General features: G+C 44.3%; 1 protein-coding gene across 1 annotated transcript; it reads left to right on the forward strand.

Moving 5' to 3' along the window:
• Positions 1 to 2929: 2929 nt before the first annotated feature.
• Positions 2930 to 57627, forward strand: EMCN (endomucin; the record flags this gene model as incomplete). Its single annotated transcript, XM_081998879.1, has 11 exons — positions 2930 to 2990; positions 22571 to 22672; positions 23142 to 23255; positions 32816 to 32990; positions 40436 to 40443; positions 42256 to 42321; positions 44033 to 44128; positions 45860 to 45884; positions 46943 to 47004; positions 54355 to 54468; positions 57569 to 57627. 11 exons carry the CDS (start codon positions 2930 to 2932, stop codon positions 57625 to 57627), a joined length of 882 nt encoding a protein of 293 aa, XP_081855005.1.
• Between the last annotated feature and the right edge of the window lie 14462 nt (positions 57628 to 72089).

Here is a 72089-nt window from a genome sequence, read left to right on the forward strand (position 1 = left end):
AATGTCCAGATGGAGATCGGTGATGAGTGGTGTCCTTCAGCGGTCCGTAGTGGGACCAGTACTGTTTAATATCTTCATCGGTGACATAGGCAGTGGGATCAAGTGCACCCTCAGCAAGTTTGCAGACGACACAAAGCTGAGTGGTGTGGTTGACACGCCTGAAGGATGGGATGCCATCCAGAGGGACCTGGACAAGTTTGGGAAGTGGGCCTGTGTGAAACTCATGAGGTTCAATAAGGCCAAGTGCACGGTCCTGCACATGGGTCAGGGCAACCCCCAGTATCCATACAGGCTGGGGGATGAAGAGTTTGAGAGCAACCCTGCCGAGAAGGATTTGGGGGTACTGGTGGATAAAAAGCTGAACATAAGCCAGCAATGTAAGCTTGCAGCCCAGAAGGCCCACCATATCCTGGGCTGCATCCAAAGAAGCGTGGCCAGCAGGTCAAGGGAGATGATTCTGCCCCTCTACGCCAGTATGATGAGACCCCACCTGGAGTCCTGCGTCCAGCTCTGGAGCCTTCAGCACAGGAAAGACATGGACCTATTGGAGCAGGTCCAGAGGAGAGCCACAAAAGCAATCAGAGGGATGGAACACCTCTCCTGTGAGGACAGGCTGAGAGAGTTGGGATTGTTCAGCCTGGAGAAGAGAAGGCTCCAGGGAGACCTTATTGCAGCCTTCAGTACTTCAAGGGGGCTTATAAGGAAGATGGGGACAAATTTTTTAGCAGAGCCTGTTGCAATAGGACAAGGGGTAATGGTTTTAAACTAAAAGATTTACAGTAGATGATGTAAGGAAGAAATTTTTCACAATGAGGGTCATGAGGCAGTGGCACAGGTTGCCCAGAGAGGTGGTAGATGCCCCATCCCTGGAAGCATTCAAGGTCAGGTTGGACCTGTCCTCAGACCTGTTAGATCTTGCAGAGGTTTCATTTCAGTCAATAAAATAATATTCCTTTCTGTGTCCTTCAGAATTAACATTTCAGGAGGTGGTTTGTCAATGCAGTTAAATACAAGGTTAGAGTCCCTCTTATTGCATCAGGAACAGCATAAACCTGGGATGAATTTATTCTCCATGTTTAGATTTATCTTTTTGATTGAAGGCTTTCTGCTGCAATAGTAACTGCTTGTCTAGCCCGTTCTAACTGTAGGCCCTACTTCTACATAAAACTAGCACAACAACAGCACTGGTGCTAACTCCCTGACATATGTTCTGACCAACTAGACAAAAGTGTCATTATGTGGCCCACCTGAGTATACTCTGAGTCAAGTTTGTATTACTGTGTGATCCTTTCCAATGATGGTGAAAACACAGTCTTGCTATGGAGAACTTACATGTTTGCATCTCTCATGGATGCAAATACCTAAGTTTGTCCAATTTGAATTGCCAGAAATTAATTGTCTAGCATCAGATTTCTACTGAGCAACAGCTTCTGTCACCTGCAATAGACAGAGGATGTGTCATAGTCTTAAGATGTAGGAATGTAATTTCTTTAACTAAACAGAAGTTATTCCACACATGATGCTGAGCTGCTACCATTTTCCTCATCCCATGAATAAAACAGTACTGTTGTTGGAAGCACGGTGGCTTAGCTGCTGGGAGTTCCTGCATGCAAGGCCGTTCCAAAACTTTTCCTTATAGCAAGAAACAATCATGAGGAAAAAAAAAAAAATCTTAATTACTGCAATAAGTACAGTTGACTATTTAATGAGTCAGGCTGTTTGTGAGGTCAATTTTTCTGCCAAACTTTCCTGAGAGTTGACAGAGAGGGAGATGAGCAAATATACTGCACTGTGTTTTCATTGTGATTGAAGTTTTGTCATTAAATGCCATCAGCTGCCTTAGATCATTAATGCACAGAGCACAGGAGTATTACAAGATCATGTTTTGATAGCCTTTAACTCTACAGCTCTGTTCAGGTTTCTTCCTGAGAAGAAAGAAGTCAGAGAAGTCTTTCCTACAGAAGTCAGAGAAACAGCTGTGAGAAGGAGAGATACCAAAGTTTCCCAGATCAGCGGGTCCTGAGGAGAAGGGAGCAATTCTGGGCTGGCTTGTTAGAGAGCCAGGTAAGAGGCTCACTCTGGGGACTGTATTCCCATTCCATGGCACAGCAAGCACCCATACAGAAGAATAAAAAAAACCCCTTCCATTACTAATGGAGCAGACACAGTCAACACTAGTTGCAAATTTCCAAATTTAAAAAAAATAAGAAGCCTGGTTTTCATTTAAAGAAAAAAATACACACCCCAGCCCTAACTCTGTGGCACCCAGAGTCTCTCCTTGCTGGAGTCATTTCCTCACCCTGTGCTGGTAGCCCCTTACATCCTTTCAGTTGCAGGATGGCAGATCTCTCAGGGAGATACTCTTTCTGCCTTTAAAGTGAAGCAGCTGTGATTTTCACCAAAGCAACCTTACACAACACAAAGAAGAGCCAGGTGAGGACTCTGATTGTTTATTTTGCTCCTCTCTTCCTGGCTGCATTATCCCCCACTACCTGGGCTTCCTCGCCGCTTATAAATGTCCCCTTTAAAAGTATCCTCAGCTACAGTATGGAAGTTGGTGATGTATAGCATATTCTAAAGAAAGATTTGCCTCTGTTCAAAAACCTTCCTGACCTCGTGGCCGAAGAAGAACAAAATAATGTATTAACAAAAACACGGTTCACTGCCAAAGAAAAGGAGTTCCTGTAAGGACTGAAACAATAAATCTCCTCCGTACTGAACTCCCAGAGGGAGTATGTTGTGTTTCCTCCTGTTCTTTATCAAAGTCCCCAAAATAAGCAGGAATGGGCAGTGACTAGGCAGAGTCTCTACACACCTTTTTCCATGGAGTAATTAAGGCCTGCCTCAGAGTGAGAGAGCACTCCCTGCCCAGCTGTGCAAGGGAGAGCTGACAGCACTGCCGCCGCCGCTGCCACCACCACCACCAAGCATGAAGCTCCTGGGGAATGTCGCCGTTTTCCTAGCTGTACTCTGTGTTTGCACTGTGGGAGGTACGTTCTTTAGTTTTTTTGGACAGACTTGTCACATCTATAGGGTGTTTTGTGAGCAAAAGCTTAGCTGTCAGTAGCTGGAAGGTTTTTTTTTGGGGGGGGGGGGGGTTCAGTTCAGTGATTGAAAAACTGTGTGTTGAAGGAGAAGAAGGTACTAACTGGTAGTTGAGTTATAATATGTTCTGTGAAAAACTTTCCTGCTGTTGTATTTTTGTGACAGCTCTCTTTCCAGATGTCACGAAGCTCCTCAGTCTGAGTTAAAAAGCAAAAGTGTATTTACAAAGGTGTTCTGTTCTGGTTTTTTTTTCTCCTTTGAAATAAAGCATCTTTTGTAGAGATGGCTTTAAGGCGGGAATTGAAATATCTGTCAGATTTTGCAAATACTGCTCTTGCAAATCAAATCTGCCCTGATGGATTTCCCTGGCACTATGCCAGCAATAAGTTTGGCCAAGGGTATCTCTCAGAAATTATCTTAGTTTCACCCCCAGAGATATAGGGGCTTACAGCATTTATGGAGTGTCAAATAATGAGGGATGCAAGCCTAGGGGCAATATTAGTTACTGAGTGCAATATCTTTTAAAAATTATTCTTAAACACACACATTTAATCAAACTTCGTGGTGTTCATATGGTCACTGAACTGCTGTTTTAATTATTCTGCAGCTTGAAAGATCATGCTTTTAAAGTGGAATTAAGTAGTAAAACCTGAAAAGGTGAGAGAAACTGTAATAAGTGCCAGACTCTATCACCACCTTTGTCAAAAGATACATTTGAATTCAAATCTGCTTTTTATCTGTACTTTCATTTGCTGGTCCTCTGGTGTGAATACTTATAACCAAAGCTTCCAACTATAGATTGCCTGTAAGGGATTTTATGACTTGGAGGTTAAAAAATTGATAACACTAGATTAACTGGCCTAAAAAAATGTTCAGATTACATGTTAAAATCTAAAAATGTCTTTTGTGGTGTAGCTTATGCTATTACTTGGGCTCATTGCTGTTAGGAAAAAAAAAATCAATAAAGGAGATTAAAAATAAGATTGTGCCACAGAAAAAACTGCTTTTAAAATTATGTTAAGTAAGTAAGTACAAGCCCCAAAAGTCTATGTTGAGTTACTATTTATTCTCTGTCTACTACTCCCAGCAAAAATAGCCTCCTGTCATTGTTAAACCTTTAATTTCACAACTTCAGAAAAGCAAAGTGGAGTTACATCAAAAGGAGCATATTTAAAACAACAGTCCATAAATCTTATCAGAAAGCAACATGCACAGGTGGGAGGAATTCTGTCAATTTTATACAACCCCTTCTTTAAAAAGGATTTCCCCCCCGCTGTGTGGTATGAACGCACGAGAACTGATAACAGTGAATAAGCAAATTTTATATAAGATACATTTGCTCTGAACAATTTTGGTTCGGTAAAAGTTTTTTTTTTTAAATGATTTATTGCAAGGTAGACACAGTAGTGAAATTCTGTTGGTAAATCCACATTAGAGAATGAAGAATACGTGTGCAGAAATTTGGAGTACGTCTTTATCTACCTTGTGAAAGTAAAAGTACATAATCTGGTCAAGCTTCCTTCAGGTTATCCCATGCCTCAACCTGTTAAGACAGAAACAATTTCATTGTCTGTTATATGAGGCTGGACCAAAGTCTTTGGATTTTCACTGTTTGTGACCTCTAAAGTGTCCTGGACATCTGGACTGTAATGGCCCAATCTTATAATCTGAAGAGAGGAATAGATAGTAGGAAGGCTGACACCAGACTCCCTCATGCTCATTCTCCTTTTTTTGAACCCTGGAGACAGCAGCAAGACTTTTCTCCAGTTGCTTAGAAACACTTTCAGTATTTTAAAATTATGCTCAATAAAATTTATAGGTCAAATCACACCCCAGCATTTTAATACTCCCTCCCCCAGGTTTTGTGGTAGTTTGTCTTCAAAGCTTACCAAGACAAGTAATGTGTGGGCTTGCAGCCTCTTCACATGGTACACATAAGCTGCTTGTCTTTGTATCTTTTGTAAATCATGCAGAAGTGGACAAGGATGTTTCCATTGTGGGTAGGAAAGAATGTACCAAGTCTCCCGCAGGCTTCCAAATTTCATGCCTTGTCTTCAGCCTGTATACTGGCATTGCTTTCTTGGTAATTTTCTAATTCATTTGGGATCTTGCATCCTCAGAAGTCCCTAATATTTGGGTGGGATCTACCCTCTGTCAGCAAATTAGTAGAGGCTCAGTTATGTACAGATGCAGAGGCCAACAGGCTCCTGACAACTTGTCCCTCCTCTCAAGGCTTTTCTCAACCCTTTGAGAGCTAAATGACATGCTTAAATCAGTGCTTTGTAGTGCCATCAATCTTGACAAGAGCACTCTTGGAGAAAGTTTGTAGTATGTGCTACTACATGCTCATCTCAAGGTGTTCAGTCCTCCTGGCATAGTGCCCTTTATTCTTACCCACTCCAAACTGTATCTCAGATAAAAATGCTTTCTGGGTTCGTTCACAGCATTTTCAGCTTTAAACAACAGACAGCACTGGAATGAGTCAAAGAATGTATTGCCAAAGGATAGTAATCAAATATAAATGTTTTTGAGTCTGCGTTAAGATGTAATTACTTTAAAAATGTGTAAAGGTGAAGTTTGTTCTTATTAAATATGAAAGGAGAGGAATTGGCATGTGCTTATAATGTAAGTACTCAGAGGTTACATCTTCCTGTGCCTTGGTCTTGTAATACAGCATGGCTATAGCTGCACAGCATAGCAGATGTCCTCCACAAAGTGCTTGTAGCACACCACAGCTTCCTTCTCACCCAGGCACCCAGGCTTCTTTCTTGCAGAAATGATAGCAGAAAAGAGTGGGATTGTGTTCCTCTTGGCATCAGTCTGGGTGGGTTCAGGTTATGCACTCCAACGTAGGAGCTGGAATGTACTGTCTTGTGTTGTATATGTACAATGGGTGGGTTTATTAATGTCTGATTAGTGACCCCTGTTGACAGCTAGCAGTACCTTTCTCCAGGAGTACTCATGTCAAAATTGATGGCACTACAGAAAAAAAAAAAAAAAAAAAAAAAAGGTGCTTTTCATTTTGGAAAGGTAGGAGAAAATCTTGGCATTGAGAGCCTGGTCCAAAGGCCACTGAAGCAATTTGGAGCTGTTCCATTACACTATGGATTGACCCCAACCCCAAGTTACATGCTTCCCAACTCCCTTCCCCGTTAAGGGGATGCTGTGGAGCCTGCGACATCATCCCAACCCCACAACACAGCAGATTAATCCCAGCTCCCAGGCTGATAGCTTGAGAAAAGTTCCACTAAACCAGAGCTCCTGTAGTGATTACATACATTTGAAGCTGCCTGAACTGCTCTTGTCGATGTTAACTAGAGGAGATGGATAAACCTTTTCCTTTTCCATCTTCTATGTTCTCAGCTCACAAGACTGTAAGGCTTTTAAATAAGTAATTTTTAAAATTAAATACTAACTAAACCGTTTTGAGCCGTTAAAGCTTTTGAGCATGGTCTCCCCTCATTCTGGTTGATTATTCATGGTTGTGCTCTGGGAGAGACCAGCAAGGCACAGACCCTCACTTCATTGTCTCATCTCTGAAAATATGAGAAATGTGAATAGGCTTATAGATAACCAGCTGATTTTTCACATCTTTAGCTTGCTTGAACCCAAACTTTGAATGTCTTGAGAGTTTGCCTGTTGAGGAAAAAAAAAAAAGTGTTTTGGGTGTTTCTGCCGTTCCTAGTGGTTTGCAAGACTAGCTTTCTCAAAAATGAAGTTGTAGTGCTGGAGTTTACCATAGCCTTTAATTGAATTTTTGTTCCTGTACAGATTTTTTTTTTTTTGTCCTGTTCCCGCCCCCCCCCCCCCCCTTTTTTTCATTCATTAGAGCTTTCTCAGATTGGGCCAGTTTTGCGTAATGGATTTTAAAGGTGTATTTATTACTGGACAGAAGAAAACTGCTTGTTCTATCCCCAAACCCAAATGCAAGTTTACTGCATTTACTGAGGATAGAAGCAGATGGCTTGGTACCTGCTTGATAAAGCGATTATGATTTGCAGCTAAAATAAATAGAAACTGAATTTGAAGGGCAAATTGCCTGCAGCATTAGGCTCCAAACCTGAGAATACATAATGCCATATAACATGCCCAACAAATGTTTGTCTCTTCTGAAAGTTTAGTATAATGTTTTGTCTTTTATTTAGCTGTCTCTTTTACCTGAATTAAAACCTAGAGTTCTTATTAATCTTTATTCCTTTATAAATTAGGAAAAAAGATCTGCTGAGACTTATGTTTTGGTTTGGTTTTGTGTGTTTGTTCTATGTAGGAAAGGATCTTGAATTTGGTCTCCAATTGTTTATGCATCTGAGTCCTGTATGAAAAACCTGCAAAAATAAAAATTAAAAGCAATCTTTAAGAAACTCTTAACCTAGGGAAGGTGGTATTTTTCACTGGTACCAGTTGGTAGCCAGGCTAACTTCACAGTCTAAAAATAAGTAAGGCCCCACAGTAAAATCACACGGGAAAGACATCTTTATTACTTGCGTTGCTTGTGAAGGGGGGGTGGGGTGTTGTTTGTTTGTATTTTTTGCTGAGACAACTCAAGGAAGACCCTTTAATGATTTTATTTTGCAATTCTGTAAACAGAGAGACAATGTTGGATTTGTGTGTGTAGCAGTTCTTTCCAAATACAAGTAAAGACCTGTCTCCTCTAGAAGGCAAACATTTACTTTTGGTTTCAGCTAGCACTCTAAAAGTAGGTGTCCCAGATTTAAACAGAGTCATCAAAACCCTGAGTTGCACCATGTCCTGCCATGAAAGCCACCGTCATTGTCCCAGCACCTGAGCTGTCAGGAGTGATACCTTGCATGCCCTAACAGCGGCACGCTGCAGCAGCCAGAACTACCTGCAACAGGAAAAGTGGTTTGACACAATTTAATGCGATGCTATCTCTATGCTGTGCCTTCTGAATTTATCTCCCCATGTGAGAAAGCTGTGCTCTGATAATTGCTTGCTGATACAATGGCTCTAAGGGAACAGAATTCTGCAGGTGTGATCTGCTGGGGTATTGTCCCCTTGTGGGAGAGGGAGAAAGGGGGTAGGAAGCCCTCTGATGCCACCCACACATGTACTAGAGGCTGGTCTGGAGGGGTCCAAATTAATTCCAAATAAATTTTTTTTCTTGGCAGCCGGGATAGACAACGGCTACTTTCAGGCCAGACTAACTAGCTAACGCTCCAAAGGTTACATTTCAAACCAGTAACAGGGCAGGGATTTTCTGACTCCTTTTATGTGGAAAGTAGGTGCTTGCTTGACTTTGGTACGGGTGAAAATCCTAGCCTATTTATCAATAGAGTATTTTTACAGTTTTTAATCCCTTTTTTCCAATGGCACTAACAAGCTCCTGGGTGTTACCTGTGTGCTGTAGATAGCAACGCATTTCAGGTTGCTGAAACCACAGAGCAAGTGGCACATAGTTTTGCATCATATTTATCTGCTGTAACCTTTCTGCCTTATCACTCTAATGAAATTACATGTTTTGCTGGGATGGGAGCACTACACCAGCCTTGCTGTCAGAAGATTTCTACAAGATATGTAATCTTTCAAAAAAGCACATTCAGTTTGTCTTAATGCCGTGATTTCTCAGTGTGGTACTTTGTTTGAGGAGTGTCAGTGTAATCAAAACTTTAGGGTTAAATCTATTAAATCCCTGATTATATTAATGAGATGTTTATGCTTCCTGCAGATTTCTTTTTTCATAATCTTTAGCAGGAGATTAATACCATATTTGGGCTTGACAGGTTTGACTATTGAGGCAACAACTCATCAGAATGGCAAAAACTTTGGATTTTAGTTAGTCTGAGGAAAACAGTGCCAGGAGATTGATTAACCTTCCTGGCCAATGATTCACATTATTTTCCTCTGTAAAATACCTTACCTATTTGTTGAGGCGTGTTTTCATTACATGATAATTATTTGAATTGATCAGAGCCCCATATATTCCTTTGTTTTTTACTAGTTTTCCCTCTTCTTTGCATGCTGAACACTGAGCCTAGGCTTTTATTTGAAATACAGTGTTGATAACTGTTGTGGTTTAACCTGGCAAGTAGCTAAAACAACCTTCTAAATGCTAATGCATGTGACGCTATCTATCCCAGTGTGAGGACAGTCTGAAATCATCTTTCTCTGACAGATGAATTACCCCTCCTCGTCTCAGCATGGGTTATATATCACAGCAATATAGATGATGTAAATATCAGTGTTTGCGAACTCATTCAAAGGCTGTGGAAGAAAAATATCAGCAAATATTGTTAGGTGAAATGGCAAAAATCTGAGGATTGCTCTGGCAAGAAAATAGGAAATTCAAATGTTTTCACCCCCAAATTCCCTGTGTCGCATCCGGTAGAGAGGGGCGAGCTTGGACATGATACATGGCTAATGCTTACACTGCCATTTGCAGTCCCCCAAAGCCAAAATTTGGGCTTTCCCCCCCCTCCAGGAATTACAGACTCTCTGAACTTCTATCAAGTTGTCCAAATCTCATTTCCCCTTGACTCCTACAGATGGTTGTAAAGGCAGAATTCTGTGGCGTGTCGAAAGAAATATCTGGGGCCAGGAGAGAATTCAATTGTAGTTACCAGTTTCTGCACAGGACTGTTAAAATCTCTCTCTGAAAATGATGGAATTCTTTGAATTATGGAGTTTTCTGGACATCCTATGGAATTTAACTCTGCTTTGCCACAAAACACATAGATCTTGGAAACTATAGCCAGCACCAAAAGCCGCCTGCCCAGAAAGGCTATTACAGTGGAGCAGGTTTAGGTTCTCTTTAAGGAAGGTTTTTTTCTTAGAAGAGTAATGTATTAATATATCTGCTGTGGTTCAGAAGCTAGCAAATGTATTTACCAGACTGTTGGGCTTCACTTGCAACAACTCGTTAGAGTAGCTGCCAACATGTAGCAAGAGGAAGAACTTATTAAAGAGCTGTGCCAAATAACCCAATCCCCGGAATATGCCGATGAGGCAAGGGTAGGACACGGCACAGCTATTAGAGGCAAAAAATCTCCTGATGAGGACTGTGTTTTGGTTCTCTGCACATTTTATCCCATCTAGTTCAAATGACTTCAGAGGAATCTATCATTTCCCTTTGCAAGCCGTTCCCTGTGCTAACAGTGTCATGTGGCTAGTGCATCTCAACGCTGTTGAATTTAGGTGAACTAATGCACAATTTATCTTATTGGCTTAGTGACGCTTTCTTGTAATGCACTGCCTGCTTCCTCCCTAACTGTGTTCACCTTGCATTTCCAAGAACTGGCAGAAAATACTGTTTTCAGGCACAAAAACTGAGAAGTGAGGACTGGTCATTTATGGAAGAAATGGCCAACAGAGAAAAGAGCAAACAGGTTTGAGTAGGAATGGAATAACTTATTCACAACCATTGTAATTGTCATGGGGAATAAAATTATGCTAATTGCCAATAAAAGTACAAGTGATGTCTATAGCTGTTCATCAACATGAGATGATCACCTCCCAGCTCACCATGACTTCCCAGTGCACTGACTGGGACCCAGAGTTTTGACAAGCCTGAGCATGCTCAGTATGGTCCACATTCTGCTCTACTAGGAAGCTGGTTATCAGTGTGGATGCTGGCGTGGCTATCACAGCAGTTCCCATGGCTCTTTGATAGTGTAGGTCCTCGGTGCTGACCCTCTGCTTCAAGTGCTCTCCTAGTAACAACTTTGTTTTTTTAATGGCTACTTTGGAACACAAAGCATGTGAAAAAAGCATTCCAGTTTCACATCTGAGCTTAGCAGTTCTATCAGGTTGGTAGAAGTTCAAAACAACATGAGTATTCCATCAACTTTGCAAGATACTCACAGACAAGGTCTTCATCAGCTACATGTGCCAGTTACAAAAATCAGATATTTCCAAAGTATATCCTTCATCTGTGCGTACAATGTTACTCCAATGAGACTGTACTCCACTTTGGGCTTGCAAAGCCCATTTGGGTCTTTCCCTTTGGGATGTTCTGTACTGTTTAACCTTTGTTCTAGGCACCGTGGAAAACATGATGAGGGAATCAATTGAGCATGGAATTACATTAATTATAGAAGCAATTTACAGTGTTTCCACAGAAGGTTTCTGATGCTCCAGAGGTTTTCAGAGCTTTGTCAGGAACAGTGACGTGGGCGGGTGTGGCTGAAATGGGTGTCTGGGCTGATCCAGGATGCGCTATAAATAAATACATCATAGCAGACACTGCAGTGACCCTTTCCTGAATTATACAATTAGTCATGTTGCTGGAGATGCATTTGGATCACAAACATAGAGCAGAACTGTGATTTTTACTAACTGCTGCAAGCATGTTGCAAAGAAGAACTGCCGATTGACCTGGGCTCAGCTTCCCCTCTGACTGTTTCGTATCTGCCCTACCCAAACACGCTCTTTCCTGGGAAACAAAAATAGGCTTGCAAATAGCATGGTAAGGAAAAGGCATTGTAAGCATTACCCAGAGAAGGACGTAGCTTTCTCTCCGCTTGCTGGGTGGGGGTGACTTAAACCAACGCTCCTGTTCTTTCCTGTTGCAGGGGAAGGGGCTCTCCTTTCTCTCTTTTTCTTGTTCTACTCGGCAATGCATAATATGTTAAAAGCTCTTTCTATATAAAACTGCACCCATCAAAGACGTTTTCAAATTGATTTAGCATGACTAACACAAGGGGGGTGGTGGTTTGTTTTTCATACTATAAAATAACCCTTAGTAACTCCTACCTTTTATCTTACACATGGACAGACAAATATATCACCATCAAAGGGTGACAATCTGGTGGTTTAAATAGCTTTAAAGGGTTTAATTAAAACCTATTAAATAGGTTTAGCAGGTTTAAATAAAGAGAAGTGCAGAGCTCGGAGCCTTTGTCCAAGGCAGGCTGGAGTGCTGATGAGCATGCTGAGCACATTTATTATTTTATGGAGTGCAAACAACGTGCTCATCCCTCTGTAGTCCACAGTAATAAAGATATCCACTGAGCTTCATGCAGGAGCAGAAAGTGCAGTGAGAAAGCTTGTGATTAAAAGCCCTTGATAGGGAGTTTGCGTTTCTTCTGAGTCAAGAAAAAAATCATGAAACCGGCTGGTAAGCGCCCAAATTTCTATGTCCACGTGTGCAGAGAGGCAAAGCGTGCTGTGCTTGGGTTGCTTCAGACACTCGGTAAAACACAGGGTCACTCATCCGACCCTTCTCATTACTGGTTTTTTTGAGGGGGAGCCCTCAACAACCTACAGCCATGTTAGCTGAGGCCAGTCCTTGGCAGCTGCTTCTTCAGCATTTCTCGGCATGGTGGCTCCCTGTGCAGGAGCTGGTTGCTGGGTGCTTTGAGCAGGCTTTGCGGAAACAGTGCTGTTTGCTCGGGGAATGAGCAACTCCCAGCAGCTCTCTTCTAGTGTCGAGCGTTGGGTCATGCTAGCCACAGGCCTGGGCGACCAGGAGGAGCCCCGGGGCAGTGCTGGCACCAAAGCTGCATTTCCTGCCTTCTCCCTGTTCCCTGCTGGAGAAACCGCGGCAGCTCCCTCCCTTTCCTTCCTCTCCTCAGCTCTTGCCTGCCGGGTGCCTCCAGCCCAGCCGGTTTGCGCTTCCTCTGCAGAGCCCAAGTCCTGCGTTGCCCCAGTTGCTGCTCTGTGTTCCCAGGCCATGCAAGCGCAGCCCTGTCACTCTCTTCCTTCCCAGCTACACGCCTTTGCATTTATGCTCTCCTTTCCTTAACGTCTTCCTCTCTCTCCCGTTTCCAGGTGCTTTTGTTTTCTGCAGGGAGGGTGCTATGCCCTTGTGGCCCAGGAGCTTCTCCTTCCTGCCCTGGTGTCTTCCCCCATGCTCCTGTCCATGCTTATTCCCACTCTTTTATAGCAGGTTGTCTCTGTCCTGTGACACCTGCCTGCAAACCAGGGCCGGGAGCTACAGCGGAGAAGTAGAAAGTTGAACTTAAATGTTAAATCTCAACACGCAGGATTTTTATAGTATGTTTTCAGTTTGCTGCCGAAGAAAGGCGTGACTGAAAGCAAGGTAACAGCTTGGCAGCGGGAGTCACAGGCTTCCCCCGGCTGGCGTCAGGCAGCAAAGAAGGTGGTCAGTCATCCCGCCTTATGGTTTTTAGCATTGCCTGTAGTATCTGACTACATCTCGCAGAGGTTCACCTTAAACATGACCGATGTAACTTTGTTCAGGGCCCACTCAGTCCTTCCAAGTCTCTATTGTAAGATATTCACAACAGAGAAAACCCCCGAGGAGGAAAATGGCTTATATTGCAGAAGGCTGTGTTAAAGAGCGTTTGCAGAAGTGCAAAAGCATCGTGGGACCAGGCTGGAAAAACACTTTGCAATTCTGACTTGTGATGATACTGCAGTGGCGGCGATCCAGCATGGGACTGTTATGAGGGATGCAGTGCTGTCACAGCACCAATGGTGGTGTGCAGATACTATTATAAACACATCTGAATGTATGTGTCAGGCATGCCATGCCTTGTGTATTGCTTTAGCGTTCTGAAGAAATATGAAGACCTGAAGGTTGTGTATTTTTCTTTGCTTCAAATTCATGAAGTTTGCAAATGGCTTTGTTTAATTTAACATCCTTTACTGCACACTGTTATCAGCTCCAGCTGTCTACCGGATTACATCAGAACCTTGATTCCCACTTAAACTCTGGCTGATATGACTATAGAGGAAAGATTTAAAGTTTGAGCCTTTAAGGATTAAATGTACTAGAAAGAGTATTACTTTTATCAAATTAATCCTTTCAGGACACAATATCTGCAGGGTTTTAATTTTTTTTTAATTCTTGAATGTTTAATTCACAGATTTTTGTGATCTTAGGGATTTTAAATAGGAAGAAAAGAATTGATGGTTTTGAACAATACTGTTAAAATTGCACTTAAACCTCTTCTAACAGTACATCCCAAACACAATTCTTTGTGATCTGGAAGCATGTATGTTTCCTCTAAGATTTTTTGCATCTTGATTTTGCAAGAAGATCCTTGTTGCTTTTCCAAATAATTTTTATAGTTATTCATTTTTAGCCAACCGGTGACTAACCTATCACCACAATTCAACACTGTTATGTGATTTTTTTCAGGAAGTTTCATGTCATGATTTCAGTCTTAACAAAATACTCTAGATGAAATTGAAAGTACTACAGGGATGACTGTTCTCAAGATTTATTGAAACACTGTAGATAAACCCCTCTGTTCCTAGAAACATTCCTGTCTTGAACATGCAGTTTTCCTGGCAATGCATTTCTCTTGGTATTAGGTAGCTCTTATTTGTGCAATTAGGATGTGGGGAAAAAAGTGCTGTATCTAGAAATAAAATAAACTGCAGAAATGCAGAGGGAGGACTGAAATAACAAGAGTTATCTAAAATTAATCCCATTCCTTGCTCTGTCCCATGTTACAGCTTCCCGCAGTATTTTCAGAGGGTTGATTCTGCACTGAACATATGCTCCAGACAAAGCAAAATATTGAGAAAGCTGAGACCGGTTGCAAATGCAAATGTTGCAGCTTGTATCCATATTATTGTTCTGGAAGATCCAAATGATAAAAACTGCAGAGGCAGTTGAGATCTTGACCTGCAGATCTCTCTGTTTCTTGCATAACTCCATTAATGCTAGAGTGTGGTGCCATTGTGTGTTGCAGTTTGTAGTCCTCTAGAAAATAAGAACATACTGTTATTCCTCTTTTATCGATTGGAAAATGGGACATGGGAAGTGTCTACGTGGCAAAATACATAGAAATACTCAAGCTGATCTGAATGAGGCAGATTAAGTTCCAGAAGCTCCATCTAAGCTAATTAAACTGTATTCTTCTACGTAAACATAGCAGGGAGGATGGAGTAATCTCTACTCCGCAGTCGTAGCCATTTATCTTATTTGTGACGCCATAAACCAACAAGCTCCCACAGTAGCACGCTACTGCAGCGTGGATGCCACAGACATGCAGGAAGTTGGGTAGATCCTTGGAGAACTGTCCCAGCCATAAGCATCAGTGGCAGCTACTTCAAAGCTACTTTATACGTGTCTTGGCAGAATATTACCCTGAAGCTGTGCAGGAAACTGAGCCCGGGCTTCCCAAACACGGCTCTGCATTCTCCCCCTCAGCTGGAAGTGCCACCTGGGCCCCCGCAAAACATTACTGAGGAGGAAAGCCCAAAAACACCTCAATGCTAAACCTCACCGGGTAGAAAGCCCATGCAGAAGGTTTATTTCTACATCAGGAATTAAACCTTAAGTTTGATCCTTAAATTAATGTACTCAGGTGCGCTTGAGTTCTGTTTGGAGGGCTCAAGCAGTGTTCAAAACTTGTTTTTGCTCTCCGTACATGGGAGTGGTGTTTGTGCAATGACTGGCTGATGCGAGATGAACTACTCATTTAGGTAAACCTTTTTTTTTTTTTTTTTAATTTGAAGGATGTGGGATCCTTTACATAAAAATGCATTATGAAAGAAGACAGACATTTATCTCCAGGTTTAGGGTAGAAGGTCATGAACCAGTAAAAACTGAAATAAGAGAAGTGCAAGAACTGCACTGGGCCTGGGAAAAGATCAGATAAGAGAATGAAGAGATGAAGCAGCAATAAATGAAAATGAAAGAGAAAACGTAATAGCCAATAGAGCTCCAAGGTAAGAGTAAACAGGTTGTGTACATTGTCAGGCAGCAGCTATTTATTGGGAACTCTGAGAATAGCAGTACCAGGTTTTCTCTCAAGGACAGCTATAACTTTCTCCAGAAAGGACAAAATGTCAGATGAAGTGTACAGTCTTCTCACAGATACTGCTGGAGCAGGTGTTACAGGAGGCTCTATCATGGTTGTGGGGGATGGCAGAATTATCATTTGCTTCCTGGAAAAAGATCACTATTTATTTCTGATGGCATGGAAAGACAGCAAGAAAGCAACTTCGACTTCTCCATGACTTGTGTATAATTGCAAAGGCCCAGGGTCACACAAACAAACATAATATAACATAATATACAATAAAACCGCATAATATAACAATGTCACCTGTAGATTCTGCTTTATAGCCTTGAAGAGCAAATTAACATGTATAGGTTTCCTCAGGACACTTCTTTGGTAACTGCTCTCAGCTACAGCCTTTTGGGTATTGGTCTGGTTTTTGGGTGGGAATATTTTATATCATCATCAGGAGAATGGTTAAAACACCAGCTCCTGGCTGTTACACCATCAGCTTGACACAGGCACCAAAAAACCTGCAAAGTTTCTGGTCCAAATTTCCCTTGCCCCTTACCTCTAGTTTCATCCTCAGTGGACGTAATGAGAAGTTTATTCCTTTGTCTTTGTTGCAGCCCCTCACCTACATGATAGTGTGCTGCTATCACACCTTCTATTAATCTTTCTCTCTCTGGGATAAACAAATGCAACTTTTGCAATCCTTCCTGAGAGGTAATTTTTTTCTAGACTCCTGATGATTTTTACGGTTCTCCATTAAGCCCCACTCCAGGCATCCACAACCTTTTCAACACCCTTCTGAAGCTGGACCAAGTACTTCAGCTGTGGCCTCACCACCATCTGAGTGGAGGGATTTTAAAATGAACATATGCTCCTGTCTACCTAGTGTCAGGTCAAGTTAAAAAATGTCAAACAGACCATTTCACTCAATATTTCTGTAGTGATAGTGACTTTTCCATAGAAACAATTTATTTTCAAAATCAGATATTGATGCCAAAAGAGACAGCATTTAAATTCAGTAATTCATGTAATGAATATAATCAATATATATTTTGAACAATCTATTAATTGTTAAAAAAGTTTTTGTTTTGACTTTTTGGCATTCACTTTTGTATAAGCTGTTTCATGGGGTGTTTTAAACTTAGTGGCTTGTATCCTGTAGTGTGTAAACAGAACTACCAATGTAATATCACACAGTCATTTCTGCCTTTTTTCTGTGTTGATTATAACAATGACAGGCACCTAATTAAGACAAGGTCAAAACCTGCTTATCTTAGTCTTCCCAGTGTAAAGGTAAAAATAATGAGTGAGAGAGAGGGAAGAAATTATGAGAGCTCCAAGCTCAGACCTTGGAGACTGAAGCCTACATCAAAAGCTGCAGTTTGAGGACAACTGTGGCTGTTGGTCAGCCCTGGCTGAATTCAGGGACTCCTTCTGAATTTTAAAAAAGCAAGTAAGTTCAATATTTCAGTTCATTTATTTCAAAATCGTGTCTGAAGACCAGATACATATGATTTCACAGTTGCTTTAATTTTAGAACAAATGTATCATTTAAATCCAAGCCAGAAATGACAATAAAGGGAAATTCTGTGAACCTGAAAGAAAAAAAAACCAAACAACACAACAATGTCTCTTTTTTTCATTTTGGCCTTGTGGCCATGGGTCAAATGTTTTTCAAGCTTTTTTTAATTCCTTCTTATTTTTCCCTGCTACCCTTATTGTCTTACTGTCTCTGAGCCTTCCTGCCCTTCCTCTCTCATCTTCTTCCTGTCCTGTTATCTTTCTCCCAGTTCTCATTTCTTCTCGCCCTGTTACCACTTTTAGACATGTTTTTTTCTTTGTTCATCCCAGTGGCACATCTGAGCACCCTTTAGCTCCGCGTGTGTTCTCCAGACACAAGGGTGCTACATCACAGATCACCTACGCTCGTTTGGCTGTGTTTATTGCCAGGGAGCATGGCAAATGGGAGAGGTTTGTGTGTGGGAGCAGTTGCCAAGTAGATTTTGGCTACTCCCACATCAGAGCACATCAAAGTGCGCTCGTATCAAAGGGATCACTGCATCTAAATTTGCCGAAAACCATGCAATTGTAACTTAATTGGTTGTCCATCATTTGAAGCTGCAGCCAACCTGACATGAGCGGAAAAAAAAAAATCTTTCTTTCTCTTTCTTTGTCTAGCAACAATCTCTAATGGGCCAAAGTTCTTAATCATTTTTGATCTCTTGCTTTTATCCCCCATAGGATTCTTCTTAGTCACAACTTAACATTGCAAATAAGAGCATAATAAGCCACTAGTTCTATTGCTTCTTTTAATCAACCAATTCCCCCAGAAATCCTGGTTAGTTTTAAGCATTTTTGCATGTTGCTTTCAACTTGTTTTTAAAGTATACCTAATTATGCACCATTTTTAGAAAACAATTACTTCATAAAGCTCCACTTTATTCTACTCTGTTAATCAAGTTTACCTTAGATTATCTCTAGCCTGCGATAGAATCAGCAAATTGTGAATCATAACAAAACTGTGACTTAAATTCTCATATTTTTTTTAGTTTTGAGGAAATCTTGGCCTATCAACATGGTTATTAAATGGAACGCCTTTGAAGGATGAATAATCTAAGTATTGCAATGGGCTTTCCAAAAAGTCACACTGAATTAAGGGAAGAGTTAGGGAATGAGCTAATTGGCCAGCTTGTGCATTTAACTGGTGTTACAGGCACGGTAGACACTGAGAGATGTTGTAACAAACCATATGAAAAGTAGGCACTGTTGAAAAAACATTCTGTTTTCGTGCTGTGGCCTCGTGGCATGGGGATTTACGGGAGGTTTGTCAGCAGCTCGTGATGAGAATAAAGAGATGGAAAAACGCTCGTCATTTAGGGAAACAAGATCGCTTTTTGGTCTATTTGGATAAAATTTGTTTTCAAAGTATATCAGGTGTGGGTTCTGAAGCATTATTCTGACTGTGCAACTAAATGGCAGGAAAAACATTATTTTAAATGTACTGGGCAAAGGGCTGTGCATAGCCTGACTGTATTCATGTGTCCTGGGGAGTAGGGCTGGGGCAGCAGCAGGACCATAGGGAACTGATTGAACTTGGTGTGGGATATACCCATATCAAACTGGGCCAGCATATGCTGTGATGAGGCATTGTGAAAGCAGCAGCGTACCTAGAAGAGATGCCCACAAGAGTGGGATGCCCCCGCACTGGGAAGGGGCAACAGCCCAGGGGAGGCCCATCAGAAACGCGGAGGTGCCAAGAGAGATGATAACACCTTCCACCGCTTGAAGAGGAGTTGTAAGGGCTCATCTGACTAGACCTTAATAAGTGCCTGCAGAGCTCCTGCAATCACTGCTTTTTTTTTTTTCCCCCCAGGTTAGATCTGTGACTCCGGCAGGCCTTGGGTGGTGCTCGGGAAATGTTAATCAGTGCGCAGCACGCTGAGCAAAGGGAACAAAGCTGGCTGTTCTGCCCTGTAGCCAAAAAAAGAGAATGCCAGTGGATATTACCATGAATGGAGTCACACCAAGAATAGTGACGTGCTGTCCTGACTCAGTTTTGCGACGTCTATACTACAGCATGCTAATGCAGTGTAACAGGATGTCATGCTGCAAACCTGAAAGCACTGGGGGATCGGTCTGCACCATTTTGCTTTCCCATTCAGTCACAGAAGTGATCTCTTCCTCCCCAAATGTACCCATTCTTGTCTCGTGGCGGTGTAAAATGGTTGTGAAATGCCACTGTTTCTGATTCAACGTAGTTTTCTCACCCAATTCATCACCCCCTTAACTTCTTTTCGTAGAAGATTATGGACACCCCAGAAATAAGATTGAAAATCTTACTTGAAGCCAAAATTCTAGTTGAGTTATGCTGCTACTACTTTTCAGCACAGCCAGAAGATATAGAAATTATTTTGCTCTTGGTTTGGTGGGGGATTTTTTTGGCTGGTTGGTTTGTTTTGTAGTATTGGAGACCTTCACCTACCAGCTTGACCTAGGATTTTTAAGACTGGCATCAACTGCAGTAAAATCTCAACAGCTGGAGCACTGCCTTGGGGCAGTGGGGAAAGTCAGTCATTACTCGGTTTGGTCCTTCCCAAGCCATGTTCTGTGAATCCTCCTCTTCCATAGGGATCAGGGTGATGCTGAAAACCCCTCCTGAAGTGCTTGTACTTGCCAAGGAGCCAGTACAATTTTGTTCCTCCAAGGCAGGAGAATGGGTGCTTACTCCTGCAGACAGTTATTTTAGTTAATCCTCCACCCTGAAGATCCAGAGCAACTGTGGTTGTACTCAAGGAGAGGAGGAGCTAGCAAAAAATCTTTAATTGCTCCAGGTTTTTTACCAAACTGGTCTTAGAGACATTAATATCTGTTGGAAAACAAGACGCAGTCCAAGGGGGGAGGCCACAGCAGATGCTCCCCATTACAGCAGTGAAGGCAAAGCTAAGAGATTTAGGATACAGATAGAAAAGGTTGCTAGCAGGGTTGTATGATTTGGTTGCTTCTTCTAATAGGCTTCTGAACATGATTTTCCAGGAACGTCCTTGCTCCTCTGCCTTACATGCTTGTGTAGTGCTAAATAGATTTGGAAGGCGGCTGAAGTAATGTGATTCTTTCTGTGTTTATTTCAGAAGATGGTATTCCAACCAGTACCGTCAGGGCAACCGTTTCTGCATCAACATCTGGTAAGAGTTCAAATTCACGCTTATCTGGTATTCTGAAGCTACCATTGCCTTTTTAGCGTTCAGCTTTTCCAACTTCTGGGAGAAATTAAGTGAATTATTTCATGTAAGGTGATTGCAGAGCAAAGTATTTTCCTGGGTCTCTTACAAAAGTCTGTTGAGAAAAAAGGATTGAGGGATCTCTAGTAAGGAGAGGGTTAATTTGAGCAGGCTGCATTTTTTGTTTCGGGTGAAAAAGGCTGAAATTCTGTGAGTTGCTATGCTCTCAAGGAGTGGTTCAAGTGTGATCAGGTATTAAAAAACTAGCTAAGACTTACAGTTCAAGAGGTTGTCAGATTGAGAATAATTTGGGAAACAGCATCAGTTAAGGGATAGGGCAGCAGAGAGTAGCTGATTTGATGGGTGTGGAGTGACGGAAGAGGACATGGACTTAACAGCAAAGAATTACATAATATATGCCAATGTTTGGCCTCGGTTAATAGGAAAGAATACATGTACGTGTATAAATACATGCTTGAAGTGCTAGTAATGGAGGTGAATAAGATGCAGCCAGGTGAAGTACGCATAGGTTATGTTTATTACAGCAGAAGAATTAGTCCCTTTCACATTGTGTTGCAGTCCTTTTATGTTTCAGAAACCCCGATGTTCAAGTCTCTTTCAAAGACATTTAATAAAGGCCCAACACCTCACAGTGAATGAGCTCTTCAAATGTTTCACTGAAATTTCTCTTGCAGCTTTTTGTCATTGAAGGGAAAGCCGTATTTTTATTTATGCCTATGAGAAAAGAATCAGAAGCCCACTATGAGATTAAAGCACTTTGTGAGTGTGGAGCAAGCTCCCAAGGAGGTCCATTCTTTGAGGCACTGCTATTCTAGGTGAACAGCCAGCAAGCTGAGAGCAGAGGAAGAGAGTATAAGTTATATTTTAGAAGTTCTGGTGCAAATATTGCATTTAGAACTACTCAAGTCGTATGAGGGGAAAAAGACATGTCATATCATGATCTGTTCCTATTCTATCATGTTGCCCACCCATGAAAAGCACTAGAAAAGGTAGTAGGACACATGTTGCGTTGTTGTCAGGGTTTGAAATGAACCTCTGTAGCTGACAGTAACACCTTCTGTTTGTATTAGATTACAGAATTGAAAACTGGGCTCTTAAAATGGTTAGTTGTGGGTTTTTTAGCCCAGATCTCTCCACAGAAATTTGGACAGTCTATTCTCTTGAACATGTGCCAGGGGCACATAAGACCTGCAGTATGCCATCCATGCGCAGCAAGACATGCTGATTTAAACCTTGCTGTTGCCTTAGTGATGTTTGGGCAACTCTGCTCCGCTCTTCCTATACTAGCAGCAGCTGGAAGTGATTCCTGCTGCCAGACGGAGTTCTTTCCCCTCCCTCAGCCTCTAAATCTCACTCCTCTGGAGAAGAGAACTACCAGGAGTCACCTTACAAAGGGCACCAAGTTCACCCTGGGGAATATCACTTATTTATCTCATCCAAGATGTCCTAAGCTTTGCTGCACACCTCAGAGGAATGGCTGCCAGGTGCTCTTTTTTCCCCAGAAATCTGAGTGCAGAGGAAGAGGGTTCTAGGAAAGCTAGCCAGGGAAGAAGACTCAACCAGGTCTTGAGGTGGACATCAGAGAGAAGAGGAAAAAATTGCACAAAGACTATTAGAGTCTCCTCCCCTTCAGTTCTTTACCTGTAATATATAAGCTGTGTTCCTGTGAGTCACTCGCACTTCCTTCTGGGGAGTTTACATCCTTCCTCCTGTTAAACAGGTATGCAGCAAAGTGCTAGTCAGCAGTCTAGTCCGGCAACACAGCGAACCCACTCAACCACGCCAGGCTCCTTTCCCCTCACCTCTTCCCATGGCGGTCGTGCCAAGCACCTCTGTATAACTCCTGAAGAGCATATGCCTCTTCCGTGGGGGATGGCTAGAAGTTACAGCTGATGACTTTCAATGGGCAGCTTGTGGATTGTCCACAAGCCAAATCTTCCTTCTGATACCAACCATAGGCACTTTGAATCCTCTTTAAAAATGTGTAAGAAAGGTGTGTAAGGGCCAGACTTTAAAGAGAAATTCACTGCCTTTGTGAGAGAAGGCAGCTAGAGGTATGTGATGTTTATTTATGCATGATAAAATAAATCAATAAAGATGTGAATGCTTTTCTTGCAGTAACGGAAGCTGCAAACGCATCAACTTCACAAGCAACAACATTGCAAGCGTCAGCACTGACAACAACTGCAATCAGAGCTACAAATGAATCCATCACAAGCAGTAAGTGAAAGTTTTTTTGAGTTAATTGTTGATGCTGTTGCAGCGGTTGTTCAGGAAACTAAGCAGCAGCGCTCCTTGTCTTGGGAATTTGTTTTACAGAGAGTGAACTCTGGTGAAATCTTGCAAGCGTGCACAGGAGCTTCCTCCTGGTCAGGGGAGTTGGACTAGATGACCTTTAAAGGTCCCTTCCAACCCAAACTCTTCTATGATTCTATGAAGGCAACTCCAAGCCAGGCCTTGTAACTGCATTATCACAGGCTTGCTATCAGTGGGATGACCCAGCTATGGGACGGGGATTGGCTTTCTATGCAGTGAAGGGAGCCCTGTCCCTGTTGATCTTCAACTTAAATGAAATATTCCTCTGATAATTTAAAACTAGGCTGCAGGCAGGGCAATAGGTATGTTTTGTGTGTGTGCGTATGTGTGTATACAAAATTGTGGAAATAACTTGAATGTTGTTTTTTATTAGACTCCACACCTTCTTCACCTAATACTATACAACAAATAACACAAGGTACAACAACACAACCACCAGTAAAAGTGACCACTACAGCAACAGATAAAAGTGTCAGCACAGCAAACAGTAAGTGATAATTTCATTGAGAGATTTCTGATTTATTGTATGCTACTTTTCTGTAAAACAGTGTGGAGCAATAAAAGGAGGTCAAAAAGAGTAGTTTGGGTTGTAGATTTGGAGGCTTGTGGAAGCAGAGCTGTTCATCTTACCATATCACATAACTTTAATGAATGTCGCCCTAGAATCTTACCCAAATAATATTATACCATTAATTTGTAGTGGAGGTGGTCTGAAGCTATTACACGGGATTTTAATTTCCCTGTAACTGGGAAAGATTTTAATTTTTTATTTTCTTCTGTGTTTTTTTAGTAAGTATTTAATAAAAAATAAATGATTCTATGTGGTCAGAGTGGTGTCAGAAGAGCCCCCTTTGTTTTTTATTTTTATATATGTTACAATTTTACAAATTATGTTCTGTATTATCACGAGTCACAGTACTGAAAGCAGAGAGGTGGTACGAATTACCCTGTATCAATCTTAGGAAATACTTTTGTTCCCCATAAGACTTCAGAATATCATGTGTCTTGGCCCAGCACATCAGATTGGATTCTAGAAAAAAAAAAAAAAATCCCACATATCCAGCAAGCAGGTGGATTAATTTAAACAAGCATAACATCCACAAGGAGCTCAGTAAACTTAAGATGAAATTCAGTCTCCCTTTTTTTGTCTATGAACTACACTGTAAATGTTTGCTGTCTTTTTCTGAACCAGAGCTTTGAAATACTCCATCTTTTATACTTAATTGACTCAAAAAATTAAAAATAAGTACTCCAGCTATTTAACTCAGCAGTCAGTGGTACACCGATGTTCTCAGAGTTGATATTTAGAACTGTGACAAATGATTAGAACTTGACTTCTCTTCCCTTGGTTTCCTTGCCTAAAAAGGGACCTCCTATGAAATGGCTTGTGTTTTCTCCGTGCAAATTCTCCTTTAAAGCTACCCCTCATGGACCCGACCCTGCTAAGGTGCCTGGAGAGCAATTACCCTGTGGTTACATCTTCTCCTGACGCAGCTTTCCCGCCGTGCTTAGTACAGGGAGTATTCTGATTGTCGGCCCAAAGCCTTTGTATTTTGGCTTGGCTTTTACATGCCACTATCGGTGAGTCACAGGATACAGTCTGACCGATGCACAAGCTGCTGAAGTGATACCAAAGGCCTCAAAGAATCTTTTTAAGCTTGCACTCGTGACCCTGTGGGCCTGCTAAAAGCCCGCGGCATGGTGCATCACATCACGGATGCGATTCCTGGTCCTTTCAGTTTGGCGGAGGTTCCTGGCTTGCAGGTATGGGAGCAGCACAGCCACCTGGAACTAAACCTTGGTGACAGGTTAGAACTCCCAGCAGCGAAAGGAAAGCTAATGAGGAAAGGCATACCTGCCAGTGCAGCTTAGCTCCGGCCACTGCTCTGCACTGATGCCCCGAAAAACTGGTGCTGGTGGTACAATAGGGCGAGAAGTTTTCACCAGCATGCCTCCTTTCTATTCCTCTTGTGTTCTCTTCCCACCAGTTCAGTCCCTACTTGCTTAGGTTGCAATTTGTTTTTTGAAATCCTAATTTAAGCCAAAAAAAACCCTCCAAACTTGTGAAAAAATGGTTGATAAATGAACCTAAAAACAGGGCTTACCTGCCTCTCACTCCCTTTTGTAATCAGTAAAATTAAGGACATTGGGAACAGCCTTGCATTAAAAGACTTTATATTTTATTTCAACACTAAGGGATGCTTCTCATGACTGGAGTGCTGCAATGGATGGCTATAAGCTCTTCCGAAGGGATAGGCAGGGAAGGAGAGGCGGTGGGGTGGCTCTGTATGTTAGGGAGTGTTTTGATTGCATAGAAATCGAAGATTGTGAAGACCAAGTAGAGTGCTTGTGGGTAAGGATGAGGGGGAAGGCCAATGAGGCAGATATCCTGCTGGGAGTCTGTTACAGACGACCCAACCAGGATGAAGAGACGGATGAGACATTCTATAAGCGACTGGCGGAGGTCTCGCATTCGCTGGCCCTTGTTCTTGTGGGGGACTTCAACCTACCGGACATCTGCTGGAAGTATAACATGGCAGAGAGGAAACAGTCTAGGAGGTTCCTGGAGCGTGTGGAGGATAACTTCCTGACACAGCTGGTGAGTGAGCCCAGGGAGATGCCTTGCTGGACCTGCTGTTTACAAACAGAGAAGGACTGGTGAGAGATGTGGTGGTCGGAGGCCGTCTTGGGCTTAGCGACCACGACATGATAGAATTCTCAGTTGTGAGCGAAGTAAGGAGAGGGGTCAGCAAAACTGCTATCATGGACTTCCGGAGGGCAGACTTTGGCCTGTTCAGGTCACTGGTTGAGAGAGTCCCTTGGGAGACAGTCCTGAAGGACAAAGGGGTCCAGGAAGGCTGGACAGCCTTCAAGAAGGAAATCTTAAAGGTGCAGGAGCAGGCGGTCCCCATGTGCTGTAAGAAGAGCTGGCGGGGAAGGCGACCGGCCTGGCTGAACAGGGAGATTTTGCTGGGACTCAGGGAAAAGAGGAGAGTTTATCACCTCTGGAAGAAGGGGCAGGCAACTCACGAAGAGTACAAGGATCTCGTTAGGTCAAGCAGGGACAAAATTAGAAAGGCAAAAGCCCAGCTAGAGCTCAGTCTGGCTACAGTCGTAAAGGATAATAAAAAATGTTTTTACAAATATATTAACAACAAAAAGAGAGGCAAGGAGAATCTCCATCCCCTACTGGATATGGCGGGGAACATTGTCTCCAAGGACGAGGACAAGGCTGAGGTACTTAATGCCTTCTTTGCCTCAGTCTTTAATAGCCAGTCCAGGTATCCACAGGGTATTCAGCCCCCTGAGCTGGAAGACGGGAATGGAGAGCACAATGTACTCCTCATAATCCAGGAGGAAGCAGTCAAGGACATGCTAAGCCACCTGGACACCCACAAGTCTATGGGGCCTGATGAGATCCACCCGAGAGTACTGAGAGAGCTGGCAGAGGAGCTTGCCAAGCCACTCTCCATCATTTATCAGCAGTCCTGGTTAACAGGAGAGGTCCCAGAAGACTGGAGGCTTGCCAATGTGACGCCCGTCTACAAGAAAGGCTGCAAGGAGGATCCTGGGAACTACAGGCCTGTCAGCCTGACCTCTGTACCAGGGAAGATTATGGAGCGGTTGGTCTTGAGAGTGCTCACAGGGCATCTGCAGGACAACCAAAGGATCAGGCCCAGCCAGCATGGGTTCATGAAAGGCAGGTCCTGCTTGACCAACCTGATCTCCTTCTATGACCAGGTGACCCGCCTAGTGGATGAGGGAAAGGCTGTGGACGTTGTCTACCTGGACTTTAGTAAAGCCTTTGACAGCGTCTCCCACAGCATTCTCCTGGAGAAACTGGCGGCTCGTGGCTTAGACTGGTTTACTCTTCGCTGGGTGAGGAACTGGCTGGATGGCCGAGCCCAGAGAGTTGTGGTGAACGGCGTTAAATCCGGCTGGCGGCCGGTCACAAGCGGTGTTCCCCAGGGCTCGGTTCTGGGGCCGGTCTTATTCAATATCTTTATTGATGATCTGGATGAGGGAATTGAGTGATCCCTCAGTAAGTTTGCAGATGACACCAAGCTGGGTGGGAGTGTTGATCTGCTGGAGGGTAGGAGGGCTCTGCAGAGGGATCTGGACAGGCTGGATCGATGGGCAGAGGCCAACTGTATGAGGTTTAATAAGGCCAAGTGCAGGGTCCTGCACTTGGGTCACAACAACCCCATGCAACGCTACAGGCTTGGGGAGGAGTTGCTGGAGAGCAGCCCGGCGGAAAGGGACCTGGGGGTGCTGGTTGACATCCGGCTGAATATGAGCCAGCAGTGTGCCCAGGTGGCCAAGAAGGCCAACAGCGTCCTGGCCTGTATCAGGAATAGTGTGGCCAGCAGGAGTAGGGAAGTGATCGTGTCCCTGTACTCGGCACTGGTGAGGCCGCAGCTTGAATACTGTGTTCAGTTTTGGGCCCCTCACTACAAGAAGGATGCTGAGGTGCTGGAGCGTGTCCAGAGAAGGGCAACGAAGCTGGTGAGGGGTCTGGAGCAAAAGTCTTATGAGGAGCGGCTGAGGGAACTGGGGTTGTTCAGTCTGGAGAAGAGGAGGCTGAGGGGAGACCTTATCGCTCTCTACAACTACCTGAAAGGGGGTTGTGGTGACGAGGGTGTTGGTCTCTTCTCCCAAGTAACTAGTGATAGGACAAGAGGAAATGGCCTCAAGTTGCGCCAAGGGAGGTTTAGATTGGATATTAGGAAAAATTTCTTCACTGAGAGGGTGGTCAGGCATTGGAACAGGCTGCCCAGGGAGGTGGTGGAGTCGCCATCTCTGGAAGTGTTCAAAAAACGTGTGGATGTGGCGCTTCAGGACATGGTTTAGGGGACATGGTGGTGCTGGATTAATGGTTGGACTTGATGATCTTTCCAACCTAGTGATTCTGTGATTCTGTGATTCTGTAAGTAGTATTTGGAAAAACTCTACATGAAAACCAATTTCAGTGTTTTTTTAAGACAACATCTGTTCTGCCTTTCAAAAGAGTCATAGCCTTGGTTTCAGCACAAAGGGATGGGATGGGACACAAGGCTTTGGGACAGGGCACAGGGGCTGTGCGGGTGTGTGCCCAGCCCTTGTAGAAAATCCACAGACCCCTCGACCACCGTCTGGCTGCTGGCTACAGCCATCTCTCCGTTCCCACCCCACGTGTTGGCACAGCGAGGTGCCCTTGGCTTCACTGCACCCTCCCAGCACCTGCTGGCATCCCCAGCAGCAGCACAGGGAGGGGGAGTCGTGCTCCCCGATGTGAGCACAGGCGTAGCAAGACTTCTGCTCTCAAAATGGACGGGAGACGAAAGTTGTCTGCTCCCTTCTTTTTTTTTCACTAGCACTCACTTCTCTGCCTTTTTGGGCTGGCCACATGAGACAGAGGCAGATACTGGTGGTGCCTTTATGTCACTTCAAAATTTACCTTTACTGCACCTGATTTCTAATAAAAAGCAGGCACCTCTGTTTTGTAATGGAGGCCATCGCTTTCTCTGCTTCAATCCCTGCTAAGAGCTTCAGCGAGTGATCGCATTCGCACAGCAGAGATTTGACAGGGCTTCCTGTCCCCGCTGCAATTTCTGTGGCTGCTGTCACCTTTTGTTATAAATTCAGGAGAAGCCCCCAGTGCTCCACATGCTGTGAAATCATGCAAACGACTTTGACTTTTTTTTTTTTTTTAAAGTCTTCAGTATTCTTTTCCTCTGCAGGCTGTAAGTACAATCTCTCCCTCTTTGACCTCCTGCCCTGTTTATTATATTGGAAGCCAGCAATTAGACTTGTCCCCTTAACCTTCTTATTTATGAATATAAGGGGTCAAATCCAGTAGCTCACATTTAGTCAAAAGAGCAACCTCACTTGTGCAGTCCAGGCCCTAAAACAAGAATTTATGCGGTGCCACACTACAGCAAGTTGCATCTGCAATCAGGATTTCATATCCTGGGACACTTCAAGTTATGAAAGAGAATATGAAATGAAATGCAACACAAGATTGTGTTCTTCCTTCCTTGGATATGGAGCACGCATCTTATGCAAGGTCAGTGCTCAAGGTATTAAATTACAAGTATGAGTGGATTTTTGGCTGTTGTGTTTCTAATTTACCTCATGCCACTCTCATGGATGATGATACATCATGGCACAATGAAATAGTAAATATTAAAAAGTGAGAAAAGGAAAGAGTGGAGGAGATACTTTTTCTCCTTTTATCAAACTACTGGTAATTAAGAAGGAAGCTTTACTTTGGTAAAACCACGGGAAGAGGGTTATGGTAACATGTATGGCTCTATTGTCCTCAGGTCGTAGCCACATGCAACTCAGTAAACACTGAGTATAGTTGGCTGCTGAGACATGTTAGGCAGAGAGATGTTTTAAAATATATATTTTTTAATACTTGGGTTTTTTTGCTTAACAGAAAATGGTAAGCTGGGTATAAACATTGATCTGCTTGGTTACCTCCCCAGCCAATTTCCATTCCTCTAAACAGGCATGAAGTTGCATTGGGTTTGGTACACTAAGATTTTTCAAGGCTTTCATGAATGCATTCATTAATGCAAATAGTTTCTCAGGCTATTGATTACAGGGGCAAGGCCTCTATGTCTGTTTGTGCTAAAGATACGAGCTCAAGGAAGAAGGTTTAGTCCTCCATCTTACAAAGCCCTCATGCTGACGTTTTAACATGGTTTGGGTGCAGTTTCTTCTGCCCTGTAAAGGTGCTTCCTTGATTCATCGATTGGTGAAGTAAGGTTTTAACACACAGAAATATCTATATTCTTTGCAGCGCACAGAGTGTATGTAGAGCATTTGCCACTTGTAGCATCTTATGATGTCAAAGCTAGTTAGGTAACAGCCTGCTGTAAAGAAAATTTAAAGTACTGTTGGGAAATGCTAAAATATATGTGGATTATACATAGGTTAAGTAGAAAATCATGCTAAGATCAAGTGAGGATATGTGTCAAATTTCATCTGGTTAAAGCAAATGAAGGGTTTTCAGAGCACAAAGAGTAAGGAAATACCTGGGGCTCTGACAGCAGCTTTGCAGAGCAGCTTCAGGTTCCCTGTTGTTGATTATCCCTTTGACAAATACGTGTTAACACGCTGTCATTTATCTTATCAAAATATCAGCAGGGAGAGCTGCATCACCACCAGGGAGTTCTGCTGCTGCAGCAATCAGCCCCACTCGAGCAGCTATTTTACAGTCTTCACTGCTTTACCATTTTTACTCATAATCAGCTGCTGACAACAAACCCATTAACCGATGATGTGAGCGCTTTCGCAGCAGCAGCAGCCGCGGCAGCCGCCCTGCTCTGCCGCGCTGCTTTCCTGCGAGCCCGGGCCTCCCCCAGCCAGGCGGGCGGAAGTCTTGGCTGCCGCTGGCTGCGCCGGAGCGTGACGAATGACTGCAGCGATGTGTCGGTGGGGACAGCAGGACTGAGTCACTGCGCGCCCGCGCGGAGTCCCCCGCCTGTTCCCGTGCAGAGCGCGGGCAGCGCAGTAAGGACTTGCGCTGTCTCCTCCTGTTGAGATCAAATTAAACCTTGCATAGAGATGAGGATCTACCGAAAAGGCAGCTTTCTAGCAGGCGTACTGTGCTGTCAGTGCTGCCGTGGCTGGATACGGACGCTTCTATTCCCATAGGCTTTTGGCACAGAAGCTATTCGATCTGCTACATGTGTTGATGGTAGAGCCTATGCTGTGTATTAGGCGTAAGGCTTGGATGCTGCTTAAAAGCCGCTTCAAAGCCACAAGTCAGCAGAGAATTGGGTTGCTAGGATTTAATCTTACCGTAGTACAGTGGGGGTAAGGGAACCTTCCCCGCCAGGTTGCGTTTTTCATCTGGGAAGTGATGAAAACTGGCACACAGACTTTTGCACCGTAGCCCGTCTCCTTCACCCCTCGACACGGGGAGCGGGGAGCCTGTTCGGCAGTCTGCTGAAATAAATGCAAGAAGCTTCACGCTAAGCCCTAGGTAAAGGCGTGAGTCATACCTGGTACTACCCCCGAGTGGCAGGAAGAATCTCATCCAGCCTGAATTTAAAAACAAACGAAATGGGAACGCTGTCGTCCCTCCCCTCCTGATCCCCCGCCGAGGCGTATCCAGCGCGCAGCCCGTGTTCCCGAGAACAATCTGTTCTCGCAGCTCCCAAACACGAGAGGCGCACCCCGGGCTGGGCTGCTGCCAGGACCGATAGGATGCCTGGAACGTGTGACCCCCATGGGAAAACAGCTCTCCGTGAGGTTACAAGGGTTTACAAGGCAACCGGCTGCCTCCCTCCTCGTCTCTCCCACACACCTGATTGTTTTGCAGCATTCACAACGCATATTTGCGTTCGAATGTCTCTGCGCACGAAGGCTTACTGTTATTCTGCCTTATTTTTTATTTTCCCATCCAAGCGTTTACTAACTTACGATAAGGGAGACACAAGATGGTTGCTGTTACTATTACAAGCCCATGCATCCGGCAGAGGGAAGGAGGTTCTTTGGGTTTTATGCTGCCTTTTTTTTTAATTGACCTCAGATTAAAATTAAACATTTAAAATTTTAGTCTGAAGCAACCGCAGTAAGAACCCAAAGTGGGAAAAGTTAGTTTTTAAAGCTTCATTCAAAGCTACTGTGATGAGAGTGCAGGAATCATTAAAGTTCTCAGATCCTTGCATTACACCATAGAGGGGCTTTTTACACTCATCTCTACCGCAGATTAGGCTTGCATATTGAAGGTGTACAATGCTGAGGTTTCTGGAGGGAGCTGACAGTGAAATTACGCTTCTCATTCACTAGAACTCTGGTAAAACTTTTAGTTAGGCATTTAAGCTTGTTTAGCGTAATTTTCAGTATGGTTTCCTTCTATGTCTACTTCCTCTCAGTTCCCAAAGCTGTATGAATCGCCTGGCTCCAGTGGCTTCAGCTCACTCTTTCTTAGCTCATTAATTTTGAAGCTTGCCTGTCCAAGGTATTGCACTTAAACAAAAGGGGAAGGGAAGGGCCAAGTTAAAGGTGTGTGGTGGTAGAAGAGGGAGCTTTGGGTGTGTTTTGGTTTTTTTCCTGAAAAAAGGGTTCTTTGAGGGTCTAAACTGGTAATCAGAGTTTCTGAATAAAGCATGTGATGAAGCATTCCTCAACATTCACGTGTTGTGTGTGCATGATGCTGCATTCGTTTGACTAAAAGCTTTCTTAAAGTTGTTTTAGCTCCAGTGTTGAAAATTCATATAAAGAGGCACCAAAAACAGTTTACAGCTCAGCTGCATCTCTGATTTATATCAGGAAGGAAGGATAAGGTTACTCTTGGACACCCCTATGTTTAATTCAGTAGGTGCTGTCTTGCCTGTTGTTATGCTGAGGTTTGAGCATAGACGTAGGAATTATCAGCTGTGCTGGAAGAGCTTAAATTCTTTCTTGTCATTCGGTGACCTTCAGTGCCGCAGGCTCAGGCGGTGTCCTGCACCACTGTCTTGGACTCACCCTAGGCTGCAAATCTTACGACACAGGTGGCCTTGGTCCTCTATTGACTGCGTGAGAACAGAAATAAGACAGTTTAATTTTTCATACATTACTTTTCAGGGATATATTATTTCCCAGACCTTAACAGCACAGAATGAAATAATTAACTCTGCGTTTAATTACAATCCCTAAAACTTTTTACAGTATCACATTATGTGACAGCTGTGGCTGAAGCTTGCTTTTTTTTTTTTTAAATGAAGGTTAAAGATAGAAGGCAGTAAATGAGCTTCTCTCTTCTGCTTATGTAGCTCTTGGTGCAAGGCTGTCTAGTTATTCTGGGGTCCCAAGTTAGAGCTCTAGGCTGTCTTCTGGCACAGATGTGGGGCTGTTTCTGATGCTAGATGTGCTTTAAAGATGCCTTCACTATGCCAGTGATAACAACTCTGTAGGGATGGTTCGTCGCTTGACAAGGAGTTACCAGAAGCTGTAGTGCTTTCTGACCTAAAGTCTGTTCTCTGATGGTGGGAGCGTTTGAGGGGTGGTCCAGGATCTAAGGCAATACTTATACAGGTTTATCTTACTGAATGTCTGTCTCAATTCCAGCTACACAACAAAGTGGAACACAATTGGCACAAAATGGGAGTTTGGATGCTTCACCTACTGAAGGATGGTCTTTTTCTTCTACAACCTCTCTACAAAAAACCACTTCTGCTGCTGGAACCTCAGGTAAGTCTCGAAAGCATACACTCTATTTTCCTATACAAACAGTTAAAAAGATGTAAATAATTTTGAATCTCTTCTTCACTTGTGCATTGTCCTGGAGTGAGGGCCACATCCTTATTCATGCAGGGTATGCTATGTCCATGTCATCTAGCTGTGAAGTTATTATCAGTGATGGGTGAACTTCAAAACATTCAGTTGTGATACTCAATGTCATTACAGGAGGATATAAATTACAAAAGATAATATCAATCTTTATATATGCTGTATGTGGTCATTGTGCAGCATTGACTGCCAGAGGAGGTCATTGAGATAAATTTTGTGGCTGAAAAGCAAAGGAGACAAAGGAGAAAACAGCTATAATTTTTACAATTGTTAATAAATCTGCAGGGCAAGTTAATGCATATTACCAATTAAATGACATTGTTCAAAGTACAACAGAGTCATATGCAGGGTCAAAAAGATATTAATCCTTCCCAACACCAGTCTAATTTTATTGTTTTTCTGGGTGTGTTTTGGTGTATTTATCCACCAAGCAACAATGTGGTGAACATAGATGGCAGGTCATATGAGTGATCATTTAGTACGCTGCTAGCTGGCTTAACTTTCCTAGATTTTGACAAAAGGCTTATTCAGGTTTTCTTAAGGTCTCTTGAGCCTTCACTTCACTCAATACTGACTTTCAGCTACATGTGTGTATATCCAATAAGGACACTGACTTTGTTTGCGTATCCTAATTATTATTAATGTTTAACATCCCCCAAGGGATACAAGACTCTCTTTACAACCTCTGGATTGTGGGAGATAAGCATGTGTGTGTACTGTGATTCTCCCTCGCTCCACCCCTCCACCCCCCCCATAGAGGACAGGTTTGGATATAAAAGTGGAGTAATAGAATATGCTCAGAACGTACTGAAATGCTTAGAGGCATACAAAAAGATATTATGATAATAAGCATTTTAAAGAATTTGGGGTGGTTTTTTTTCATTTTTAAATGAAGGCCACTGATTTAGAGAGGATTCTTTGCAATTATTTCAATAAGCCTATGCCCCATAATGCATATATTGTGAGCTGTAGCTACTTGATTATCCTGTTAGGTTTTGTGTCTTTTGGCAGATACGCACCTTACCATTGGCACACTGTAATAGAGCAGTAAATGACAATGTTTTTAATTAAAGGTTCTCTCACATAGGTAAATTCTCCAGGTTAAAATGAAACTGCAATACATATCTGGCTACGGATCACATGTATTGAATTACCTATTACAGTGTTTGTAAAATTACATTTTACATTTAAAATTTGCCCAGAAACTTTTACAACATTTCTTGGGTCAGTTTGCGAAAGTCCTCATCTTACTTGGCTCACTTTGCTGTAAAACCAATAAATCTTCTGGAGCTTGGGGACTGCCCACGATGCCAGGACTGTAATTGCCTCGCTGAGGAAGAAAGGGCACATCTACCCAGGGGGAGTCAGTCTAGGTGCTTGGCATAGCCACCGCCCTGAGTTCCCATAAAACTGCCATTTCAAAATCACTTCCTCCTGCACCGGCATTTCCACGCTCACCCCTTTCCTGTCTCTCACAGCACCAGCTCCTTGCTTCTTTCTTGCAGCTTAAATATGCAAGAAATCCCATTTCTTACCCTGATGAGTTAGGTAGCTTATCCCAAATGGGTGCACCTTTAGATCACCCTTGCTCCCTTATTCTCTGTATATGTTAAAGACTTAATGAAAAAATATTTTCGTTCCCTCTAAACAGATTTCTTCTCCTATGTGCAATCATGCAGGGCCAAGGGAAGCCGTATGCTGCACCCTAATAACTTTTAAAGCAATGCAAGTGTGAAGCCCGTTGTTTCATTCTGTGCTGAGACTAGAAGAAATGCTGACTCTCGCACTTCCACTAGAATATTCTTCCCAGCTCTTTGAAATTTCACATTCAGGGGCTTCTATAGGGGCTAGATACCTTTTGTTCAACAGGGCAGAGGCGGATATGCACAATGGGGCTGGTACTGCAGCCCGTAGGGGATAGCAGAGCTTGCAAGCTGAAGGCACCCAAGCCACAGCTTCTGCGTGGGAGCTCAGGGGAAGACAAATTAATGTGCAATTGGTCCAAAACAGAACGTTTCTATTTAGTATGCTCAGCCAAAATAATTCAGCTGGCTAACCTCAATGCAAAAGAATATATTTAGTTTTGAGACCATTTTCCATTTTTTTAAAATGCCATTTTGGTGAAAATTTCCTTTCTTGCTGCAGAAAAAGAAAAAAGCACATTTTTGAAGAGAAATTTCCAGTCAGCCATATCAAAAGATCAGGGTGTGGGAGGAGTGCCACAGAGAGCTGGAGAGCAACTGAAATGAGTGGGGGAGCCCAGGAAAGAACTTGGAGAAACATCAGAGAATGGTATTGCTGTATTAAAGGAGGTTGAAACCACCAGCCACAGAGGAGAGGCTGCGTAGTGCTCACCCAGGCTAGAGAAGGCAATAGGGACTGTTTTTGGCAAAAAGGGCAACCTGCATTTGTGCCATTGACACACACAACTTTGGCTGTCATGTATGATGTACCTCCTACTCATTCTCCACCTCCACAGAGGACTGCTTGCTAATATTTAATTTTCTCCTTTTGTTTAATTAATGAAAAATTGGAGATGTAATGCATCAGTCAGAGTCTAAATACATCTGAGAAACTGCAAGTATCGTAGCTTCTTATTCTGTGACCAAAACAACAAAAAATGCATAAGGCAGTATGAGCTTGAGCTCACCCAGCAGGGTGGTAAGATCAAATGTTCTATTATAATAAACTGGCGGATGAATCAACCTGCTGCATCTATTGATATCTTTATTGCACTCCTCCAATTATAAATCCTACTCACTTGATTCACAGGAGGCATCTCCCTTAGAAAAATTCTTATGAGTAAGACAAGGAGGGTTTGACTCTTTCTGTATGCAAACTGTGTAGGAACTTTGGATAGTGATATTAGGTAAAAATTACCCACCATATCTGCAGCTTCTTAAAGAGAGAGACACAAAAATCAAAGTGCCTGGGAGGTGGAAAATATAGCAAAACCTCAGTTAACACAATTACAGATCTATAGTATGGTCAAGGCAAGGAGGGCTTTTTAAAGTTCTTAATTTCACTTTGATTTATATTGTGGTATCCCCTCTGAGTAATCAGCCAAATTTGTTCGTTTGTTTTGCCAGTGAACACAGTTTCACGTGGCTGCCCTCCAAAAAACAGAAGCAGCAAACTGCAGGGTATCCAGGCTGCTTAGGTAGTGGTCGTTGGAGAACAGAGTGGGGAGAGGTTGGTTATTGGTCTCTTTCTCCATCTGTCAGGCTTCTAACCGGCGCTGCACTGACTCAGGCAGGTATTTTCAAATCAAACCACCGTCATGTGCCAAATTTTTTATCCTTGTCCTCCTTGCTGCACAACACGGACTCAGCACAGCCAGAGTTGCACGCCTCACTTTTCACCGTGAATCTGGAAATCTTCCCAGATTATTTATGCAGAGCCTCTGCCCCCTCACTCGCAGCCCCAAAGGAGGTGGTAAGCACTGAACGGGCAGCTGGAAAAACTACAGTAACTATGTTGGCAGGCAAAATGCTGCCTTTCCTTCTGGCCTCCTCCTCCTGTGGAACAGCAGCGTGTGACCCCGCCACCAAAAAGGGTGCTGGAGGGTTATTTAGAAAATGCAGACTGAAATCACCGGCTGAACTGCTCCGATAAGCACAGCTCTGCGTGTGTGGCAGGGCTGAGCAATCTCTGAACAGAGGGTGAGCTGGCACCTTGCTTGCATGCTGGAGATGGGGGGAGAGAAAGAAGGGCACAAGATTTTTCCTATTTGATTTTTCATGCTCTAGCAGCATCTGGGTAAGATATCTTTGGGAAAGATGCTTGTAGTTTTATTGTGCGCAGTTTTTAAAAAGTAACAAAGGCTCGGGAAGCTCCTACAGCCCTTGAAGGAAGGGAAGGGAAGGAGGCTGCTGTCATGTCTCCTACCTGGGATCATTTCTGCTGTCTGGGTTTACTGAAGTGACAAGGTCTGGCCGGGACAGCAGGATGGGCTTTGGTTGTGCCTGCGGGTACTGAACCGCAGGGTGCCCGACCCTTCCTGTTGTCAGAGCCTAATGTCACCTGCGGACAGCTTTGACAAACCTTAAGTCTTTGGGGAGAACCTGGATATCGGTTTCGGGCTTGACCTGCCTTTTCTATCTGTTTATTTGCTCTAATTTGAGCCAAGATTGTTCACTTTTTTTGCAAGAGTGAAGTTAAGGGAAAATGTACAATTATCTTATAACCTTGGGGTGGGGTTCTTAGGGAAGCTCAACTCTCCTCAGGCTTGGGAGACAAGGCTTGATGTTTCACAGAGAAGTGACCTATTTGTAAGACTTGACAAGGTCGTCTGCCTTTCTCCAAGAACAGGCACACACAGGGCTTTACCGTTTGCTAGTTCAGCCATTTTTGTGTGATCACATGCTATCTTTTCTGTTGGATGCCACTCCTTATAGGCTGAAGGAAAGGCAGTATTTGGGTCACAAGCAATTATATCACATTTGGATGTTTCCTTAATGCCAGGTATGTGTCCTGCTGCATTCTGTACTGTGTGTCATTCCAAACTTCCTTTGACAGGCGAGTTTTTAACTCTCTGAAAGCTTTTCCTTGGCTCTTGTCATTAATATTGCCCAAACATGCTATAAACATTGCTTCATGAATCACCACAGAGATCCTCTCTGAGAAAGGTGACACTGCTTTTTGCAGATGGATTGATGAGATGATAAAAAGCCTAGGGAAAAAAGTCTCCTCTGGATCCTAGGAAGCCAGGGTGAGATAACTATATACCTTCAGAGTACTTAGCATTAACAACATTTAGTATGTTCAAGGAGAGCTCATACTGCTGACTTTTAAGTACTTGGCTTTTCAACCTGAACATGCTTTTCATGCACGTTTGCGATTAAAATGCAGTTATAAAACTCTGTCACATATATCATTAGCAAAAGTAGTTATTTGCACCCCGGTGGCTCAAGTGATCTATGTTTTTAATTGGGTGTAGAGAGGAGGAAAAACAAGAGCAGCCATTCTGGTTTTCAAAGAGTACGTTCACAGCAGTAGAATAATGCATTTCACTCGTGTTAGAGCCCTGGTGTAGGAGCTGTCTGTGTGCAAAGCATCAGTCCACAGCCCAGAAAGCGCAGCGGGGAGCAGGAGCAGGAGCACTGCAGCCCGGGCACTCGGGGGAGAGGCTCAGTGCCTGCCTGGAGTTACGGCTGCCTTCACGCCGCTCCCTCTGCAGTATCCCAGCCTGGCACAGCTGGCACGCGGTGGACGTTCTGGTGGGTCACATCCTTCCTGGGAGGTCTTGAGACAGGGTCAGATGCACCACGTTCCCCACATGCTGTGGCAGCAGTGAACCCTGAAGAGACCCAATGAAGGGGCTTTTATGGTGACCTCCAGCATAGAAGAAGGTGACCAAACGCTGTGATTTATACCTCAAAATAATGGGGGACTGCTGAGGATACAGTGCCTGAGGGATTTTTTTTTTTTTTTTTTTTTCCATGGTAGCTTCAGTAATCCAGTGTGAGAGACCTCCCTGGATGGACAGAGTGCCAGTCACCCAGCCCTAGCAAGAGACAGTCTGTCTTGCACAAACGGATAAAGGTTTTACTGCCAGTTCACACAGGTAGATATTCTCAAAGACATGGACGAGTTAGGTGCCCAGCTCCCTTTGACTCCCTCCTTCCCATTAGCGCTTGCAGAAGAGATTTAATGCAGCATAATAAAAATCACTGTGGGAACGATGGGTGCCTGTGGCTAGCCTCCAAATGTGAAGTATTCACAGCCGCCGTAATTTCCAAGCATGCTGCAGTCTAGACACACAAAAGCAGCAGCATACTAACAAAAAGCTAACAAAAAAATTAGTGTTCTGCACCAAAAACTTGTGAAGTGGCCGGGGGAAGCTGACAGTAGCGGGCCAGTAAGCATTGTTCACAGCGCTCTGCAAGGTCCATTTCTTCTTCATTACCAATGCCTCTTACTCCCGCTGCTCAGCAGTCTGCTAGCCAAAAACACCAAGATAATTAATGAAGATTCATTTTTAAAGGGTTTTGTGACACTTGAAGACATGTCTCAATTAGGCATTTGAGGTTCTTTTATTAAAACCCGTATTTGTCAGTTAAATGCCAAATATTCCCTCCCAGGGACTTACTTGGGTTTGGCAGGAGGAATTTTTTAGAAATGTATCAATTAATTCAGGATTTTCTTCTCTTAAGCAGAATAACAACCCGGTGTAGGCTGTGCTCTGGATCCTGCTCTCATCTATAAGGGATGTCTGCAGACTGCACAGCTCAGACTTTCTGGGCTTGGGAACAGCATCAGCGTGTCGCTTCTGGGTCAGCATTTCTTGTGGGGTTACTGAGCACATTGCTAGAGTCTGATGGTTTGTATGATGTGAAGACTCAGGACATCTAACCTTAAAACAGTTATTAACACATCTGTTCCTTCTGTTTTATTGCAGGCCTTCACGTGGGCTCCACAACAGCATCAACAAGTAAGAGCTCTGTGCACACTGGCAAGAAGGGCTGGCATGGGGTGAGAGAGGGGCAGCCCGAGGAAAGGAAATGTTCAGGCAACAAGTTGGCTCTTGGGGAAGAATGAACTTGAAGCGTAGTACAGAAAAACAGAGGAGTGATGCTCAGGTTGCAGCAATGGGCAGCTTCGCTGTGATTTCAGCTGAATGCTGTGTTGAACTAGCAGATACTGAAATGAAAACAGGGTGGGGGCACAAAAAAATCAGGCCTGGCATATTGCGTGATGCAGTAAGAAATTGATATAAAAGAGAGTTTACCAAGAAGCTTGTTCTTGTCAGTGGCTCTCATTCCTCGTCCTGTGGTTAGAAGCAGCAGGTCCCAGAGTAAGACAAGAGTTTATTGTGCACCTGTATTGGCCTATTTTCCTTTCTCTGGGCTTATCAGGAAACAATCTCTTCTGCGCTGGTCCCTGCAGTTCCTGCTGCTGCTGCCAGCAAAATTTGTCCCTCCTGTTACCATGATGGATGTGTTACTCCAAATGTTGTTCTGATCCCAGATTGTTCCATAGCTGGAAAATACCTTCCAGATTCACTTTCCAGATCCAGAGAAAGTAGACAGGATGAGTAGACTAGACAGGCTTGTGAGAAACTTCAATGAATTAAGTGGATAACTGGGTTAAAGGTTTTAATTCCTTAATCCATTTTATTAATTCAATTGTGTTTCTCATTTATGGTCTCAAGTAGTTAAAATGCTAACCTATGCATTTGTCTTTCCTACATTATTCACATCTTGGTCATTTAACAGAGAACTAGGAAAATAACCAGTGAATTTGAATCCTCAGTTTTTCTCCTGAGGAGGTGCTGCACAAATGCAGGGATACACATTCGAGTTTTTCAGTGTGATTTGTTTCTGTTGACATTTTCGGTCAGTATGCAGGATAACTCATTGCTGTGATAATTGCCTGCTTGCCCTGTGTATCATGCAGCATATCAGGTAAGGCAGTGAAAAGGGCAGTAGTATTTCCTTGGGAAATCTAAAGCAATCACATAGAATTACAAATTCATAAGAATTATTTCAGTCACTTGATGATGGCTTACAGTTTCCATCCTTACATTATCACCCCTCAGCAGACAGGCACCACGGAGAGAGAACTTCTGCTTTAAAGAAACATAGTGATCTTGAAGAGATAAGGGTCTCAGGCAGTGCTTGTTTCCTACACTATAGCATCAGAATGTCTCAGCTGTGGCTGTATTGTTTAGGCACCACACAAGCAGATAGTAATTGATCATTTTTCCGCAGGAGGTTTCGGTCTTTGGCCAGACAAATGAAAGCAGCAGGGGGAAAGGGAAGGAAAAAAAAAAAAAAAAAAAAGAAAGGAAGGAAACAGAGAAGCTAAACAGTCTTCCCAAAATTCACACAGCTACACAACAGCAGAACAAAAATGAAAACACAGCTCTCAAATCTTTCCCTTTACACTGTCAATCCACAGAAATTATTAAGTAGGACCATGTAGCTCTTCGTTACCTGGAAAACCCAGTATACTGGCATACCCAGCAAACCTGTGTGGAAACTGGCCCCTGGCTGTTCTCTGCTTTACTCCTCTTGCATCAGGAGACGACATACTCTTACATATCTGAACAGGCCAGTGTGTCGTGAGAATAGGAATACGGGCAAAAGGAGAATAGTGGAGAGAAAACAATCACTAAAACATTTATCAATGGGGGGCCGAATTTTTTAAAATCAGTGCAGCATGGAGCCCCTACAGAGTTGGGACAAACAAACCTTGTTTGTTACTCTCATCCAGCCAACTAGCATATCATGTACTGCCTATACATGAAAGTAAAAAATCCATCTGCAGAAAAGATGGACCTGTCATACAGAGACTTCGCAGAACAAAATTGTATTCTAGCCCTCAAAATGGCCCTGGGAAATTGGTTTTAATGACCCAATTAATTTTGTCGTTTCTACCCGTCGAGTTGAGCCCTCTTCTGTGCATCCCTACAGGTGATGTGGCAGTAAGCACAGGTCTGTTCAAGCCTCCGTCCGACATGGAAGACAATCCTGCGTGCTGTATAATGTAGCTAGGGAAGCCCCAACGTTTGCTTTGTCTTTTTCTCTCTTGAAGTGCGGTGATTGTTTTTCCGTAGACCGTATGCAACAAGGTAATAAATAGCTTGGATTGTTGATACCCGACTCAAATTCAGATTAGCAGCTGAAGGTAGAAATGCATTCCTTTAAATCCTGCCCTAAAAAACACCCAGAGGTTCCCAATAGTCATTGCTGCCCCCAAATGTGGCAGAGAGAGCCCGCACATCCCTTTATAACACTCAGCTCTCAAGAAAATTGCTAGCTGCTAATATTGCACCTCTTTAGACTTCATCTACTATTAGCACTTTTAATTAGCAGTGAAAAATTTTGGTCTTTCTTCTTTTGGAGGCAGGTCTAATTTTTACTCTCTTGCTTGTTTATTTGCTTGTCAAAAGATCTCTTCTAATGTTGAACAGTACCTTAACCTCCTGAAAGTGGAAGAGTTTGTAGCTCTTAACCTGTAAGTTCACAAGCAGACGATCATATGATTTGCACCCATGCAAAGTGTGTTTTTCTTCTAGGCCACACTAGATAAACTTTTCCACTCCTCTTGCCAAGTTATTTAAGTATTATTGAGAAGAGCTATAGCTGTGGAGTACCCAACAGCTCCAGGGGACACAGAAGTTGTTTGGGAGGGTAATTTGGGGGGGGAGTTTTTTGGGAAGTTCTGGCAATTACATGTTAACCTGAAAGGCAATATTTCTTTTGCAAATCTAGCTTTTGGCAGTCCTGGCAGCAGTTCTGGAAACAAGAAATTGCCAGAGGGTGCTATCCACTATTCGAGTGAGTGTTTCTGCCTTATCGTCCAGCTTTTGAGTTTTCAGTTGATCAATTTGGCTTTTGATGAATGATTGGAGCAGCAGAGAAATGAAACTGGCAGCTTTATTTCTAGCCTTACCAGACGTAGACCCTAGTACCAACCCATTTTAATTGCCTGTTATAAAACTCCTCTCAAAGAGAAACAGAGCTTAACAAGTTGGCACCATTCTCACTGGAGAGCAGCACAATTATTCCCAAGGACTGAAGCCAAAGTGATAAAACTGAAAAAAAAGTGAACAAAGTCATGCCCTGTGGGAGAGGACACAAGAAAACATACAAAAATGTTGTTCGTATACTGTTATGAGTACATACTATATGAATATATTGTTCTGAATGACTCCATGAATATATTGTATTCAGTATATGAACAATATATTGGTATATTATATATTAATATATTATATGAATAGATGCATATGGAAAATACATTTGTATAATATTCATGTATAATATATTAATATTATATATTATATTAATATATTGTTCATATTGTCATGGGAGAGAAGGACTAGGAGGGAGTCTTCTCCAAACTCTTCAAGCACTTTATATTTGCATGATGCATGTTACTTAATCTTTTATTTTAATATTATGCATCTCTCGGGCAAGAGTGTTGCTGCAGATCTGCTATTTCCTACCCAAAATACTGGCTTAGCAAAATATGTTTGATGTTTTTCCACTGCAAACTTGTCTCCAGGTTCTCCCTCTAGTTCCATAGATGCACACACACATCTATATGAATATTAAATATTAATTGCATTAAGAACCATCAAAGATGCTATTTCTAAATATCGGGCGGGTATGATGGCTGATGCTGAGAACGGCTGCAGGAATGCAGCCTCCCCGACACAGGGCTTAGGCCAGCAGGCGAGAGAGCGCCTGCTAAATTTGAACGTGGCCGATCGCTGCCAGAGAAAAGATAAATGGGGAGAAACTGGGCTTATATATTTCCCCGGGAAAGCTTCTCTTCGTTACATAATTCTTTCCTTTTTGCTTCTTGGCTGGGAAACACCTGTCAGGAAATGGCAGATGGTGGGAAATAATAAAAGGAAAGAAATGTCCTCATTTAAAAAGGAGTTCTTGCATTTTCTATCCCTGGTTGTAAGCGCTGTGGGGAATGTTACTGAATTATGTAACTCCTTGGTGTCTTTCTGGGCGTACAATGTTAAAAGAGAAATAATCGCTTCGGTCGCTGAATTTCAGATGAGTCTTGTTTTCAAAAAAGAGGGGAAAAAAATGCATGTATCAAAAATTTATTCCTGAAACATGACTGTTTTGCAAAACCTTTGGGGGCCATCAACACTGGGGTGAATTGTGAATATTTTGATCAAGTTTATGGTGGTCTCAGCGTAGCAGCCGCTAAAACCTTTACTCTTCTACAGAAAAATGGGTGAAACCAGCTCCACAGGGCAGTGTGGGGGCCAGGGAAGGACTAAGGGTGGGGATTAAGGACTAAGGGAGCTGCCTAAATCCTCCCTCCACAAAGGCAGCGAGCCTGAGGCTCAGTGGGTGCTGGAGGAATAACGGGAGAGGGAGGTTACCCCACTCCAGAGAAATCGGTGAAGTTTGGTGAAGGGGAGCTGGAGGTGCCTCTCGCTTTCGTGCATGCGAGTGCCTGTACACGGAGGCAATGCAAGCCGGGGGCAGCAGGCAAAACGATGTTCTCCCTCTTTTGCAGGCGTTATCTTGCCAATCGTCATCACCTTGATAGTCATCACCCTTTCTGTCTTCTCACTGGTGGCTTTGTACAGAATGTGCCAGAAGAAAACTCCAGGTATTTCGTTTGCTTTCTCCTGTGAGGGGGAAAAGATCAATGTCCTTTTTATTATTAAAAGATCTCTGGGGTCTTTTTAGATTACCTTAACCATAGAAGTTGCAGTAGTCTGATAGGAAAGCTTCTTGTATTTCAAAGTGTTTTGCCTAAAGTAGGAAAGTAACACTTCGTTTTCAAAAACAGTAGGAAGAACAGAGGGAGCAACACTGTCTGTGATTTTTGGAGAATATATAATGCCGTAAAGCTTTTTGTTCACATTTTTGCAGCTACAAAGAGCTAACAAACAGCTGTGCTAACACAATCAGTCAATCAGGTAGAAAGATGCAGTGAAAACTAAGTTTGGAGATATTGTTTAATGAAATCACTGCATCTATTTTAACACTGTTCTAAATACAGGCAAAGAAATATCAATGCTTTCTTTAGGAAATACCTGATATATACATACGTATACACACACACATATACATTATATATAAGTAAAATTTTCCAGTTACAGTATAACGTCCATGGAAACAAAATCCCTGAGCACACACTGTTTTCAGAAACAGTCGTTTTGACAGATCAACTAAAGACAGTATCTGTTTTGTGGCTGGCCGTGAAATACTTAAGATAACAGGGTATAGTTCCATTAAATTCCATTTGCTAAGTGTCTCAAAGAGCTGTCCGAGTGGGCCACAGGCAAGCGTAATTCTCCATTAAGTGAAAACCCAGATCTGAATCCAGACTGGTTTTTCTCTCCCTGCAAGCTGGCATGAGTTAGGCGACCTGTACAGAGCTTCAGCTGTGAAATCGCCAGGCCTTGGCTATATAAAATCACAACCGGGTGCTGAAGCTGTAGACCGAGGCAAACAGTGTGTCATAACCAATTTAGCCAATGACATGGAAAACCAGACCCAGATAAACAGAGCAAGGTGTGATTCCTGCTTAGGAAATTACTGAATATTTGGAGTCAAGAGGTAAAGATATGAGGTGAAGACCATTTCCTTGCCAGCCCCACCATGCCAGCAGGCACAGTGCTAGCAAATTCACTTGGAAGCTACAGTAGATTGATACCTGTGGTGCTTCCTGCAGGATTTGTTCATGTCTACCCAGTGTGCTTCCCCCGCGGACGGAGAGCCCAGTGCCGTCGGGCTAGAACTGGCTCCATGTCCCCAATGTAACCCCTCGGCCCCATCCATCTGCCCGCACTTGCACATGAGAACAAAATACGCTCCGTGTATGATTCATGTCGGGGAGAAACCCTTTCCTCATCGGCGGGGATGACGTCTGTTCTCAGATGTTGTGCCATGCTAAACCCCCCAGAGCGTACAGCCTGGCAGCTTGTTCCCTCACTCCCCTCACCCTGTGTCTTTTAGCTTAGTTGTTATATACTCGAGAACCATTGCATGCTCACCTCCTCCATGCCAGCTACCCAGGCATGTGGGAGCTGCAGGGAAAAACGTGCTTCTGGTGTGCTCCCGTGCCACTCGCACCTCGTCCTCCCTCGCTTCCAGAAGCATCGATTCGAGCAATATCACTTCCCTTTGCATAGATGACATGGTTATCTTTTGGGAAGACGGACTAGGAAAGTACCAATTACCGTTCAAGCAGGTTGACTGTGTTAAAGTACTTAATGCAACACTGCAAAATCACAACTAAGCCTTCTGCTAGCAACTGCAATAGCTGTGTCTAAATGTTTACTTAGCTGAATTCCAGCAGTCAAAATGATATTAACTTTGTTCCTTCTTCCAGAGAGACAAGAGAACGGCACCGAACAGTAGGTTGAATCCTGTCTTTTCATTGCTTTGAAATCTATCATGGGGCACTTGTGAATGCAGAAGATTCTGCATGAGATTTTCTTTGATCTTTCTCTGTTTAAACATAGTAAGCGGTTGCTGTCCCAAAGAGAAATACCCTGTTGAAAGTGATGTGCTTGCAGTTATTGTACACCTGTACGCATGATAAGCAGCCGTTCCAGCATGGATAGAAATGTGATGGCTCTCAACTGTTTTGCAGGGAATCCTTTTGAAATGGATAAACAGCTTATGCTGTGCCACAGGGCCAGTCGGCTCAGTCTTTTTTCTATTTTTTTTTCAAATTTTGCGCCATTCATTCCACCCCCGCCATCCTTTCCCATCTCCCTTCTTTTGTTCATGTTTTCTCTCTTTATAATGTATTTTATTCTGGATTATTTTTCTCTTTCTTTTTCTTGTGTCCCCCATTATTTCATTTTCCTCTTTCCCATCTTCTCTCTGCTTTTCTCTCTTTTCCTTTTTCCCATTTTCTCTCTCCATTTGCAGAGGATCAGTTAAAACAGTATTGGCATAAGGAGTTTCAGGAGAGTGAAACCAAGAAAGATCCATTAGAAGATATATGCTAGAGGCCACTGAGTCTGGCTATGGCCTCTATGTTTTGTATGACGAAAAGCAGCACTTGGGCTGCTGATTTACTTGCTAGACCTGACTCTATGGACATCTGAAGTGGTCTTTCTTGCAATTCAACATGGCTAAAAGCCTTGTATTGACAGAGAAAAAAGATGGCTCCCTCTTCTCCCCTAGATGTACTACTTCTGTAGAACACTAGGTTGAACCTGGAGTCATGCAACTTGATTTGTTACGTATTTTAAGGGAATGGTGTTTTCAGAGATATTGGTATATGGTGTTTTCCACCACCAAGACTTACACATGATCCCATGCAAAGCCCATTTCATGCCTGCTGGTGTAGACTGGCATAGGTGCTGTCTCCTCAGTATCATAATCTTAGAGTTTTGTTTGGCTGACCGACATGCACGCTGAGCTGCATGCTGACTGCTTAAATGTTTTCTGACTTCAACAGGGCCCAGTCAGATAAAGAAGGAGTCAAACTTCTTTCTGTGAAGACAACTTCTCCTGAGACTGGTGAGTGTTCCTTCTGTGTGTATGTCTGTCTGACAGCAGAGGAGCAGTTTTGGGATGTCATTTCCAATAGCAAAACCATACAGTTCCTGTCAGATCAAAGTCACTGCAAGCAATTCCTCTACAGTACAAATCCCCAGATTGGGAACCTGTAGAGCTGCAGTGCAGCTGCACTGTGTGGTTTTTGGAAGTGGGAAGTATGACTGTTTTAGGAGAAAAAACTTTTTAACATCATTCATGGTAAGTGATCTACAGCTAGGCATGTTCAGGAGTAACTGTGATCTTTATATTTATCAGCTAGGTCTGATCATACAAGGGAGTTTGAGGACTGGTAATATCCCAGGGTCCAAAAGGTTTGGGAGTCGGTGCTGTACATAAACAGGGCTCTGTTGGAGTTGGTGTCAGCAGTGTTCAGTCAGCCCTCTGCCCAGCCACCCTTTGCATTCAAAATCCTACTCTCATTGCAAATTCCTCTGTGCTTTACTGATCCAATTTCTTGCAAAATATGTGTGTAATAAAACCTAAAGGAACAGACGTTATAGATAACATGCACAAAAGAAAGCAAAATCTAATCGATGTAAGCTGAGATGGATGCAGTCATAGGTTCTGCAAGAAACAGAGTAGCACAAAATAAGACTGAGGCAGAATAAAATTCTGACTAATCTGATTCCCAGCTATTCAACAAAAAAAACCAAGAAAAATGAAACCTCTCATGGTAGAGCTACTCATGGTGAAACTTCCCCACTTCACGCATTGCAGTTTGCTTCCTCAGGTGCCTAGGACCCACCTTTGCTCCTGCCTTATCTGCAGAAGTCCTCCAGGAAAAACAGCCTCTTTATCCTTTTTTAGGCACAAAAGCATTTTTTTTTAAGGTTTCTGGCCATCTGTTTCCCCTACTGACATTTCAGAGGTTGCCCAATAGCTACTTTCCCCTTTCCTCTAAATTCTCAAGAAGTCCTCTGAAACACAGCACTTGATCTATCCTCTGCTTGTTGGTGAGGCACAGTGGGCACTTCCCAGCCTTCTCTGCAATTTCCAGAAGCTTTTGCACAATTCAGAAGACCCACGGGGCAACTCTGGCAGCTTTTGCAAGAAACAGGAGTGGTGCAAGGTCCCTGCAGCCTCGCGGGCAGAGCGCAGCACGCTCGCAGGCTAGAGGGGAGGAGGAACGTGCTCCGTTGCAGACTGAATCATTCTGTCCCACTGCTGCTGAGCAAATGCAAACTACGCTTTAGCGCTTACGTGACTGCACTTCGGAGCTTGTGATTTGGGAATTTCCTTTTTTCCTTTTTTTCCTTTTCCTTTTTTCCTTTTCCTTATATGTCTTTGGGAGTGGACTTTTAGTTTTATTTTAAGGCGTATGGAGTTGTGTGTGTTTACCTTTAAAGCCATGGTATTTTTTTTTTTTGAAAGTTAAATGAAGTCAGTAACTGGACTTTATAGACATTTTTTGATTGATTCTGCCCTCATAACAGTTTCAACAATAAGGTAACTCCATTGGCAGCAGCAGAATTATTTGTGTTTTACAGCAGGGTAAATGAGAAGACTCATTTAAACTCACTGTTTTTTTCACAAGATGAGGCCGGGTGCCTGTTAATCAGCTACTTGTTCACCAAGTATCTGCATTTCTTCCATCCAGAGGATGCTTGAGATTCTTTTTTACTGAAGTATGATGTATGCATGCTATAATTGGAAGGTATGAGTCATAACCACTTAGACAAGATTCTTGCCCTCTTCTCATTAATACAATTCATATTTAAACTAGCTACCATTTTCTCTTGAATTCTTACATCTTTATGTGTTTCAAAATTAAACACGCTTTCACAGAAATTGAAGTCCTGTTTTTCCCCAGGTTTTTAGAGATATTTTACTTCTTAAATTAAAAGCCCTATGAAAGAAGGGCCTGTTTTCTTATGGAAATATTTGTCACTCATACAGGTATTGTTGAATATGTTAGGATGCCTGCCCATTTGAATAAGATTTACTTGCTTCATTAAAAGCTCAGTTATAAAGGCAAGTGTTTCTTACAGTACAGGTAGAAACTTGAGAAATGTCTGACTCGTGGTGTCTCTTACAACTACCGAAAACAGTTGCGCTGTGCAAAACTTCTTTATATGTGTTCTTCTTTTTCCTTTTTAGACAGATAAAATCCAGCTCAATTAAAAGGTAAATTAATTGTTCAACCATTTAGAAATTGTGTGTTATAGCCACCTCTGAGTGTACGCACCAACAAAACTACAAAACTAGTGTTGACTAAAACTAGAAATTTCTTAAGAGCAGCCTTAACTTTACAGATAGACCTACATCATCTTCTCACTATCAATAAGGTGCTCAGCTGCCTAAGGTCAAGCATACATATGACGAAGTTCTGCTTTGACATGTATTCAATTTAAACTTAATTATAGGTATACTTTAAGTTTGTGGGTTTTTTATTTTTACTTTTATTATTCCAAACAGAAGATTTTGAGATTGTATAATTGTTTCAAAAATGTGTAAAAACCACATATATAAATGAAATAAGGATATGACCTATAAACTGCTCAAGCAGGCAGCCTAGAAAAAGTCAGTGTTGTGCATGATATAACTTGATCAAATGTGTTGTGAGTTTAATCTTGCCTTATTTTATTTATCTAAAAACTAAGCCGGCTGCACATAGTCAGTTGAAAGAGTGTCCAGACACATGTGTCCATCTGTCTTGGATATGTACCTTGAACTGGAATAAGGACTACTGAAGGATCCTATTTTAGGACATCTAAAATTAGGTTCTGACTATAAATTAAAAGAAAAAATAAAGACTCCTTTATCAGAAGCATAGCTGAATTAAATTTAATCAAGAATGTTATTTCAAATACCTACAATTAATGTGAAAGAATACAGGAAAAGAACAGTGTTCAGTTAAGCCTAGACTAAAGTAATGTTTTTTAATGGAACAATATCATCAGGAACACTTAGTAAAACTGAGCTTTAATAGTCTAATTTTTTTAAAGTCGTCTTAGAAAGATGGAGTTGCTGATGGCTGTGAGCTCTAAGGCACTACTGGTTGAGAATTGATATAAAGTAAAAAAACCAAACAGACAAAACTAAACACCTTGATTTTTTTCATGCACATGTGTCAGTGTACTGGAACACCTGATGCAAGATAGGTGGCTGTACATGCTTCTTATGTGAAAACTCAAATTGGATAAAAATGCTGATGATACTGAATAGTCTCAGAAATTTTACACTAATGTGCAAACACAGGATTTGCTACAGCCATTCCATCTTGACTGTACGGGCAAATTCAGGGTGGCTTTTCCTATGGATAATAAATGGTCTTCTACAATACAGAGCTCTAGAAAATCTACCTGCAAAAATATTTCTTATTTGGGATTCAATATAGCCCACAGAACTGCATGTTTAGCTTGTCAGTGGTAGATATATTTCCTGAGAATATAAATGGAGTGTTTTACTTGATGACTAAGAGATCAATACCATCATCCATGATGTTAATGATAAAGTATTGCCTATCTTGAAAACATACCTAACTTTTGCTGTAAGGGTCCTTGCAATTTCACTGGAAAACAGCGAAGGTATTGATCACCTTTTAGGACTCATGAAAAACGTTGAGGGATGGAAATTCTTCAGGAACAGAAAGGTTGAGGAATAGAAATTGGGGTAAGGCTACTCCATACAGATGAATGATGTGTGATAAAAATATTGATGCCTGAGTAACGACTTGATAATTTTCCTTTGTGGCCCTTGCCCGCAGTACTCATTCTAGAGCAGATAAAATGCATGAAGGGCCTTTACAGTAGCAGCACGCCAGTTCGATATTCAGTATAAAGTCTCACAGGAACGTGGCAGATGACATAATGTTTCAGACTTGTTAGGTATGATCCTGGCACCTAAGCATAAGCCGATTCATTAGGGCACGTTTTCTAACCAGTGTGTGCTCTTCTGAGATTATAGGGTAGGATGTGACTGACTTGGCATGTAGGGGTATTGTCTGTTCTGTGTTGAATTTGCTTGGAAGGGTATTAAATGTGTCAAAGCTGATGTGGCTCAGATTTTCGCGAGGCACCTGGAGTGGAAGGTGCCTGGAGAAAGAGAGGTCCATGGTACATGTCTGCATTAGGGCTTTTTCCTATTACGAGCTGTACTTTCACTGTCTTATTTTTTTCCCTGCAGGTAGAAAACCTAGAAGCTGCTTCATAGAAAAGGGTCCCCTTACAACAGGGAGATAGATCAAGTTCCTGCTTCCCTTTTCTTCTCTTCCTTGTTTTCTGAGACTCTATTTTTTTTTTTTTATTTTGTATTGTATAGTGCCCTGAAGTGGTGTTTTCTTTCTTCATAGAAACTGAAGAATAAACTTTCTCGGCTTTTTGCAGCTCATGGCTGGATTCTGTTTGTGTTTACTCACACCACAAAGATCTGACTGCACACGCTTCCAGCCGAGACTTTTGGGCAAAACTGTCATCCAAAACATTAAATGGCGTATGCCTCCTATATTTCTACTTCAGTTTGTGAGCAGTGCATGTTTGCAAGAGTTTTTAAAGCCATCTCTTACAGTCAGAGATCACTGAGGTCAGGTGATGTTTTCGTCTGTGGAGCGTTTGCTAACTTCCCAGCCTGCAGCTTTCTGAGATGTTCTGAGACGTTGTGGGAGCCACCTCCCACCCTTTGCTGGCATTTCAGCAGCAGTTGCCTGCCTGTCCTTCACCTGAACGTTTCCGTAGGCGCGCACTCTGTCGTGGCGAACTGCGGAGATCCTTCCGTCCTGCTGACGGTGGTGAGGAGCAGCGTGCAGGGGCTCGGATGAAGTGCGTGGTAGGGGAGCACTGCAGCGCGTTGCAGGTGTTGGACCCACTGGCCCACAGGAAAACCCACCGGTGCATCCACACGCTGGGTCCCGCTCAGTGCTGTTCTCCAGCACCTGTAATGCACCCCTCTTTCTTTTAGTTCATCATGGTAAAGATAGACATTTAAATTCCTTTGTCTGCAGAGGTAGTTCTATACTTTTATAAAAAACAGGTTTCTGCAATCATATTTTACGAAAATCTTGCTTCAATTTTTTTGCTCCAAACCAGATTGCCACTTACGAGCAATTTCTCAGCAGCGGATATTACAGTGAAATAATAGTGCAACTGATTTGTTCTTACAGACAATGTAATCTGAGATGCCGTACAACCAATCTTTTATGTCAAAGGCTATTTTTTATATCCTTTTTCTTCCAGCTTTCCCAATAATGCCAGAGGGCTTTGCCCAGGTTGACATGCCGTAGGGACAAGATGCCGTGTAGAGGGACCTGGACACGCTCAAGAAGTGGGCCTGGGTGAACCTCATGAGGTTCAGCAAGGCCAAGTGCACAGTCCTGCACCTGGGCAACCCCTAGTATCAGTCCAGGGTGGGGGATGAGGGGATGGAGAGCAGCCCTGCCAGGAAGGACTTGGAGGTGCTGGTGGATGAAAAGCTGGACACGAGCCGGCAATGTGCGCTCGCAGCCAAGAAGGCCAACTGTGTCCTGGGCTGCATCCAAAAGACCGTGACCAGCAGGTTGAGGGAGGTGATTCTGCCCCTTTACTCTGCTCTAGTGAGACCCCACCTGGAGTCCTGCATCCAGCTTTGGAGCCCTCAGTGCAGGAAAGACGTGGACCTGTTGTAGCGGGTCCAGAGGAAAGACACAAAAATGATCAGAGGGATGGAACACCTCTCCTGTGAGGATAGGCTGAGAGAGTTGGGATTGTTCAGCCTGGAGAAGACAAGGCTCCAAGGAGACCTTACTGCAGCCTTCCAGTACTTAAAGGGGGCTTAGAAGAAAGATGGGGACAGGCTTTTTAGCAGGGCCTGTTGCAACAGGACAAAGAGTAACTTTTAAACTGGAAGAGGGCATATTTAGACCAGATATAAGGAAGAAATCTTTTACAATGAGGGTGGTGAGACACTAAACAGGTTTCTCAGAGAGGTGGTAGATGCCCCATCCCTGGAAGCATTCCAGGTCAGGCTGGATGGGTCTTTGAGCAACCTGATCTAGTTGGAGATGTCCCTGCTCATGGCAGAGGGGTTGGACTAGATGACCTTTGAAAGTCTCTTCAAACCCAAACTATTCTATTATTCTATAAAGACTTTCTGTACTCACAGAGTTATGACCTGTTAACTCTCTTTTGTATCATCATGTTCTGCAGTGTATGTGTATTATGAATAATATATTCAGAATCTGAATCAGATGGGAGGGAGGGGAATTAGTGAGGTTAATACAATAGTCTTCCACAAAGGTGAGACAACGAAACGTTTGTTTCAGAGTTTCAAAATTGATTTTATACAATCTGTAATTTCAGCTATGTGTCCAATAATTATTCACATACACTGGCATCAGGATGCAACATTAGTAGTCAGAAATTAGTATATTTGTGGGAGTGAAAAATCAAATAAAGCAAGTGAGATTTTGAAATTTTTTGAAAAAAAGGAAGAAAACCTTGCATTTTTATTGAGGCACCATTACTTTCCTGGTTAAACATTTAACTTTGCAGAGTCCCCAGTATCTGCGCACTCAGTCTACTTCCCATGCACGTAACTATGTTGAAGGATCAGGAGTTACGAATACAAAATTTTTCCTGTTACATCTTCCTTACCCTCATCCTTTTTAAGCATGACTGCATTTTAGAGAAGGATGTGTGCCGTGCATGTTGAATCAGGCCCAGTGCTTACGCTGCCGATTTACTGGGGTGAATCGACAGTCGGGGCTCCGGCAGAAGTGTTTGAGGGGTGCCACACGGGAGGCTGTGAGCATGAAAGGCTGGTCCTGTATTACAGCAGTTGCTAGAGTACCTTCTCTTTTAAAGTTGAAGGTAAGAAGCTATCTGAGCCAGCTGTACCTGCTCAGACCCTGGATCTACGTAGCCTCAAACCCTGTCGCCGACGGCGGCTAGCCGAGACGTGAAGGGCAGGATAACGGACAGGGAAGGAGTACGGCTCTAGCCTTCCAGCGGTCTGTGGCTTGGAGATGTCCTCAGTCAGAGGTTGCATACAAAGGGGCTTCATAGTTCTCCGTGGCTTTTCCTTCCATGAATTCGTCTATCCTCTGTGGCATCCGCAGCCTCCTGCAGCAATAGGTTAGACGCTGTAACTACGGATCTGTCTGTATTATATGACAGTAATGTTTAGAGGCTTCATGGTGCCTATGTCTTTGTGTTTACCATCCAATTTCAGACAAAAATCAACGAACAGATGCAACATTGGAGAATGAGAGGGAGAATGAAAGGCTTAATGGAAGGGTTTGCTTGTCAGCTAAAACTTTCATGTCGGTATCAATCTGATTTCATTTTCCAAATATTCTGCCTAAGGCCTCTTTCTCAAACTGTGCATCATTTCTTTCAGTTTTTGTAGAAGTGCGTGATATATATGAGGTTGGCTTCTCGCTGCCCTCTGCCAATCTATGTGAGCCCACAGCTCTTCTTCCATCAGGAGAGGTGTCACAAGGCAGGACCACAGGTAAAGGGGGTCATGTTGCGCTGGCATCTGCGCAGTTGACAGCGCTTTTTTAACTGCACCGAATACTTTTTTCCCAGTTCCCTTCATCTCCCTCTTTTGGGGGTTTGCTCATTTAGTTTTCAAAGTAGACAAACGTACAAGGAATTTTCAACCCGTCGTCAGAAAACTATTGCCAGAGTACCTGTCAAACTGGATCAACCAATACCTTTATGCAAGATGCTGTATAATTCTATTGTGAGAAGCTGATGGTTCAAGTCTCTCTTGATACCTTCCATCTCCTAGTGTGCAACAGTAGAGGAGAAGTGTGTCATCCTCCCGCAAATGCATAACCCAGAATCAAGAAAAGCCAATTTTTCACTGATGTTGTTGTCCAGCAGTTTTGCTCTTGTTGGTACATTTTGCGTAACTATGCCCTTTGTCTCTTGACGACAGCCTTCAAAGCACGCAGGTAATCTATCTAGACTGGTTGAGCACCACCACTGCACTGCGTATTTTCTCCATCAGCCAAACAGTTCAGTGTGAAATAATTTCTTCAGTCGAATAACAAAATACTAAACAGAAGTTCTTGGGGGTTTTTTTCATTTCCCTATTGGGAAGCAAGGTCTAATCCACTGTTTTTAGAGGGTGACGGTTTAGTGGCAAGTTTGGGTTTTTTGCAGTCTCGGAATTTCTGTCGGTTAAGGCTGCTTTGAGATCAATAAAAATGTCTTCCCACTTGCAACTAACCTGCTCTTTGTGTTGCAGCTGGATATTTAACACAACATCAAACGGCTGAGCCACTAGACTCCAAAATTGTTCTAGACACCTCTCTGTGCAGTCCTAAGGCGTACTGCAGCCCTGTATCTAAAACCATGTGTTACTACTCTTCACCAGAGAGCATCTGCGTGACCGTTTCTTCTCCAGTGTATAATCACTCTCTCTTCATGGCTGAATTGTTAGTTGGCACTAACGATTATAGACCCTCTAATGCCAATATCTTCAGATACACTTGGCAGCCGATGGTTTTGGTTTTGCTTCAGAATTCTTGCAGGCTCCTGCCCGCTTGGGAGCGCGGTGGCAAATCAACGCAGCGCATCCCTGCCTGCCGCGAACCCTCGTCGGGCAATCGCTGGTATTACGGGGGGACGCTGACCCCAGCAATAAGTTGTGGCAGTTCACCGTTTCCAGGGATTATGTGTGTAGCACCAGGAAATCTGGATAGGGCATGCGAGTGCCTGCGTGCTGCGGTCCCGGGGTCTGCAGTAAGGCAAGCTCACCACTGCCGTCCCGGCCGCCGGCGCTGGCAGGTACCGCTTGAGCAGCCTTCCTCCCGCCGCCAGCGCTGCCTCACCCGTTTCATACTCTGCTCCAAAGCCCGTTGGCATCAACGGGACGTCACCCGGGGCGCTGGAGCCTCTCCTTAGACGTGTTATTCTCCTGCGGTGCAAGGTATCGGTCTTCCATGTAAGTCTGCCTAATTTCTCGCCTAGGCAGAGCAACCAGCTGAGAGTGGAACTGATAACAAAGTGTTGATGTTTATTACAGCTATTGAACATGACCTTCTCCAGGGTAATATATTTCTCGGTGAATTTTTCCTACACCTTGTTTAAACAATCTTGCCAATTTCTCCCTTTCGTGCCCGATTAAATCTTATATTTCTGTATATTGAACAAGGAAGGTAAAAACATGCGGAAGGAAGAAATAAATAAAAATAAATTAAGAAATGAGAGTTCTTGAAAATCTCATTCCTTTGTTAGTACAAAACTATACAATATTTGAATGGGTTCACTTTGTTTTAGCTTTTCAAAACAAGATTTTTATCTAACAAAAATTTTTCACCTACCAAAAATGTATAAATCGTCTCGAAATGTTTCTTTTTCTTCTACGAGAAACTTGTGCTTTCCTTTTCTCTAAAAAATTATATTATGAATTATTAAAGTAGTTGCTGAAGGCCTTTTTAGCCGAAAGTTAACGTCATCAGAACTTATGAAGCTTTAACTTAGCAACACTTTTGAATGTTTTTAAAATAATTTTATCCAAAATTGAACACTTGAGAAGTGAACACCATTCCAGCACATTATTGTTGAACAATTTTCAATGTTCCTCACTGAACCCCATTAGATACCAAGCTTTCTACTCCTCTCCGAAAGGCTGCACTAAATTAAAAAGCTTTTTTTGCTGCCAAGGAAAGCTGCCTGAAAACCATTGACGAGTCTTTTCTGTTTTCTTCAGGAGTGCAACTATTTAATTTGACTGCTAATTATTTAAATGCCTAATCAGTGAATTTGCTATAATCCTAACTTTTATTACAGTTTTCAACCCCAGGCTATAGATCTTATACAGGCTTTTTCATACATAGTCACTTCTGCTAGAATGCAGTGCGTCACTTCCTTGCCTCTCGAGTATGTGTCAGGCGTCAAATTGCCTCCCGCCGGTGAGCAGAGGGGCAGAAGGCAGTTTCCTGGAGGTATTTGGGTTTCCCACCCTCATGCCGGTTTCCACGGGGCTCTGCCCGGTCTGGGGACGACACGCCCTGTTCGTCTCCACGTACGAATCTCTGATGCAAAGAAATCCCACTGCCGTTCCTGGGACACGCGTTTGGAAAGAGGACAACTGCAAACACGTCCTCATCTGGAGGCTTATTTGTCTGCCTGTGATTGCTGGCAGCGGCTCTGCTCCTCCAGGGAAGGAGGAGTGAGAACTGCCTGTAATCCCTGACTGAAGTTGTTAAATGTTCATTTTCCGGCTTTGGAGGAACTGAGCTGCTGTCAGCGATATCGGCAAAAATTAATTTTACAGTTGTAACTTTTTATAATTTAATGTTCTAATCATAGTTAAAAACTAATTAAAGTCTTATGCCTTTTCTAACCCCTCGAGAACTTGGGGGTATGCCTTGGAAATACTTTGTGGTAGTAACCCCCCAACTGGGAGCAAATCAAGGGGGAATAAGCTATAAAACACGGAGAGAGTAGTGAAAAACCTATTGTGTGGGCAGTTTTTGCTGGTTAGGTAAGGAGACTGGCTAGTTTGTACGGTGGTCGGGTGGTGTGTTCCCACTAGATTCATTTGTCCTTTCGTCTTTGCCTGTCTAATTGATGTAAATGTATTTTCTCTTTCTTAGGAGAGCACTCATCTCAGGGGAAGAATAAAACTCGGCAACTCTTCACACCTCAGCAATAAGTACGTAAGTTTATTGCTTTTCTCTTACGTCCTGTAATGTTAGCCTTTGCTAGCCTCAATCATACCTGTTAGTCTCAGTGCTGTGCCAGGTAACTAAAGGGTTAAAACTGCAAAACAAAAAGAGCGATTACTTCAGCTGGCCATCAGCAGTGGCCTACGGAGCAGTGGCTTAAGCAAAGCTCAGCTGGAGCACGCCATCATGAGCGGAGTCCCAGGCAAACCGAGGGACTGAGGGTTGGCCACCTCGCAGAGGTAGACCTTTACAGGCGTAGCGCTTGGCTCTACCTGTTCAGTGTTTCCTGGTTGTAATTCCTAGGTGAATTTTCTTTTTGGCTGTGTGAGAAGGAAGAGATTTTTAAAGGTGTAAAAGCCTTTAAAATAAAGGCTTAAGAAAAACACCTTTCCCATAAAAAGGGAGCTTGGCACCCAGAAGCATTCAGCTCCTTTGGCTTCACGAAAAATCTATGTCTGTTCCACGTCATGCAAAAGCAAGCACTTTCTTTGAGGTGGCTTATTATGGCTTGACATCCTTGGTGGCTAACACAGAAAACAGGCAGGTGTTGGACAGTATTTTCACGTGTGCGAGGGCAGAGACCATCAGAGCACCTCTGAAAGCCACCGGTGGGTGCTGCATTTTCCTTCACGTACAAAGCTTTCTCAGGCACCACAATCTCCGCTTCCCATGGAGCTGCTTCTCTCGTTCGTGGGGAAACGGGGTCCTTTGCTGAGGGAGGGAGGAGGACGCAGCTGCGGGAAAGGGGTAGGCTGTGGGAAGGGCCCTCTGTGAGCAGGGTTGTGCAGGGAAGTAGAGGAGGACGGCCTGAGGGACGAGGTGTCAAGCGTATGTGGGATGGACCAGACAGAGGGCAGCTATGTTGGGCCCAGACGAAGCCCAGCCTTCCTCCACCAATGTAGGATGACGCCCTTCTAGAACGGGTCCCACCGCCCTCCACTGAGAGAGATCTGGTTGACCAGAAACATGGAGAGACCCTTTTGCAAAACATCTTTGATGCTTTTGGCCTGTTCCCTCAGGATGTACAAACTGAGCTTTCCTGATGTCAACAAGTAAGGACAAGATGACCGTCCTTGTCCACTGAATTAGAGCAGCAGAATGCAATTCTGCCTACATTACTGAAAACCCAGAGGCGGTTCTGTTAGTGTGGATGCAGGACAATGTCCTTCACAATGGATTTACTCCTTGTTGTCTGTCCCATGTTGGATTTACTCTATGTCGTCCATTTCGGCTTACTCTGATATGGCTGAACAACCCTACCTGGAATAATAATAATCTTGAGATACCGTTGTCATTTCAGATGTGAAGCAGCCTGTTTTATCACGATATGCAGGAACATCCCACCAAAGTTGCAGTTCCACCGGAAACGTGGAGCAACTGAAGCTTTTTACCAGGCAGGACACTTGCGTTAACGACCAGCTCTTGACTTCTAAATCTCAAGTGTCTCCTGTCCCTTCTGGAATGACACGTACTTTGTTGATGGCTTAGTAACTGGTATATTGTATGTATTTATTATTTTCACATATAATAAAAGCAGGAAAACTTTCAAGAAGGTTGAAGAGAATGTAAAAATCAGGTGATGTTCGCATAGTAGTTACTAAAAAGGTTTTCTGCACATACAGGAAGGAATATATTAGAATACTTTGTTGAACTTATGGTAGATAGGGTTCTTTTAATTGTATGTAGCAAAATACAAACAGGGCCCGACCCTTGAAACAGTGCTGGGCAAATTGCCACTATGAAAATTAATTTGGTGATTTCCGTGAGACTCCTCACTGTAGCACACACTTCGCTTGTCATAAATGTTTACAGGATGGGATGCCTGGGTGAAATGCGTGCTTTTTTCTGTGAAGGAGGGAATATACCTTGCACTGAGGCTCTTTGAAGTTCTGTAAATTACCAAATATGATCCTTGTAATGTAGCAGGTAACACAGTCTATTTTTACCTGTTCCTTGGCTAATTGCATTACGTGTGCTGTAAATACGTCTCCTAAATAGCCTGGGGCGCACAGTGGGGATCAGCAAGATAAGCAGTTTTGCAGATGAACCTTCTTCCCTCGGTTCTGAGTAGCACATGGGATTCCTGTGGGTTATTGAATAACTCTGGAAGTTTAAAGAGTGTTTCAAGTGCTAATTACAGATTCCCTTAATTTGTACAGAGCTGGCAATTCGAAAATATCAAGTAGTGCTTCTACCTGCGTGTATCCTACTTTTCTAGAACTATAAATGTTTGAAAATTATATTACTGTGAGCATCTGCTCAGTCTCAATCCACTGACTCTGGTAGCATGCCAAGAACCTCCACTGTTTTATTGGCAAATGGAAAAAATACAACTGGTGGCGTAAGTGCAGGACGAAGAGCCAGGACGATGACCTAAGTTTTGATACCTACCGATACAATGCTTTTGAGGAACTTCTCTCTCCAATTTCCCTCTCTGAAATAATAAAACTTACATAGCAGTAAGGTAAGAGATTGAGCAGATTTGTTAGTTCATGTTTATACATGAAGCTGAAAAGTGTTCATTTCCCTGTGCTTGACCGTTGCTCTTATTTCCACTTTGACGGGTCCAATAATCCTCTGTCTTAGTGTCACCAAGAGAAGCTTTTGATGAAGCTCTGTAAAAGGTGGGGAACCAAAAAGTGTCCTCCGTGCTGCAGCGGAACTTATGTGGTTCATTCAGGTATTCCCGGATCACTTGGGTTGCTCAGGAGCAGAGGTGTCTTGGATGCCTACTTTGGAAAGGTCAGGCCATATAAAATATACTAGTTGGCAACTGCAATTATTCAGAGTGCTGATGGCTGAAGTTTCCTATGAAAAAAGCAATCATTGTGGAATTTCATGCTGATTTTTTTTAAAAAATGTATTTTGTAGCATGTTGCATCATACTGAAAGAACAGCAGAAAAAAGCAGAGAAAGATTGTGAAATACACATACGTGTTTGCGCAAAATTTGTTCAGAAACTACCATGGTGTGTCAAAAAAAAAAAAAACCAAATTAAACTGCCTATTAAAAGTTATTCTCTTTATCAAGCGGCTCTTATTTTTCTCTTTGCAGAAATGCAATTTATTACCCATACCTGATACAACTGTTGTTCATTACTCTGCATTCCTGTAGCACAGAGTGAGCTGAGCTCTTTACAGTGAGCCCAGAGAGCAGACATTAGATGTTTCGGGCATGGTGGTGGCAGGGGGAGCATGAGACCTTGCAGAAGGAACGCTGGGGGTTGCAAGTGGAGCACGGAAAACTCCTCCTCGTCACCAGTGTTGGCGGGGAGAGAGCGGGGCTTGCAGAAATCCTGGTGCCGGAGAAGCGAAAAACACCAAAACAGGGGAGGATGTTTGGGCTTTTCACGATGCGCATGGCAGGCAACCACGCTCTCATCGAAGGCTGGGAAACGCATCTCAGAGTGACTGGCTTGTGTGCGTGCGTGTGAAGCCAAAGAAGTGGGTTTAGTGGAGAGTAGAAGTGAAGAACCTGTGATCCTCTTAACCCCTGAGGCGACAGAGCTTGTGGTAAAGGGAAAGGTATGAACTTCCATCCTCGTGAAGGATCAGGAGGGAACTGATGTTTATAGAAAGGAGAGAAGACAGACTTGCTTGAAAGATATCTGTAAAGCAGAGAAAGAATTTGGAAGAATATTTGGGGCTTGCTCTTCCGCAAAGCTGGAGCTGCTGGAATTGCCTTTAATGGGAGTTGACGAACTGACTGCAGAGAGAACTCGGTTATTAAAGAAGAGAAGTTTCTACACAAGGGCTCAGGTAGATGAAACAGAGTTGAAAAATCAATTCCAGTTGTCTGGCTCAACAGCTCTAGTGTAATACATGTCTAAAAGATCCACTCGAGTTTTTCTAGTCACTAGTATGGCCAAAAAAAACAAACACCAAACAAAAGTAAAAGTTGGTCCCCCACATGCAAGGTTTGTCTACATGAGGATACCTAGGAAAGTGGATCTACATTTGTAAAACATTTTCCACTGAAGTTTGACTAAATCTTCTGTGGACAGTCCTACCTAAATTGAGTATTCTTCAGTCTCTGTGTCATAATTTGCTACAGAAGTGAATGACATCCACTTCAGTGTGGAATGAGCATGCCCATGCGAATGCGATTGAACTGGACCCACTTTCAAATTACTTCGGCTCATGAGTTACTGGTTAAACAAGTGTTTAGGTCAAGCATATGATTCTGATCTGCATGTTACAATCCAAGACTAAAGTCAGTCACTGTCAGCAAAGCCTGTGGGGCTCAGGTTTGCCAGGAGAAAGGTGGTTTCAGCACTGTTCATCTTAGGCTTAACTTGGGAAGACCAGTCACTGTCTTCAAGATTATCTGGGCCCTTCCCAAAGTCTTATCCCTGTTCAGTTAAAAGATTTGCAATATTTTGGGAGTGACGAACTGCAGCACACTGGGATTTTGGATCCAGTCCCAAACAAGACAGGCAGGCACTAAAAAACAAAACAAAACAAAAAGGTGTGGTGCAGTGTATTGACTATTGGCTTTTTACTCTAAGATGCTAGATATAAGGAAGACATTTTTGACAACGAGGGTGCTGAAACACTGGCACAGGTTTGCCCAGAGAGGTGGTAGATGCCCCATCCCTGGAACCATTCAAGGTCAGGTTGGGTGGGGCTCTGAGCAACCTGGTCTAGTTGAAGATGTCCCTGCTCATGGCAGAGGGGTTGGACTTGATGACCTTTAAAGGTCCCTTCCAACCCAAACTGTTCTATGCTGTATCAAGAAACTTACTTGACTCACATAAGAAAAAAAATACCAGAAAAAAAGACTCTGATCAGTATTTACAGGAAAAAGGTCCAGAAATGAGAAAACAGCATAGAAAAATGAAAATACTTACTTCTAAAAAGTAGGGGGTAAAGAGGTAGGCATTAGATGCTTTTAAAAATCCCACAGGCAGTTTATTAGCCTTCTAAGTACTTAAATAATTATTTTTGCATATTTGGCTGAGGGCCTCATGTGAGCTGCTCATGAACGGCTCCGTCTTTTGTTCGTCATTCTGCTTATCGGGTCACAGGAATCATTCCAGCCCTTGACGCACTAGGGGCTGTGGGCAGGGCTATTTACAGGCTGCTTTACGGCACTGCTCAGAAAGGTGCTTAAATAAAAAACGTTCCTCGTGGGCCGTCTGTTCAGTGTGGGGAGGCCGTCCTGCCCACTGGCGAAGCTGCTGTGAGGGAAAGCGGTGGCACCGTCTGGACACTTCACCCTCCAAAACCCACAAAGGTTTCGGAGCGGCTCCACCCCACTGAAGAGGGATGAAGCCTTCAATGGCACACCGGTGCGTGGTGGGCTCAGAGAAGGGCATCACGCAAGTGCCTCTCGCTGGCTCGGGACGGAGAGGGTGTTTGCAGCGCCTCTGGGACGCCTCGGGCAGCCTCTGCCAACTCCGGGATCTGGCTTTTCCTCTGTGCCCCGTGGTGGCAATGCTGCTGTCTGCAGCCTGCCCTTCAATTTTGGGGCGAGGGAGCAAGCGCAGCACACTGGCTATGGAATTGCTGTTGGGTTTCGGTGGCACCGGAGTGCTCCCCGGGGCTCGCCCGCCCCTGCGTCCCCCGGCCCCGCTGCTGCCCACCGGCGTGCCGGGCGCTTCCAGCGTGCTGCGCCCTACGGGCAAAGCGCTCTCCTCAGGAAGCTTTAAATACATGTCGGGACCTCTCTGGCTCCGTTAACTATGGCTCCTCAATTTCTTCAAATTTGGAATCTATGGCTAATAAAATAAATGAGCTTAAAGATTACTCTTATCGATTCCCAACTGAGGCAGCTTTTCGGTTTACGGCCAAGGGCAATGTATAAAACACCGGCTTTAATTAACCCCGGTGGATGCAGCTGACAGGAAACGCCAATACCCTCAAACTGTTGGGCACCAACAGCCGAAGGATCTCCTCAGCCCCCTCGTGCCCACCCTGCGCTCTCCCACAGGTGAAGGACCACGGCAGCGGCACTTGTCCCCCGGGCTGCACCAGGGCCACAACCCCCCTGCGATCACCAGCCTCTTTGCTGCTGGAAGCGCCGGCTATGCCTGCTGATGCGCCTGTGCGTTTGCCTTCATCTTGAGGGTTGGACTAGATGACCTCTAAAGGTCCCTTCCAACCCAAACCATTCTGTGATTTGATGATCTTATCTGCCCGTGGCTTTGCAAGTAGCCAGCAGAAAAAACCCACAAGGGACGCCAAGCAGGTCCTGCTAGGGTGCGGGGACCCTGCGCCGTGGCGAGCAGCTCTGTGGATGTTCTTCAGGCAGCTGCAGGTGACCCTTTGTCCTGTGGCTGTCAACGTTGTGGCTGCCACCGTGTGCTGTACCTGTTTCCTGGAAGGATCTTCTGCAACTAAAGCGTATTAAGCAGCTCCGGGTGCTGCACGGAATTTATTCCACTATTTGAGGTTAAAGCTACAGCAGATCCTCAGCAGGGCAGACCCAACACGAGCTCTGACGTGTGTCAGGACGCTCACAGGTGGCAAAATTAATTTCTTTCACCAACAGCACGTGATCCAGCCTTTTCATCCACCCCTTTTGGTCCCCACGGGCAGAGCTTCCTGAGGAGAAAAAAAAAAAAGATGCACTTTCTGCCCAACTCGTGCCAGCACAGGAGGCTGTGTGGCACCCGTTCCACTCCCTCGGTTTCTGCCTCTGCCCCGCCACTGCCGTCGTTCCCCTGGGATGTGGGGCAGCCCTGGGAATGGCCCTCTCCTTCACAACCTGCCATAAACCAAGCCTGCTGCAGGTAACGGTGCCTCGCACGGCGGGGTGCCTGTAGCAGAGATGCCGGCTTTCGGGGCCACATCGCGGCGCTCAAGCCAACAGCACTGAACAGTGCAATGACAGGACTGACCCTCCCCGCCGAAAAAAACCTAAATAAAACCGGGAGGGAACTGTGCAGGCAAGGAACATTTTGCAGGTTTTCATCTCTGCTTTCCACTGTGAATTAAATTCTTCCAGATGTGGTGCTTTTTGAAAGAAAAGCAACTGTGTTATTCTGCTCTTTATTATTATTAACAACTTTCAGCTTTCTTATTACAGCAGTAGGACACTTCCCCGGTCAGGGTTGCTGTTCTCCTCATGAAGGTGGCTCACTTGTTTCCCTGCCTCCTTCCCTCCCTTCCTACTCTGCTTTTTGTCTGGCTGCTCCTGGGGTAGCAATTTGATGTGTTGAGCTCTCACCACCTCCGCTGCCCCCGGGGCTGAAGTTCTGACGATGCTAAACAATTAAAATGCAATGCAATTACAGGCAGTAGAGAACAGCAGAGAATAAGCCGGCAAAAAAAATCAGCCATGCCTAACGCTGTGGAGACTGGGGCTGTCAGTCTCCGACTCCGGGAGATAATTTGGGTTTTTCTAAGAAGCAATAATTGAGCCTTTTGCGTGTGCCACGGTTATGAACTAGTCAAAAGCCTGTTTGCTGTGCGCCCGGGAGCACCAGATGGATTGGATAGTCCCCGCAGCTCTTTGCGGGCTGCCAGCTTTATACTTCAAGCCTTTTCTAGCTCCTGTACTTGTAAGTTATTCTCTCAACAGCTTTTCTGCAACACGAGCGAGCACCTTGTCTGAATTCAGCTGGTGAAGCGCGGGAGGAAGGGTGAGGAAGAGCGTGCCCAACGAAACCCGCATAGCTGGGGGGAGTTCAGAGCCAGAGCTGAACTCGGCCGCTCGCACCCACCCCAAGAAAAACCCACGTGAGAGACAAAACCGTTCAGCCCTCAGATCGCGCCAAGGGCTGTTTGCTGCGGGTCAGGACACGGCCGCGGGTGCCCCACGCCAGCCAGGTTGGTCACACTCAGCTACTTTCGGTCCCCTTTTCATGAAACCCGTGCGTGCTTTTCCGAAGAAGACTTAGTATGAGGGAGCTCAGCAAAGAGCTGCAACTACCAAAAAAGTAACTGGAAGGAGTCTGTGCACCGTGGGTTTGGTGGCTTACCTCGGGGAAGCACACACCCGACGCAAAGGGCGCAGAGGAGGTAGTTGCAGGTACCTGCAGCTGCTCCACACGGAGAGTGCTGAGCATCGGGGCTGCTTGGGCTTGCAGGTCAAATCCCAAAGGAGAGCTACAGAAAGCCCTAAATGCTCCCGCCCCCCGCTTAGCCAGAGCCCCTGCTCACAGCAGTGGGCAAAGAGGCAGGATCGGGAGGGAAAGGACCTCCTGGGGACGGACCCTGCGCGGCTGCCCAGGGCAGCTCGGCTGTTCCGGGCTGGCCGGGCTTGCTTCCCACACCCTTCCCGGGTCCCTCCCTCACATCCCAAAATCTCTGGGCATTCACTGCAGACATGGACAGCAATGACTTAATCCTATTGCACTACAGTGATTTCATCTCTCCTCAACTCTCAGGTCCTAGCCTGGACCTCCAGGAGGTGGAGATAAAACGGGACCGGGATATGAACGAGGCCGTGCTGTTCTGCTGATTAAGCCGGGTGCTTTACAAGCCACCACAAAATTTCAAGCCATCCTGTGCTTGGCCGAGGGGCGAGGAGAGACACCGGGGAGCTCGCCCTGCAGGGAAGCCTGCCCTGAGGCACATGTGTGCCCCATCACCCCCACCATTTCCTCCAGGTGCCACTGCTGTGCGACCACCAGGGAAATTCGGCCCCATGCACCAGCCTCCCTCCCTCCCAGGTAGGTTTCTTATGGCTGGGGCTGCTGTGCGCCCTCCTCCATGGCAATAACTGCTGCTGTTTGCAAAGTGATGGAGTCTCTGGGGTGTCTTCCATCCCCCCAAAACCTGGATGCACTCAGGCCCAAGTCTTACAAACAGGTGGGACTCTCTTAGGGTTGCACAGAAATCATACCTGATTTCAGCAGCCGCAATTTGCGCTACAGGATGAAATGGAAACCACCTTAAAGCAGTATAAGGGTTGAATCCAACTTCTAATTTGCAAAGTACATCTGCTTTATAGAGCATTTTATAGGTTTTGTAGAGCATTTCTAGATGCCCAGGCTTGGCCGCTAGCTTAGGAGCAGGAAGGCTGAGCGCTGTGCAGAGAGGTTTGCTGGGGGTCTGCACGGTATTTGAGCACGTCTCCGTCCGGGGCGCACGGCGATGGCGTGTCTCACCGAGTAACTGCAGCAGGCGAGGGAAAAAATTGCTGTTATCCTGTAGCTGTGTTTCTTCTCTTTTTGTGAGCTGCAGCTTTCGGCCACCCCCTCGGGCGATCTGCTTTTGCCCTCTTCCAAAAAGTCACGGTGTTACAAGGCAGAAGGCACCCGCATCTCTCCGGGCTGCGCCCGCTGCCCTCACACAACCATGAACGCATCTGCGTGCCGAGAAGAGCTGTCTGTGACGGGCAACACCAGGCCCTCTCCGTGCAGCCGCCGCCAAGCTCTGTACCTTAAAAAAAAAAAAAAACACAAACAGTTAAAGGCTCAATTTTAAACTCAATGTTAAAGTTTGGAACCTGACTCTCTGCTTGCTGTGCCCAACCTGGAAACCTGTAAAAGACACAATCTGGAATGATGCTTGCCCCTTCAAATGGTTCCTCAAAGCTCATTGTTGGTTTTTAAACTTCTTTTTAGAAGAATTTTAGCAGTTCTTTGCGACTTTGCTGGCCCAAAGCAGGAGCACGGCACGGTGAAGGTGATGGACATCTCGACACTGCAGGACGGGGTCAGGTATGGTGATGCTTTGTCCACACGCTCAGTTTTCTGTCCCCACGCAGGTCATAATTAAACCCGAGGTACCAGGAGGAGAAAACCTGACACCGGAAAAGTCAGTGGGGTTGCTGCGTCCTTGGGGCAAGCGGGTGTGCATTTATGTGCCCACGCATCTTCCAACAGAATAAAATTAAAGCGCGTGGCCTTACGTATTTTCTTGAACTACATCTGACAGTATCACAGCCCTCTCCAAGGGACAGAAGGGCAGGTACCGTTGCAGAGAGAGGTGTGATTTGGCCAGAGGAAAGAAGGATCTCTCTTTTCTTGTACTTGCAAATAACTCATCTGAAAAACCGCAGCTTTGAGAGCCTCGTCATGGATTGCAGAAGAAAGGTGACTTCTAGATCCAGAAATACTTGATTAAAAACATTCCAGACTTTTTTTTTCCCCCCCATTAAATGAGGGCACCTAACCAGCTGATTTACTCTGCCAGTTTTAGGAACACGATCATTAGGATTCAGCTGCAACGCAAAGGCAAGGCACTAACTTTAGCTGAGCCTCAGTCATTAGGCACATATGTTTTCTATTTTCCATAGCTGGGTCTGACATACAGAATTAGTTATTTTGCCCATGTGTGTCGGAAGCAGCAGGAATTAGAGTATAAAGAGCATATCTGACGGAGCAAAATAAGGAAAAGTTAATGGATGTAATTACTGCAGCAAGTGTTCCAGGTACTCAAGGTGGCATTCAGGGAAGAAGAAGAAACCCTAACTATTATGGATAAAATAACTTCTAGGCTTTCAGAAATTCTTTTCAAATGGAGCACGATAATACTTAGAGACCATGTTTTCTAACTGAAAACAAGTAACGTTGTCCCCATGCTATGGAGCAGAAAAAATGAGGGTGAAAGCACATCAGGTTGACAAAACCCAGCAGGTATCTGCAGTGGGGACGGGGACAGCAGCTCAGGAAGGCTCACGTAGCCCCTGCTCCTGCTTTGCTCTGTAGGTTTAATGCCCAGAAAAAACACATTTAAGGCTTGAAGTCCTGCAAGTGAAACAGGAATCAAGGCAAGCCACAACTGCCGGTCATCTTTTTAAAGGATAATACGGGGACAATGTTAACTGCTCTCCTTTTATTTTTATTTTTTCCCCTCCGAATTGTTCACCCCAAGCGGCGTTCGCAGCTCACCTGGTGCTCTCGGCCACCAGCTGCCTTACCAGAATCATCTGGCAGACGGACTTGTGCATCACCCCCTCCAAACTGCCTCTCACCACCTCCGCGCATCGCTGCCCCGCTTGCTGCCGCGATGGCCGGTACGAGACGACAACCACGAAGCTCCTGCGCCGTTTGCGTTCACCTCTCGTATTAATTAAAACCTGTCTATTTTTACTTAAGCTGACTTGCGATTTCCAGCGTGCCACAACAAAGTGCCAAAGAATCGGTGAAACCTTCCGGTGCAAAACCTCCCTCTTCTTCCAGAGAGCTAATACGACGCGGTGTCTGACAGCTTCTGTGCCCTTACGTGGAGAAAAAGCATCCCCATCGGCACCAGATAACGATGGCCCAAAACCGCCGGCAGATGAGCCTACGGCACGTCAGGTCCGGGCTCTCGGTCGGGTTAATTTTCTCAATTATGTATGTTGTGTTAAGCAATCCTCTGAAGCAGCACAAAATACCAGATACACAACTAAGAAAATTAACCTCAGTCACTTCACATAATTAAAAAGATTACTGGGACACGAGACGACCCTGGGCTGGCTTAGCTGGAAACTCTGGAATTGCCTTCTCTGCTAAAACCAGCCCAGAGCCAAAGAGGGGCCGTGGGGAGAGTATGGGTCCCACGGGGCAGGAGTTTGCCACGCGGGGACCCTGGTATTTATTTACGTGCTGTATGTACGTGGGTATTTTTAGTATCGCGCAGGTTTTGATGCAATTCTTGGGTGGGTATCGTCTTCGCTTCCGCAAATGGCCGGCGGGTTGTTAGAAACAGGGGAACCTTAAGCAAACCCAGCGAGAGCGGGGTACATCCCTCTTGTTTGTTCTAACCTACCGTCCGGTGACGCTGAGCCGTGCCAGGCACCCAGGGTGGGTGGTGACGGTCTGGGTTAAGCGGGTACTGTGCCTGCCTGCCCCTTCCTGCCTCCTTTTCCCCTCAAAAGGGAGCTCGCTTATCCCCGTCTCGGTGCTGCCGTGTCAACAGCTCCTCCGCATCCCATTCCCCGAAACGACTTCACGGCATGGATGGTGGCTGCACCGCTTCAACAATCTCACATCCTTCTTGTTTTATTACTCTGTGAGATCTTTAAGAAGAAGAACAACCTTTGCCCTTCGGTAGGCGCAGCCCGTTCTGCCGGGGCAATACTTCATTTTTTTTGTTGTTGTTTTTTTTCCTTAGTCGCATTCGCTTGCATCAAAGCTTCAGGTTTAGGCAGCCACCAGCACAGCTGGGAAGGAATGAAAAGTTTCTTCTACCATGGTGCACCACAAAACTCAGGTGTTAGCATCTTTCTCGGTGGACTATTTATTCGCAAGCAGGTCCATTGCTTTGCACCTGCAATCAAAAATAAGAACAGCAGCCCGAATGTGCTCTCAGGCGATCTCTCTAGGCCTGCTTATAAGGAAAGAGAAAAAAGAAGGAAAGGAAAAAAGTGTCATTCCCGTCGGAAGAGATGTCCATGCCCTGGATATTCATACCTGCCTGAAAAATACCACTGAAGCAGGACCGAGTCGTTGCCTTTTCAGGTCATTTACTCAGCAGATGCGGTGGAGGGGAGGGAGCGCTTTGAATTGGCTTTGAGTTAGTGCTGGGTACGAACACGATGACGAAAAGACTCGTCAGGGTCTTGGTTTTTCCGGAGGGATTTGACATCTTGAGGTGGGAGAAGGGAAGCAGCCCAAAGCGTTAACGGAGCTCAGCCCTGGGGCTGAGGCGGAGGGAGCGTATGTGTGATTGTAGAAGCTGAACGCCCTTCACTGAGAATTGCGACCAGGCACGCTGAGTGTTTTTCGTACGCAGAGAAACCATTTCTCTTCCCTAACAGCCGTTTGTAAACCCACTGCTGTGCAGATAATCCTCCCAAAGGCAACTGGGCTTGACTAAAACGTTACATCCATCCATTTTACCACAGTTGCCTCATAACACAGATGCAAAATGAGCTAGGTAACAGCTATGTGCCTTCACAGTAATATGCTAACCTAAACCATAACGCTTTCGGCTTTTGCTCTCCTTTCCCCAAGGCAGCTGTGTCTTGTGTGCACCCCACTGTTTGTTGGTGGGGTTTTGGGTTGGTTTTTTTTTTTCCTTATGTCATTTCACCTGGGAGATGCTCTGGGGAGGAGCTCTCAACCTGCGTTTCACAGCACAGCTGTGTCACGGGGTGTGATTGTTTTTTTTTTTTTTAATTTTTTTTTTTTAGCTGGAGTGCTTGCTCTTGCTTGAAAAGCAAAAAAATTTTTGGCTATCTTCTGAAAACAGGATGGTTACCAAGAAGGGAATATTTTCAATTTTTTTTTTTTCCCCCCTCAGCTGTGTTGCCTGCGGATGGTTTCTCACCCTCCCGGAGAGCGTTCAGATGCTGCCTTCAGAGGGGCAAGGTACGGGGGGGTACCAAGCCCAGCTTGCCCCGCGGCTGGGTCAAGAGGCACACAGACCTGTAGGCACTTTTGGGAGCGTCGTGCTAGGGCTGCAGCAGGAGTTTGCCAGGTAAGACATCTCTGAAGGGGCAGCAGCTTCCCCCCGGTTCCAGGACACCTGGGCAGCTGCTGCTGCTGCTGCTCCCAAGGGGAGTCACTGGGGTGGGACCTGGGACGCGTCCCCACCTCGGCCGCCAGCCTCCACCCGTCCAGGTGACTTCTGTTCACATCAGCTTTACACTTGGTTTTACGGGCTTGGCAAAGGCAGGCCCGTATGCGTGGCAGGCTGCTGATGGAGCAGGTGTAACACAAGCAAACAAAATCAAAGCAGTGGTTTGGATTGAACTTCCGTGAGATCTCTTGGAAGGGGTAAATGTATATGTAACTTACCAAATATACAGACTGTGAAATCCATAAGCTGCAATGGAGGACTAAATGATTCCTACCTTAAAAATAGCTATTAAAAAATTGCTTTACAGAAGAACGCAATGCTTTTTGTATAGGGCAACTTGGCAGCAAACTTTTATCTTTTAATCCAAATAGACCAGAAATGTCAGGGTAATGATGCAGCCATCTTTCATTTTTGTTTCTCCCCAAGCAGAGAGAAATTTGGCATTCTGATTGCAAATGCCCTTTAGGTCGACCCTGGGTACACGGCGTCCAGCAGCGGTGGGAAGGCAACGGCGCCCGGAGTCCGTGCCGGTTTATTTTTCCCTGAGAACATCCAGGTTTCCATCCCCGGAAACTGAAAACCCCACCGACGAAATAGAAGAATTTTTCAAGGAGAAACATAAGACGCAAAGCCCCTGCGCAGGGCTCCCTTGCGGGGACGGATATTTCAGCAGCCACAGCCCCTGATGCTGGCGGATGGAGAAGTTCCCAAGCAGTGAAACCAGAGCTTGGGAAACGTGTGGGGTTTTTTGTGGGTTTTTTTTTTTTTTCAGGCAATTAGAGAAGAGACCTGTGCTTTCAGCACAATGCTTTCTTCCAAAAAACTGGAAGAGTAGGTGCTGTCAGCACCCACAGGGAAGTGCCGTGTACCCCCCTGCGACTGATGGGGAGGCTCGCTGCCAGCCCATGTCGGCTCCCTGGGCCCAGAAGCTGCTGCTGGCTCCTTGTTCCCTCTGGAGACAATTTGCTTTTTTCAACGGGAGAGGTAGATGGTGGTGGTGATGTTGTGCTCCCCGACGGGTTGCTTAAGGTCTTTGCTCCGCTAATTAA

Source organism: Phaethon aethereus (assembly GCF_964289735.1).
Source record: "Phaethon aethereus genome assembly, chromosome: 4".
Classification (NCBI taxonomy): domain Eukaryota; kingdom Metazoa; phylum Chordata; class Aves; order Phaethontiformes; family Phaethontidae; genus Phaethon; species Phaethon aethereus.